Source organism: Nerophis lumbriciformis, linkage group LG23 (assembly GCF_033978685.3).
Source record: "Nerophis lumbriciformis linkage group LG23, RoL_Nlum_v2.1, whole genome shotgun sequence".
Classification (NCBI taxonomy): domain Eukaryota; kingdom Metazoa; phylum Chordata; class Actinopteri; order Syngnathiformes; family Syngnathidae; genus Nerophis; species Nerophis lumbriciformis.
This window is the reverse complement of record NC_084570.2, coordinates 3,127,501-3,196,143: the sequence shown is the minus strand read 5'-3', so window position 1 is coordinate 3,196,143 and position 68,643 is coordinate 3,127,501. Positions and strand designations below refer to the sequence as shown.

General features: G+C 41.0%; 1 protein-coding gene across 1 annotated transcript; it reads right to left on the bottom strand.

Moving 5' to 3' along the window:
- Positions 1-10,881: 10,881 nt before the first annotated feature.
- On the bottom strand, positions 10,882-49,891 carry obsl1a (obscurin like cytoskeletal adaptor 1a). Its single transcript, XM_061985330.1, has 25 exons — positions 49,828-49,891; positions 48,141-49,276; positions 47,522-47,791; positions 47,170-47,430; positions 46,704-47,009; positions 46,375-46,641; positions 46,017-46,292; positions 43,969-44,083; positions 42,564-42,724; positions 42,220-42,492; positions 41,861-42,136; positions 41,519-41,794; positions 41,160-41,435; positions 40,818-41,093; positions 40,470-40,739; positions 40,123-40,389; positions 39,778-40,047; positions 39,430-39,696; positions 39,066-39,332; positions 38,880-38,992; positions 38,636-38,789; positions 33,672-33,833; positions 29,833-29,937; positions 11,289-11,555; positions 10,882-11,218 (listed from the first exon to the last, which is right to left on the bottom strand). The coding sequence occupies exons 2-25, from the start codon at positions 49,237-49,239 to the stop codon at positions 10,941-10,943; spliced, it is 6,552 nt and encodes a 2,183-aa protein (XP_061841314.1). The 5' UTR covers positions 49,240-49,276; positions 49,828-49,891; the 3' UTR covers positions 10,882-10,940.
- Positions 49,892-68,643: the final 18,752 nt, after the last annotated feature.

Sequence of the window (68,643 nt, the reverse complement as noted above, 5' to 3'; positions counted from 1 at the left end):
TGAGTTTTGGGGTTTGATTTCTTTACCAAAGAGTTTTGTTCGAGTTTATTTATGTGTGCGTCAAATTTGGTGAGTTTCATGTCCGTTGTGTCCTGAGCAAGACACTTCACCCTTGCTCCTGATGGGTGCTGGTTAGCGCCTTGCATGGCAGCTCCCTCCATCAGTGTGTGAATGTGTGTGTGAATGGGTAAATGTGGAAGTAGTGTCAAAGCGCTTTGAGTACCTTGAAGGTAGAAAAGCGCTATACAAGTACAACCCATTTATCATTTATTTATACATTTTAACTGAGCTTTATTTGACTATTTTTGTCTTTTTTTAGGTGGCTAAAATACGCGGTGCTGCTGACCGCCGTCTAACGTTACGTGTGATATATTGACTAACGTAACCCTGCTTAAAAAAAATCACTGAACAAAAAGTATGAATAAGGTAGTGAACTGCAACAGATTCCCGTGTTTGCAATAACGTTATAACGTTAGCAGTGAGTTTACAGCCTCACTGATTTAACTACACAGCAAATAAAAGTCACGTTACTTAGCCAATAAACGTTATCTTACATTCAAAACTTACCGTTCTTTGTGCAACTTCAAATGCCGGACGAAGTTGGAAGTTGTTGCCTCTCCATCAGTAATTTTCGAACCGCATGTGTTGCATACTGCAAACCGTTTTGTGTTGACCACCTCGTAATTTTTATACCCAAACGAAATTATTTTAGGTATCATTTTTTGTTCACTGGCGTGTGGTTTGGACATGTCTTCTTCGTTGGTTGTCCTGCAATTTGATTGGATGAATGCTGTGTGATGAAAACAAAGTAGATCTAATTTGATTGGCTGTTGTACTGAGAGCACACCAGCTGACACACGCAACGCTGATAGACAAGTACACAATGAAAAATACGGAGCGCTCCCGAATAACTTTTTCATCTTTGGGTTTTGGGGAAAGTAGCAAGTCGTGTCAAGTCATGTCAATTCAAAAGGCTCAAGTCCAAGTGAAGTCACAAGTCATTGATGTTAAAGTCTAAGTCGAGTTGCAAGTCTTTTTACATTTTGTCAAGTCGAGTCTAAAGTCATCAAATTCATGACTCGAGTATGACTCGAGTCCAAGTCATGTGACTCGAGTCCACACCTCTGCTAATACACCCCCATACCATCACAGATGCTGGCTTTTCAACTTTGCGCCTAGAACGGGTTGGCAACCCGCATGCGGCTCTTTAGCGCCGCCCTAGTGGCTTTCTGGAGCTTTTTAAAAAATGTATGAAAAATGGAAAAAGATGAGGGGAAAAAAATGCATTTTTTGTTTTAATATGGTTTATGTAGGAGGACAAACATGACACAAACCTCCCTAATTGTTATAAATCCCATTGTTTATATTAAACATGCTTCACTGATTCGAGTATATGGCGAGCGCCGTTTTGTCCCACTAATTTTGGCGGTCCTTGAACTCACCTTAGTTTGTTTACATGTATATCGTTCTGCGACTTTCTAGGACGTGTTTTATGCCACTTCTTTTTCTGTCTCATTTTGTCCACCAAACTTTTAACGTTGTGCATGAATCCACAAAGGTGAGTTTTGTTGATGTTATTGACTTGTGTGGAGTGCTAATTAGACATATTTGGTCACTGCATGACTGCGAGCTAATCGATGCTAACATGCTATTTAGGCTAGCTATATGTACATATTGCATAATTATGCTTCATTTGTAGCTATATTTGAGCTCATTTTGTTTCCTTTAAGTCATATTAATTCAATTTATATCTAATGACACACTATCTGTATGTAATATGGCTTTTAATTTTTTGCGGCTCCAGACAGATTTGTTTTTGTATTTTCTTCAACATTTTGGGTTGCCGACCCCTGGCCTATAACAATCCGGATGGTTCTTTTCCTCTTTGGTCCGGAGGACACGACGTCTACAGTTTCCAAAAACAATTTGAAATGTGGACTCGTCAGACCACAGAACACTTTTCCACTTTGTATCAGTCCATCTTAGATGAGTGAAGCCGGCTGCGTTTCTGGGTGTTGTTGATAAATGGCTTACGCTGACGTCGCTTTTTAATGCAGTACCGCTTGAGGGATCGAAGGTCCGTAATATCATCGCTTACGTGCAGTGGTTTCTCCAGATTCTCTGAACCTTTCGATGATATTACGGACCGTAGATGGTGAAATCCCGAAATTCCTTGCAATAGCTGGTTGAGAAATGTCGTTCTTAAACTGTTCGGCAATTTCCTGACGCATTTGTTGACAAAGTGGTGACCCTCGCCCCATCCTTATGACTGAGCATTTCATGGAAGCTGCTTTTATACCCAATCATGGCACCCACCTGTTCCCATTAGCCTGTTCACCTGTGGGATGTTCCAAATAAGAGTTTGATGAGCATTCCTTGACTTCATCAGTCTTTTTTGCCACTTGTGCCAGCTTTTTTTATACATGTTGCAGGCATCAAATTCCAAATGAGCAAATATTTGCAAAAAAAAAAACAGTTTTCCAGTTCAAACGTTAAGTATCTTGTCTTTGCAGTCTATTCAATTGATTATAGGTTGAAAAGGATTTGCAAATCATTGAATTCTGTTTTTATTTACCATTTACACAATGTGCCAACTTCACTGGTTTTGGGGTTTGTATTACATCTCACCATGATTTTGGTCCAATCCTCTAATATGGAATGTTTTGAGGCTATTGCTTGGCAATTCGAATGCTGAAGCCCCGTCACAGAATTGTGAATGGCAAGGTTTGAGGTCTTGTACAAACCCCGTTTCCATATGAGTTGGGAAATTGTGTTAGATGTAAATATAAACGGAATACAATGATTTGCAAATCATTTTCAACCCATATTCAGTTGAATATGCTACAAAGACAACATATTTGATGTTCAAACTGATAAACATTTTTTTTTTCCAAATACCGGTAATCATTAACTTTAGAATTTTATGCCAGCAACACGTGACAAAAAAGTTGGTAAAGGTGGCAATAAATACTGATAAAGTTGAGGAATGCTCATCAAACACTTATTTGGAACATCCCACAGGTGAACAGGCAAATTGGGAACAGGTGGGTGCCATGATTGGGTATAAAAGTAGATTCCATGAAATGCTCAGTCATTCACAAACAAGGATGGGGCGAGGGTCACCACTTTGTCAACAAATGCGTGAGCAAATTGTTGAACAGTTTAAGAAAAACCTTTCTCAAGCAGCTATTGCAAGGAATTTAGGGATTTCACCATCTACGGTCCGTAATATCATCAAAGGGTTCAGAGAATCTGGAGAAATCACTGCACGTAAGCAGCTAAGCCCGTGACCTTCGATCCCTCAGGCTGTACTGCGTCAACAAGCGACATCAGTGTGTAAAGGATATCACCACATGGGCTCAGGAACACTTCAGAAACCCAAAGTCAGTAACTACAGTTGGTCGCTACATCTGTAAGTGCAAGTTAAAACTCTCATATGCAAGGCGACAACCGTTTTATCAACAACACCCAGAAACGCCGTTGGCTTCGCTGGGCCTGAGCTCATCTAAGATGGACTGATACAAAGTGGAAAAGTGTTCCTTGGTCTGACGAGTCCACATTTCAAATTGTGTTTGGAAACTGTGGGCGTCGTGTCCTCCGGAATAAAGAGGAAAAGAACCATCCGGATTGTTCTAGGCGCAAAGTTGAATAGCCAGCATCTGTGATGGTATGGGGGTGTATTAGTGCCCAAGACATGGGTAGCTTACACATCTGTGAAGGCACCATTAATGCTGAAAGGTACATACAGGTTTTGGAGCAACATATGTTGCCATCCAAGCAACGTTACCATGGACGCCCCTGCTTATTTCAGCAAGACAATGCCAAGCCACGTGTTACATCAACGTGGCTTCATAGTAAAAGAGTGCGGGTACTAGACTGGCCTGCCTGTAGTCCAGACCTGTCTCCCATTGAAAATGTGTGGCGCATTATGAAGCCTAAAATAGCACAACGGAGACCCCCGGACTGTTGAACAACTTAAGCTGTACATCAAGCAAGAATGGGAAATCATTTCACCTGAGAAGCTTCAAAAATGTGTCTCCTCAGTTCCCAAACGTTTACTGAGTGTTGTTAAAAGGAAAGGCCATGTAACACAGTGGTGAACATGCCCTTTCCCAACTACTTTGGCACGTGTTGCAGCCATGAAATTCTTAGTTAATTATTATTTGCAAAAAAAAAAAAAAGTTTATGAGTTTGAACATCAAATATGTTGTCTTTGTAGCATATTCAACTGAATATGGGTTGAAAAGGATTTGCAAATCATTGTATTCCGTTTATATTTACATCTAACACAATTTCCCAACTCATATGGAAACGGGGTTTGTACAAAACCTTCTGTTTTGAATCGTTGTCATGCTGAAATGCTCCTTCAGTCCCTCAGTAGAAACATTTAAGTCCCATCTCAAAACTCATTTGTATACTCTAGCCTTTGAATAGCCCCCCTTTTTTTTTTTTAGACCAGTTGATCTGCCGTTTCTTTTCTTTTCTCCTCTGCTCCCCCCTATCCCTTGTGGAAGGGGAGACACACAGATCCGGTGGCCATGGATGGGGTGCTGGCTGTCCGGGGTCGGGACCCGGGGTGGACCGCTCGCCTGTATATCGGTTGGGAACATCTCTGCTCTGCTGACCCGTCTCCGCTCGGGATGGTTTCCTGCTGACCCCACTGTGGACTGGACTCTTACTGTTATGCTGGATCCACTATGGACTGGACTCTCACAATATTATGTCAGACCCACTCGACATCCATTGCATTCGGTCTCCCCTAGAGGGGGGGGGTTACCCACATATGCGGTCCTCTCCAAGGTTTCTCATAGTCATTCACATCGACGTCCCACTGGGGTGAGTTTTTCATTGCCCTTATGTGGGCTCTGTACCGAGGATGTCGTTGTGGCTTGTGCAGCCCTTTGAGACACTTGTGATTTAGGGCTATATAAATAAACATTGATTGATTGATTGATTCAGTGTTCAGTATGTGGTCAGGACTTTCTCATTCAAGATTCTACATGTCAGACTGGCCAGGATCTCAATCTGTGACGGCCTAGTGTGTTACTGACGGTTTTCTTGGGTTCTTGAACCAAGCCCTTTTTGTTATTCTGGGTTGACCCCACACTTTTTTTCAGAATGATCCTTCAACCAGCAAGACGGGAACTTTAGTGCAAGAGTAGTTGACTCTTACATTGTATTTGTGCCATTTATTTATTATTGCTGTTTTGGTGGCTTCTTTTTTTAACAAGCTTCTTGCTGAAGACACAGCAGGACTTAAATTTGTGTTTTTTGTGCACATACAGGTAAAAGCCAGTAAATTAGAATATTTTGAAAAACTTGATTTATTTCAGTAATTGCATTCAAAAGGTGTAACTTGTACATTATATTTATTCATTGCACACAGACTGATGCAATCAAATGTTTATTTCATTTAATTTTGATGATTTGAAGTGGCAACAAATGAAAATCCAAAATTCCGTGTGTCACAAAATTAGAATATTACTTAAGGCTAATACAAAAAAGGGATTTTTAGAAATGTTGGCCAACTGAAAAGTATGAAAATGAAAAATATGAGCATGTACAATACTCAATACTTGGTTGGAGCTCCTTTTGCCTCAATTACTGCGTTAATGCGGCGTGGCATGGAGTCGATGAGTTTCTGGCACTGCTCAGGTGTTATGAGAGCCCAGGTTGCTCTGATAGTGGCCTTCAACTCTTCTGCGTTTTTGGGTCTGGCATTCTGCATCTTCCTTTTCACAATACCCCACAGATTTTCTATGGGGCTAAGGTCAGGGGAGTTGGCGGGCCAATTTAGAACAGAAATACCATGGTCCGTAAACCAGGCACGGGTAGATTTTGCATTGTGTGCAGGCGCCAAGTCCTGTTGGAACTTGAAATCTCCATCTCCATAGAGCAGGTCAGCAGCAGGAAGCATGAAGTGCTCTAAAACTTGCTGGTAGACGGCTGCGTTGACCCTGGATCTCAGGAAACAGAGTGGACCGACACCAGCAGATGACATGGCACCCCAAACCATCACTGATGGTGGAAACTTTACACTAGACTTCAGGCAACGTGGATCCTGTGCCTCTCCTGTCTTCCTCCAGACTCTGGGACCTCGATTTCCAAAGGAAATGCAAAATTTGCATGGTTGGGTGCTGGTGTCGGTCCACTCTGTTTCCTGAGATCCAGGGTCAACGCAGCCGTCTACCAGCAAGTTTTAGAGCACTTCATGCTTCCTGCTGCTGACCTGCTCTATGGAGATGGAGATTTCAAGTTCCAACAGGACTTGGCGCCTGCACACAGCGCAAAATCTACCCGTGCCTGGTTTACGGACCATGGTATTTCTGTTCTAAATTGGCCCGCCAACTCCCCTGACCTTAGCCCCATAGAAAATCTGTGGGGTATTGTGAAAAGGAAGATGCAGAATGCCAGACCCCAAAACGCAGAAGAGTTGAAGGCCACTATCAGAGCAACCTGGGCTCTCATAACACCTGAGCAGTGCCAGAAACTCATCGACTCCATGCCACGCCGCATTAACGCAGTAATTGAGGCAAAAGGAGCTCCAACCAAGTATTGAGTATTGTACATGCTCATATTTTTCATTTTCATACTTTTCAGTTGGCCAACATTTCTAAAAATCCCTTTTTTGTATTAGCCTTAAGTAATATTCTAATTTTGTGACACACGGAATTTTGGATTTTCATTTGTTGCCACTTCAAATCATCAAAATTAAATGAAATAAACATTTGAATGCATCAGTCTGTGTGCAATGAATAAATATAATGTACAAGTTACACCTTTTGAATGCAATTACTGAAATAAATCAAGTTTTTCAAAATATTCTAATTTACTGGCTTTTACCTGTATAACTGGTCTGTGGGGGTTTAGAAGTGTGGCGACAGAATAATCCAGTAATCGATCGATTTAGTTTAATTGATTAGTCGAGTATTTGGATATATTATTTTATCCTCAATGCGTATTAGGGATTTAGCGATAAACTATTAATAATAACCGTGGTAATACTCCCGACAATAATTATTGCCGTATTAAATTCAAATGATCAAAAAAACGTTATTGCACTCTGATCAACTAACAGAGTGACAGCTGACTATTTTAAATGCTAACATGGAAACAAGAGACATTAACGTATTTCCCCAATAAGAAACTACGAACCCCAATCTACACTGCAAAAAGTCAGTGTTCAAAAACAAGAAAAAAAAATACAAAAATGAGGGGTATTTTTTTTATTTTAAGCAAAATTATCTGCCAATAGAACAATAAATTTTGGCTTGTCAAGACTTTCCAAAACAAGTAAAATTAGCTAACCTCAATGAACCCCAAAATACCTTAAAATAAGTATATTCTCACTAATAACAAATGTACTACTACATGAGTACGTATTTTCTCTTGTTTCATTGAAAATAAAACAGCAAAGTCTATTTGGCTGTCATCTGTTTTAATTATGAGACACATTTGTGTCAAAGTCATGATTTTTTATTTCATGCTTGAAATAAGAAATTATTACTTTAAAAAAGTAGTTTTATACTTGTGAGTGTTGATGACACAGCTTTGCAACAGTCGATATTCTAGTTTCAAGCATGTTTTACTCAATATAGGTCATCAAATCTCAGCAACAAGCTGTAATATCTTACTGAGATCATTTAGGACCAAAACCCTTAAAACAAGTAAAACAGATATTAAGATATAAGTACCGTATTTTCCGCACTATAAGGCGCACCGGATTATTAGCCGCACCTTCAATGAATGGCATATTTCATAACTTTGTCCACCAATAAGCCGCCCGGACTATAAGCCGCGCCTACGCTGCGCTAAAGGGAATGTCAAAAAAACAGTCAGATAGGTCAGTCAAACTTTAATAATATATTAAAAACCAGCGTTCTAGCAACTCTGTTCACTCCCAAAATGTACGCAAATGTGCAATCACAAACATAGTAAAATTCAAAATAGTGCAGAGCAATAGCAACATAATGTTGCTCGAACGTTAATGTCACAACACACAAAATAAACATAGCGCTCACTTTCTGAAGTTATTCTTCATTCGTAAATCCTTCGTCTTCGGTGTCCGAAGTGAAAAGTTGGACAAATGTGAGATCCAAAATGGCCGGTTCCGTCTCGTCGAAGTCATCGGAGTCAGTGTCACTGTTATCCAGCAGTTCTGTGAATCCTGCCTTCCGGAAAGCTCAAACCACAGTTGTGACCGAAATATCTGCCCAGGCATTTACGATCCACTGGCAGATGTTGGCGTCGTCTGGCGCTGCCTCCTCGTCTTAGTGAAGGTGTGTTCGCCTTCTGTCATCCATTGTTCCCACGCAGTTAGCAGTCTAGCTTCGAATGCCCTGTTGACACCAATATCTAGCGGCTGGAGGTCTTTTGTCAATCCACCCGGAATGACGGCGAGTAGTGAATTAAGCGCGTAAGCGTGTCTCTTAACGTGATGTTATGAGCTAGCAAATATAACAACTACACTACCCAGCATGCAACGATAGTTACGAGCATGCGCGGTAGCCCTGAGAAGCGTTGTATGCTGGGAGTTAGAATGTGGTTATGAGCACGCTGTGAGTAAACGTTGAGAACTCAGTTAACACGCCTCGTCTGCATTATTTATAATTAGACAGACAACACACTTAATAGGAGCCATTTTGGGGTCTTTACATAAACACACAAATGGAAATGAAACGTCACATATCCCAGCATGCACCGCGCGCTTCTTCGTCATCCACTGTTCCCACGCAGTTAGCAGTCTAGCTTCGAATGCCCTGTTGACACCAATATCTAGCGGCTGGAGGTCTTTTGTCAATCCACCCGGAATGACGGCGAGTATTGAATTAAGCGCGTAAGCGTGTCTCTTAACGTGATGTTATGATCTAGCAAATATAACAACTACACTACCCAGCATGCAACGATAGTGACGAGCATGCGCGGTAGCCCTGAGAAGCGTTGTATGCTGGCAGTTAGAATGTGGTTATGAGCACGCTGTGAGTAAACGTTGAGAACTCAGTTAACACGCCTCGTCTGCATTATTTATAATTAGACAGATAACACACTTAATAGGAGCCATTTTGGGGTCTTTACATAAACACACAAATGGAAATGTAACGTCACATATCCCAGCATGCACCGCGCGCTTCTTCTTCTTCCGGGGGCGGGTGGTTGCTTACAGTACAAGAAGAAGCGCTTCCTGTTCTATGGGGGCGGGTGCTTACCTTGGCGGTTGCTTGCGTAGAAGAAGAAGCGCTTCCTGCTCTACCGGGAAAAAAGATGGCGGCTGTTTACCGAAGTTGCGAGAACGAAACTTTATGAAAATGAATCTTAATATTTATCCATATATAAAGCGCACCGGGTTAAAAGCCGCACTGTCAGCTTTTGAGTAAATTTGTGGTTTTTAGGTGCGGCTAATGGTGCGGAAAATACGGTAAGATATTCATCTTCTTCCGCTTATCCGAGGTCGGGTCACGGGGGCAGCAGCCTAAGCAGGGAAGCCCAGACTTCCCTCTCCCCAGCCACTTCGTCCAGCTCTTCCTGTGGGACCCCGAGGCGTTCCCAGGCCAGCCGGGAGACATAGTCTTCCCAACGTGTCCTGGGTCTTCCCCGCGGCCTCCTACCGGTCGGACGTGCCCTAAACACCTCCCTAGGGAGGCGTTCGGGTGGCATCCTGACCAGATGCCCGAACCACCTCATTTGGCTCCTCTCGATGTGGAGGAGCAGCGGCTTTACTTTGAGCTCCCCCCGGATGGCAGAGCTTCTCACCCTATCTCTAAGGGAGAGCCCCACCACCCGGCGGAGGAAACTCATTTCGGCCGCTTGTACCCGTGATCTTGTCCTTTCGGTCATAACCCAAAGCTCATGACCATAGGTGAGGATGGGAACGTAGATCGACTGGTAAATTGAGAGCTTTGCCTTCCGGCTCAGCTCCTTCTTCACCACAACGGATCGATACAGCGTCCGCATTACTGAAGACGCCGCACCGATCCGCCTGTCGATCTCACGATCCACTCTTCCCTCACTCGTGAACAAGACTCCGAGGTACTTGAACTCCTCCACTTGGGACAAGATCTCCTCCCTAACCCGGAGATGGCACTCCACCCTTTTCCGGGCGAGAACCATGGACTCGGACTTGCAGGTGCTGATTCTCATCCCAGTCACTTCACACTCAGCTGCGAACCGATCCAGTGAGAGCTGAAGATCCTGACCTGATGAAGCCATCAGGACCACATCATCTGCAAAAAGCAGAGACCTAATCCTGCAGCCACCAAACCAGATCCCTTCAACGCCTTGACTGCGCCTAGAAATTCTGTCCATAAAAGTTATGAACAGAATCGGTGACAAAGGGCAGCCTTGGCGGAGTCCAACCCTCACCGGAAACGTGTCCGACTTACTACCGGCAATGCGGACCAAGCTCTGGCACTTATCATACAGGGAGCGGACTGCCACAATCAGACAGTCCGATACCCCATACTCCCTGAGCACTCCCCACAGGACTTCCCGAGGGACACGGTCAAATGCCTTCTCCAAGTCCACAAAACACATGTAGACTGGTTGGGCAAACTCCCATGCACCCTCAAGGACCCTGCCGAGAGTATAGAGCTGGTCCACAGTTCCACGACCAGGACGGAAACCACACTGTTCCTCTTGAATCCGAGGTTCGACTATCCGGCGTAGCCTCCTCTCCAGTACACCTGAATAGACCTTACCGGGAAGGCTGAGGAGTGTGATCCCACGATAGTTAGTTTTGGCAATATAGTGTATGTTATTGTACTCACGATTCATGTCATTTCAAGTTCAACATAAAAACCAATGTTTCATGCAATGTTGATTCTAAATAAGATGACAGGAAATAAACATTAGCATATTTGAGTTTGTTTTATTTAGATTGCAATAGTCAAACTTGTTTAGGGAAATAAATATTACTGTAAAAAAATAAAATAAAATAGGAGCATTTAGGCTTCTGTCACGCGGAGCACTGCGCTGCTCCTTGCCTTGCCAACGTTGAACTTAACAACGCCACTCATGTCCAGACTGGTGGTCTTAAGGGTCAGCTGGTGGACAGTGCCCTGGCTCTCCAGGCGGACTGAGGGCCCAGGCTGAAGGCCCTCGCCGTTCAGCGTCCAAGACGGGGGTTTGCTTACAGCCACAGAAACCTCACACTGGAAAGACGCCGGTTGGCCTGGCGTTACTTCTACGTCCTCCAGCTCTCGCACCATCACCAGCTCCTGAGCTGCAGAGTAAGACCCGTTTTAGCCAGTTAGGGCACTCGAAAGACTGGAACTCATCTGTACCGATCTTACCTTCCACCAAGAGTCTGGCTCTAGATGTGTGCTCGCCAACTTCAATGCTATAAGTGCCCTCGTCCTTTAGCGCCACCTGCTGGATGACCAATTTATGGCAGCAACCGTCTTCCAGGATTTCTATCCGATCTGAGGGGTCGAGCCTTTCCTTGCCCCGGTACCAGGTGGCGCTACATCGAGGGGAGGAAACGGTACATTCCAGGATGACTCGGTGGTTCTCCAAGGCGGTTCTGTCCCGTAATGGTTTGACGATGGACACCGGAAGTTCTAAAGGGAGAGAGGATATTTTGAAGATTACCCGGTAATCTAGTAAAGTATGCACAGATGAGATGTATATAATATATTACTTTGAATCACTTTTTGGCAACCACTAAATGGTTGTTTGGGGCCGATTTCATACTTAAACAGTCCAGTAAATACTTTATTTTGATATACGTAATACTGGTAGTCCTGGTAAATTATGCACAAATCAGATGTGTCAATATCAAACTATTATTTTTTGGCAACCAGTAAGTGGTCGTTACAGGTAGATTTCATTTTTTTAATAACGTCAACAAGTTAACAGTACATTTAGTATTTTATGTTGAAATGTAACACTCCTTAATTATGCACAGATGAGATGTGTCAATATCAAAATATTACTCTGAATCACTTTTTGGCAACCACTAAATGGTCGTTTGGGGCCGATTTCAGCTTTTTAAAGGATACTTAAACAGGTAAACAGTACAGTAAATACTTTATTTTGATATAAGTAATACTGGTAGGCCTGGTAAATTATGCACAAATCAGATGTGTAAATATCAAATTATCACTTTGAATTACTTTTTGGCAACCAGTCAGTGGTTGTTACGGGTAGATTTCAGTTTTTTAAAGGATACTTAAACAGGTAAACAGTCCAGTAAATACTTTATTTTGATATAAGTAATACTGGTAGATCTCGTAAACTATGCACAAATAAGATATGTCAATATCAAACTATTATTTTTTGGCAACCAGTAAATGGTCGTTTGGGGCCGATTTCAGCTTTTTAAAGGATACTTAAACAGGTAAACAGTACAGTAAACATTTTATTTTTTGATATAAGTAATACTGGTAGTCCTGGTAAATTATGCAAAAATCAGATGTGTCAATATCAAACTATTACTTTGAATTACTTTTTGGAAGCCAGTAAGTGGTCGTTACGGGTAGATTTCAGTTTTTTAAAGGGTAACTTCAACAAGTTAGCAGTACAATTAGTATTTTATGTTGCAATGTAACACTCCTTAGGGTAATCTAGTAAATTATGCACAAATGAGTTATGTCAATATCGAAATATTACTTTGAATTACTTTTTGGCAACCAGTAAGTGGTAGTTTGGGGTAGATTTCAGTTTTTTAAAGAGTAAGTTCAACAAGTTAACAGTACATTCAGTACTTTATGTTGAAATGTAACACTCCTTAGGGTAATCTAGTAATTTATGGCCAGATGAGTTGTGTCAATATCAAAGTATTACTTTGAATCACTTTTTGGCAACCACTAAATGGTCGTTTGGGGCAGATTTCCGCTTTTTAAAGGATACTTAAACAGTTAAACAGAGTAAATACTTTTTTTTGGATATATGTAATACTGGTAGTCCTAGTAAATTATGCACAAATCAGATATGTCAATATCAAATTGTTTTTTTTTGGCAACCAGTAAATGGTCGTTTGGGGCCGATTTCAGCTTTTTAAAGGATACTTTAACAGTTAAACAGTACAGTAAATACTTTATTTTGATATAAGTAATACTGGTAGTCCTGATAAATTATGCACAAATCATATGTGTCAATATCAAACTATTATTTTTTGGCAACCAGTAAGTGGTCGCTACGGGTAGATATCAGTTTTTTAAAGGGTAACTTCAACAAGTTAACAGTACATTTAGTATTTAATTTGAAATGTAACACTCCTTAGGGTAATCTAGTAAATTATGCACAAATGAGATGTGTCAATATCAAAATAATACTTTGAATCACTTTTTGGCAACCACTAAACTAAATGGTCATTTGGGGCAGATTTCAGATTTTTAAAGGATAATTAAACAGGTAAATAGCACAGTAAATACTTTATTTTGATATAAGTAATACTGGTAGTCCTGGTAAATTATGCACAAATCACATGTGTCAATATCAAACTATTATTTTTTGCCAACCAGTAAGTGGTCGTTACGTTCAGTTTTTTAAAGGGTAACTTCAACAATTTACAAGTACATTCGGTATTTTATGTTGAAATGTATCACTCCTTAGGGTAATCTAGTAAATTATGCACAGATGAGATGTGTCAATATCAAAATATTACTTTGAATCACTTTTTGGCAACCACTAAACTAAATGGTCATTTGGGGCAGGTTTCAGATTTTTAAAGGATACTTAAACAGGTAAACAGTACAGTAAATACTTTATTTTGACATAAGTAATACTGGTAGTTCTCGTAAGTTATGCACAAATAAGATATGTCAATATCAAACTATTATTTTTTGGCAACCAGTAAATGGTCTTTTGGGGCCGATTTCAGCTTTTTAAAGGATACTTAAACAGGTAAACAGTACAGTAAATATTTTATTTTTTGATATAAGTAATACTGGTAGTCCTGGTAAATTATGCAAAAATCAGATGTGTCAATATCAAACTTTTACTTTGAATTACTTTTTGGAAACCAGTAAGTGGTCGTTAGGGGTAGATTTCAGTTTTTTAAAGGGTAACTTCAACAAGTTAACAGTACATTGGGTATTTTATGTTGAAATGTAACACTCCTTAGGGTAATCTCGTAAATTATGCACAGATGAGATGTGTTAATATCAAAATATTACTTTGAATCACTTTTTGTCAACCACTAAACTAAATGGTCATTTGGGTCAGATTTCAGATTTTTAAAGGATAATTAAACAGGTAAACAGTACAGTAAATACTTTATTTTGATATAAGTAATACTGGTAGTCCTGGTAAATTATGCACAAATCAGATGTGTCAATATCAAACTATTATTTTTTGGCAACCAGTAAGTGGTTGTTACGGGTAGATTTCAGCTTTTTAAAGGGTAACAAACAGGTAAACAGTACAGTAAATACTTTATTTTTGATATAAGTAATACTGGTAATCCTAGTAAATTATGCACAAATGAGATGTCAATATCAAAATACTACTTTGAATTACTTTTTGGCAACCAGTAAGTGGTCGTTTGGGGTAGATTTCAGTTTTTTAAAGAGTAAGTTCAACAAGTTAACAGTGCATTCGGTACTTTATGTTGAAATGTAACACTCCTTAGGATAATTTAGTAATTTATGGCCGGATGAGATGTGTCAATATCAAAGTATTACTTTGAATCACTTTTTGGCAACCACTAAATGGTCGTTTGGGGCAGATTTCAGCTTTTTAAAGGATACTTAAACAGGTAAACAGTACAGTAAATATTTTTTTGGATATATGTAATACTGGTAGTCCTAGTAAATTATGCACAAATCAGATATGTCAATATCAAATTGTTATTTTTTGGCAACCAGTAAATGGTCGTTTGGGGCCGATTTCAGCTTTTTAAAGGATACTTAAACAGTTAAACAGTACAGTAAATACTTTATTTTGATATAAGTAATACTGGTAGTCCTGGTAAATTATGCACAAATCAAATGTGTCAATATCAAACTATTATTTTTTGGCAACCAGTAAGTGGTCGCTACAATATCAAACTATTATTTTTTGGCAACCAGCAAGTGGTCGCTACGGGTAGATTTCAGTTTTTTAAAGGGTAACTTCAACAAGTTAACAGTACATTTAATATTTTATGTTGAAATGTAACACCCCTTTGGGTAATCTAGTAAATTATGCACAAATGAGATGTGTCAATATCAAAATAATACTTTGAATCACTTTTTGTCAACCACTAAACTAAATGGTCATTTGGGGCAGATTTCAGATTTTTAAAGGATAATTAAACAGGTAAACAGTACAGTAAATACTTTATTTTGATATAAGTAATACTGGTAGTCCTGGTAAATTATGCACAAATCAGATGTGTCAATATCAAACTATTATTTTTTGGCAACCAGTAAGTGGTTGTTACGGGTAGATTTCAGCTTTTTAAAGGGTAACACACAGGTAAACAGTACAGTAAATACTTTATTTTTGATATAAGTAATACTGGTAATCCTAGTAAATTATGCACAAATGAGATGTCAATATCAAAATACTACTTTGAATTACTTTTTGGCAACCAGTAAGTGGTCGTTTGGGGTAGATTTCAGTTTTTTAAAGAGTAAGTTCAACAAGTTAACAGTGCATTCGGTACTTTATGTTGAAATGTAACACTCCTTAGGATAATCTAGTAATTTATGGCCGGATGAGATGTGTCAATATCAAAGTATTACTTTGAATCACTTTTTGGCAACCACTAAATGGTCGTTTGGGACAGATTTCCGCTTTTTAAAGGATACTTAAACAGGTAAACAGAGTAAATACTTTTTTTTTGGATATATGTAATACTGGTAGTCCTAGTAAATTATGCACAAATCAGATATGTCAATATCAAATTGTTATTTTTTGGCAACCAGTAAATGGTCGTTTGGGGCCGATTTCAGCTTTTTAAAGGATACTTAAAACAGTACAGTAAATACTTTATTTTGATATAAGTAATACTGGTAGTCCTGGTAAATTATGCACAAATCAAATGTGTCAATATCAAACTATTATTTTTTGGCAACCAGTAAGTGGTCGCTACAATATCAAACTATTATTTTTTGGCAACCAGTAAGTGGTCGCTACGGGTAGATTTCAGTTTTTTAAAGGGTAACTTCAACAAGTTAACAGTACATTTAGTATTTTATGTTGAAATGTAACACTCCTTAGGGTAATCTAGTAAATTATGCACAAATGAGATGTGTCAATATCAAAATATTACTTTGAATCACTTTTTGGCAACCACTAAACTAAATGATCATTTGGGGCAGATTTCAGATTTTTAAAAGATAATTAAACCGGTAAACAGTACAGTAAATACTTTATTTTGACATATGTAATACTGGTAGTCCTGGTAAATTATGCACAAATCAGATGTGTCAATATCAAACTATTACTTTGAATTACTTTTTGGCAACCAGTAAGTGGTCTTTTGGGGTAGATTTCAGTTTTTTAAAGGGTAACTTCAACAAGTTAACAGTACATTCGGTATTTTATGTTGAAATGTAACACTCCTTGGGGTAATCTAGTAAATTATGCACGGATGAGATGTGTCAATATCAAAATATTACTCTGAATCACTTTTTGGCAACCACTAAATGGTTGTTTGGGGCAGATTTCAGCTTTTTAAAGGATACTTAAACAGGTAAACAGTACAGTAAATACTTTATTTTGACATATGTAATACAGGTAGTCCTGGTAAATTATGCACAAATCAGATGTGTCAATATCAAACTATTACTTTTGAATTACTTTTTGGCAACCAGTAGTGGTCGTTACAGGTAGATTTCAGTTTTTTAATGGGCAACTTCAACAAGTTAACAGTACATTCGGTATTTTATGTTGAAAAGTAACACTTCTTAGGGTATCTAGTAAATTATGCACAGATGAGATGTGTCAATATCAAAATATTATTTTGAATCACTTTTTGGCAACCACTAAATGGTCGTTTGGGGCAGATTTTAGCTTTTTAAAGGATACTTAAACAGGTAAACAGTCCAGTAAATACGTTATTTTGTCGTATGTAATACTGGTAGTCCTGGTAAATTATGCACGAATCAGATGTTTCAATATCAAACTATTATTTTTTGGCAACCAGTAAGTCGTCGTTTGGGGCCGATTTCAGCTTTTTAAAGGGTAACTTCAACAAGTTAAAAGTACATTCGGTACTTTATGTTGAAATGTAACACTCCTTGGGGTATTTTAGTAAATTATGCACAGATGAGATGTGTCAATATCAAAATATTAGAATTATTTACATTTCGGCAACCACTTGTGTTGGGTAAATTTAAGGATACTTCAAGTAAATAGTACTTTAAATACTTTATTTTAATACATGTAATCATCCTAAGGGTATTGTAGTAAATTATGCACAGATGAGATGTGTCAATATCAAAATATTTCTTTGAATCCCTTTTTGGCAACCACTGGGGTAGATTTCAGCGTTTTAACGGCTAATTCAACAAGTAAACAGTACAGTATGTACTTTATTTTGATATATGTAATAATCCTAAGGGTATTCTAGTAAAGTATGCACAAATGAGATGAGTCAATGTCAGGACGTTACTCTAAACTACTTTTTGGCAACCAGTAAGTGGTTGTCTTGAGTAAATGTTATCTTTTTAAAGAGTACTTCATACGTAAGCAGTGCAGTAAACCGATGAGATGTGTCAATATCAACATATTACTTTAAATCACTTTTTGGCAACCACTAAGTGGTTTTTGGGGCAATATTTCAGCTTTTTAACGGCTACTTCAACAAGTAAACAGTACAGTGGGTACTTTATTTGAGACGTGTCAATATCAAAACATTACTCTGAAGTACTTTTTGGCAACCACTAAGGCTATGTCTACACTAAGTTGGATAACCCCTTAAATGAATACTTATTTAGCCTAAGATTTCAGCTTTTTAAAGGGTACAGTAAATACTTGTTTTAATATATGTAATACTCCTAATGGTCTTCTAGTAAATTATGCAGAGATTTGTCAATGTCAAATATTACTTTAAATTAGTTTGGCAGGCAAGAATACATTTAATGAAAATTTTATTTTAATGAATACATTAAAACACTTAATTACATTGGATGGATGGATGGATGGATGGATGGATTATGTGTCTGAAAAAGGACAGTTAATATTGTATGCAGCTTCTAAACATCCATCCATCCATCCATCTTCTTCCGCTTATCCGAGGTCGGGTCGCGGGGGCAGCAGCCTAAGCAGGGAAGCCCAGACTTCCCTCTCCCCAGCCACTTCGTCCAGCTCTTCCTGTGGGACCCCGAGGCGTTCCCAGGCCAGCCGAGAGACATAGTCTTCCCAACGTGTCCTGGGTCTTCCCCGCGGCCTCCTACCGGTCGGACGTGCCCTAAACACCTCCCTAGGGAGGCGTTCGGGTGGCATCCTAACCAGATGCCCGAACCACCTCATCTGGCTCCTCTCGATGTGGAGGAGCAGCGGCTTTACTTTGAGCTCCCCCCGGATGGCAGAGCTTCTCACCCTATCTCTAAGGGAGAGCCCCGCCACCCGGCGGAGGAAACTCATTTCAGCCGCTTGTACCCGTGATCTTGTCCTTTCAGTCATAACCCAAAGCTCATGACCATAGGTGAGGATGGGAACGTAGATCGACCGGTAAATTGAGAGCTTTGCCTTCCGGCTCAGCTCCTTCTTCACCACAACGGATCGATACAGCGTCCGCATTACTGAAGACGCCGCACCGATCCGCCTGTCAATCTCACCATCCACTCTTCCCTCACTCGTGAACAAGACTCCGAGGTACTTGAACTCCTCCACTTGGGGCAAGATCTCCTCCCCAACCCGGAGATGGCACTCCACCCTTTTCCGGGCGAGAACCATGGACTCGGACTTGGAGGTGCTGATTCTCATCCCAGTCGCTTCACACTCGGCTGCGAACCGATCCAGTGAGAGCTGAAGATCCTGGCCAGATGAAGCCATCAGGACCAAATCATCTGCAAAAAGCAGAGACCTAATCCTGCAGCCACCAAACCGGATCCCCTCAACGCCTTGACTGCGCCTAGAAATTCTGTCCATAAAAGTTATGAACAGAATCGGTGACAAAGGGCAGCCTTGGCGGAGTCCAACCCTCACTGGAAACGTGTCCGACTTACTGCCGGCAATGCGAACCAAGCTTTGACACTGATCATACAGGGAGCGGACCGCCACAATCAGACAGTCCGAAACCCCATACTCTCTGAGCACTCCCCACAGGACTTCCCGAGGGACACGGTCGAATGCCTTCTCCAAGTCCACAAAGCACATGTAGACTGGTTGGGCAAACTCCCATGCACCCTCAAGGACCCTGCCGAGAGTATAGAGCTGGTCCACAGTTCCACGACCAGGACGAAAACCACACTGTTCCTCCTGAATCCGAGGTTTGACTATCCGGCGTAGCCTCCTCTCCAGTACACCTGAATAGACCTTACCGGGAAGGCTGAGGAGTGTGATCCCACGATAGTTAGAACACACCCTCCGGTTCCCCTTTTTAAAGAGAGGAACCACCACCCCGGTCTGCCAATCCAGCGGTACTGCCCCCGATGTTTTTCATTCATTAAAATTTTTTTTTTTTTTTAAGTTTTATTCACGAAATCGCGTAACAACAATGACAATCGACACTGCTTCCCGTAACTTCCTATCGAGCCATTCCGAATGCCATGCGCGAGGCTATTTATAGCACCGCTGCCAAGCACGAGGCACCAGTTGCCATTGTTTCCAAACGAGCGAACGATCATGGAATCAGCCGGAGAAAAATCGCATACGAGTCTTAAACCGAAAAGAAAACTGCAGTCATTCCGTGAAGAATATTCAAAAGCCTATCCGGGAATAATTATCCGTTCCAAAAAGGGTGAAAACTACGCGAATTGCACCTTGTGCAGACAAGATTTTTCGATCGGACACGGAGGAATTAGCGATGAAAAAGACCACGTTGGGACAAAAAAACACAAGTCTAATGCCGTTGCTAACGATACAAGTGGAAAACTTTCAACGTTTTTCGTCGCCCAAACAGTGTCTTTGGATGTGATAAATGCCGAAGTTTTATTTACGGAGGCAATAATTGAGCAAACAAAAAGGTAATGACACCAATGTTATCTATTGGAATTGTTTAGTACTGTTATACTGTTAAAAGTGTTTATACTATTTATGCTTTCAAGTCCAAGTTGAAGAAATCTTGTTAAATGTTGACAGCATAACTACCAAAATACAGAAGTATGTCCTTAATATTTTTGCAGTGCTATTTCTGTTGAAAAGTTCAAATGATTACATTAGAGATGTGATGTGCCACTTTTCAAGTGTCTGATGGCTTCAATTAATTTTCATGAATTTTTCATATTTTGAATTCTTTTGAAAGGCTTACAAAAAAAACTACATTTGAATTGTAATTCCATGCTATTGACAGGACTATTAATTTTAATGAAGTTAGCTTACCATGTTTACAGTATGATAATTGTGATAGAAATGTGAATTTTAGGCACAGAATATTTTTTACAATTGAACAAGGCAGTAGATTATACAAGCTTGGACAGAAAGTTAATAATGACATCAATTTTTTTTTTAATGGAATTGTTTAGTACTGTTTTACCATTTGTTTACTGTAAAAAGTATTTATACTGTTTATACTTTCAATTAACAAATTGACGTCTTGTGAAAGGTTGACAGGATAACTGGCATTAACTGTCAAAATAATTTCAAACTATTGAAGTTAGCTTACAGAATAAACATGTCAATCAACCCATATGATTTTTGCTGTAATATTTTTGTTTTGAAAAGTCACTGTGACTGATAGAAAAGTGATGGTTTTAGCAACATTTTAACCTGTCTGAATGCTAATAATCATTTTGCGTCGGGGGGCGAAGCCTGAACCCCCCACCAGGACTTTGTCCTGGACCTACCGGGGCCTGCGGCCCCTGGACCCTGGCTACTAGGTTTTTCTGATTTCAAAAGTTGGCAGGTATGCATACAGTACATCGCAGGGGTGTCAAGCGTACAACCCGAGGGCCGGATCAAGCCAGCGAACAGGTTTTATCCGGGCCCGCGGGATGAGTTTGCTAAGTCTAAAAATGTACCTGAAATTTTTTAATAAAAGAAACTGCTGTTCTAAATGTGTCCACTAGATGTCGCAATAGCAATTTTTGTATCTTTGTAAATGATGTCACAAAATAAACCATATGATGTTAGTGCATCAGTCGAGGAAAATGATCAAACTACCGTATTTTTCGGACTATAAGTCGCAGTTTTTTTCATAGTTTCAGCTCCAGTGCGACTTATATATGTTTTTTTCCATTTTTATTATGCATTTTTGGCAGGTGCGACTTATACTCCGGTGCGACTTATACTCCGAAAAATACGGTACATAAAACACTAATTGGATTTTGCTATATTTTTTTATATTGATAGATTGAAAATTAACATCATTGAGTTGACTGATGAACATTATCACATAATTTATTCAGAAAATATAAATAACCACAATTAACCGCAATATGTACCGTATTTTTCGGACTATAAGTCGCAGTTTTTTTCATAGTTTGGCCGGGGGTGCGACTTATACTCAGAAGCGACTTATGTGTAAAAATTTTAACACATTAACAAATATCAAATAATATTATTTAGCTCATTCACGTAAGAGACTAGACGTTAGAGATGCGCGGTTTGCGGACACAACCGCGGAGTCCGCGGATTGTCCGCGGGTCGGGCGGTTGAAATAAAAAAAAATTAGATTTTATCCGCGGGTCGGGTCGGGCGGTTGAAATAAAAAAAAATTAGATTTTAAATAGATTCAGGCGGGTGGCAGTTAAACGTCACGCGCAGCAGGTAAGCAGCTTACCTGCCCGCCACCCCCGTGGCCGGGGGCTCGTAACAGGGGTCACTCCGCGCGCTCCGCCCGCGCAGCTTACCTGCCCGCCACCCCCGTTGCCGGGGGCGCGTAACAGGGGTCACTCCGCGCGCAGTGCGCTCACGAAAGGGGTGGGGCTCACCCTGGTGAGCCGAGTGGGCCACTTTTGGTAAGCAGAACTGGTGCTGCGGGATGAACCGAACGCCGGGTTAAGGCGCCCGATGCCGACGCTCATCAGACCCCAGAAAAGGTGTTGGTTGATATAGACAGCAGGACGGTGGCCATGGAAGTCGGAACCCGCTAAGGAATGTGTAACAACCCACCTGCCGAATCAACTAGCCCTGAAAATGGATGGCGCTGGAGCGTCGGGCCCATACCCGGCCGTCGCCGGCAGCGAGAGCCGCGAGGGCTAGGCCGCGACGAGTAAGATGGCCGCCGCGGTGCGCGCTGAAGCCTCAGGCGCGAGCCCGGGTGGAGCCGCCGCGGGTGCGAGGGACATCGCACCTCCACGCGCTTGGAGGTGCGCTCAGCGCGGCTCCCAGATGATTGCGCACTGGTGTGCGTCTGGGCCGTGACAGCGTGGCACGCATTGAATGTCTTTGCTACATTGGATCAGTCTCCTTTCTTTAACAGGCAAAAGCTTTATAACCTCACTAATGCCTTGCATCGTCTGTATTAGATATATAACAACGGGCGGGTGCGGGCGGGTGCGGTTTTGATTAAATGTTAGTTCGGGTGGATGCGGATGGTTGATGACTTTTGTGATGCGGTTGCGGATGAAATAATTGCCTATCCGCGCATCTCTACTAGACGTATAAGATTTCATGGGATTTAGCGATTAGGAGTGACAGATTGTTTGGTAAACGTATAGCATGTTCTATATGTTATAGTTATTTGAATGACTCTCACCATAATATGTTACGTTAACATACCAGTTGGTTATTTATGCCTCATATAACGTACACTTATTCAGCCTGTTGTTCACTATTCTTTATTTATTTTAAATTGCCTTTCAAATATCTATTCTTGGTGTTGGCTTTCATCAAATACATTTCCCCAAAAATGCGACTAATACTCCAGTGCGACTTATATATGTTTTTGTTCCTTCTTTATTATGCATTTTCGGCCGGAGCGACTTATACTCCGAAAAATACGGTAAGTGTAAAAAAAAAACCCAAAACATTATGATTTCTACAATTTCAGAATGTGCTTGTTCTATTTTTAAACAAAGAAAACAAAGTTGTCTTTATTTTTAAGTTATCGTGCCGTGATTTTACCAGTCCGTCCCACTTGGGTGTAGATTTTTCTCCATGTGGCCCCCCATCTAAAATGAGTTTGACACCCCTGGTATAGACAAAAAAAAACAACCATGCCTTTTAAAATAAACAAGGTGTATACCGGTTTTGTTTTGGTGTGTTTCATGTAAAAAAAATAAAATAATAAATGCTAAAAATGACCACAATATAGAAACATATTTTACCTTAAGTGCTGTGATTATTTTGTTGCTTAAACCTTTGTTGCTTAACTTCTGGTCGGTTGATGGAGTGGCCTTGAGGACAAAAAAACGGTTTTGTCGTCTTGACATTTTTATGACCAATAGCGGCACACGGTGACGTCACAAAAGCAAAAAAGTCGCGGCGGGAAACAAAACAGTACACTCTGGAGACATACTTGTTCACCTTTTCCAGGTACATATTTTACTTTTCCCAATCGAATTTGTACTTCTGCAGCTGTTTAATTTTTGTCTTCAGAGAAGAGAGCTTACTCGGATGCATTGTCTTGACGTCATCCCTATCGCTAAGGCTTTTATTTTTTTAATTTTATTTTTTAAACTTTTTTTTTTTTTTATTGAACATCACGCATACATTTATAATTCACTCAACATTTAAGGCACTTTTAACAACAAGGAAAGGAAACAAAAGCAAATACAGATAGAGTATTCAATATTAATAAATAATAATAATAAAAAAATATTTATTTATTTTTTAAGGCCAAAAGGGCTACTTAAATCACTTTAACTGTTTTTAACAAATATATCGATTTATTAGTAATGATTTTGTGTTCTGTTTTGTTTTCTTCCGGTATCATCGTCGCATTCGCCAGTGCCTCAACCAATGAGATGAGCCGAATCGTGTGACGTAATGGTCACGTGTGAGGGTGCCGTCACTTCAAGTAACTTTGCCACTTTTACCGTGAAATGCAATATAAAGCGACCTTTCATGCAATAACTCCATTGACATGTTTTGATTTTAAAACGGTCGAACGGTACAAACTTCGTCAATTTTACAGATCGACAACGGACGCGTACTTTTTGTTACTAAACACGGGGCGATTCCGTTATTCGAGGCACGTTTGGCAACCCTACCTGTAACTTTCCTGGCCCGATACATGTCCACGCTTCTAAGTGCCGCTGTCCACGAAGCCTTTATTGCTCTTGCTCTGTCTTTGCGTCACATACACAACGTGACGTGGAATATAGTGAGCGCCCCTAACCGCCACAAAACGCCGTGACACAGAGATGTGGCTTTCGCGAACGAACGGGGTCTTTTGAACGGCTCTTTCAAGTGAAGAGTGAGAGCCGACTGGCAACCGGACTCGAAAATGAGCCAGAGTCAAAGGAAAAAATATTTATTTTTAATTGTTTTTATTTTTAATGTGGATTATTTTTATTTGGTTTGACTTTTCTGGCTCATTGTTCTGAAGTAGCTCGGGTATTTTGTTATGTTTATTCGTATTTATTATTTATGTATTTTTCCCTTATTTAGTTGTTTTTTCGGTGAGTGGCGTCTCTGTCAAAGCATGGGGGTATGGCACCATCTTATGGAATGTTTACAATTAAAAAAACACAACAAAACTGAATGTATATTTAATATTAAGATTTAAGTTATTCGGATCAACATATTCACCATAACTCAGTGGTTCTCAAACTTGTTTCATGAAGTACCACCTCAGAAAACACTTGGCTCTCCAAGTACCACCATAATGACCGACATTAGAGAAGTAACACAGCCATAATTTTTGTCACCTTGAAGCCTCCAGCCAGTTTTGTAAATTACATGTCAACCCAAACAGGATTCGAACCCAGCACCCTTCAACCTGAGTCAACAGTCTTAACCACTGGGCTATCCTGGGTCTTGTGGAGAGTATATATTTTTTTCATACACAAATGTAATCGAGGACTCCTGGCTCAGTAAAGTATGATGAGGTAGAACAAAATACCATCAACCAGAGTGGGGTTTGAACCCAGTACCTTTCATTCCGAGTCAGCAGTTTTAACCCCTGGTCCATCCTGGGACTTGTGCAGAAAAGATTGTGTTCCATACACAAATGTAATGGAGCACTCCTGGTTCAGTAAAGTATGATGAGGTGGAACAAAATGCTGTCAACTAGAGTGGGGTTCGAACCCAGTACCTCTCATTCCAAGTCAGCAGTCTTAACCACTGAGCTATCCTTGGTCTTGTGAAGAGTAGATTTCTTTCCATACACAAATGTTATCTACGACCCCTGGCTCACTAAAGTATGATGAGGTGGAACAAAATACTGCCAAGCGAAGTTGGGTTCGAACCCAGTACCTTTTGTTCTCATTCAACAGTCTTAACCACTGGGCTATCGTCAGTCTTGTGTAGATTAGATATTGGTCCATACACAAATGTAATCGAGGACTCCTGGCTCAGTAAAGTATGATGAGGTGGAACTAAATACTGTCAAATACAGTAGCATAGTAGGCAGAGGCGCCGCTAGGGATTTTGGGCCCCATGAAAAGAATCTTTACAGGGCCCCCAACACAGTGTCATTATTTTTTCTGTATTATAATTTCATCATCATTAGGGGCCTCTCTAGGCCCCCCTCCATCATGGGCCCCTAGAATCCGTCTCCTTTACCCCCCCTTTTTGGCGCCCCTGATAGTAGGCCTTAATATTTATTAATCCTGAGTCAACAGTCTTAACCACTGGGCTATCCTGGGTCTTGTGGAGAGTATATATTTTTTCATACACAAATGTAATCGAGGACTCCTGGCTCAGTAAAGTATGATGAGGTTTTTGATTGATTGATTGAACCTTTTATTAGTAGATTGCACAGTTCAGTGCATATTCCGTACAATTGACCACTAAATGGTAACACCCGAATAAGTTTTTCAACTTGTTTAAGTCGGAGTCCACGTAATCAATTCATGGTAGAACAAAAACCCATCATCCAGAGTGGGGTTTGAACCCAGTACCTTTCATTCCGAGTCAGCAGTCTTAACCCCTGGTCTATCCTGGGACTTGTGCAGACAAGATTGTGTTCCATACACAAATGTAATCGAGGACTCCTGGTTCAGTAAAGTATGATGAGGTGGAACAAAATGCTGTCAACTAGAGTGGGGTTCGAACCCAGTACTTCTCATTCCAAGTCAGCAGTCTTAACCACTGAGCTATTCTTGGTCTTGTGAAGAGTAGATTTCTTTCCATACACAAATGTTATCTACGACCCCTGGCTCACTAAAGTATGATGAGGTGGAACAAAATACTGCCTACCGGAGTTGGGTTTGAACCCAGTACCTTTCATTCTCATTCCGCAGTCTTAACCACTGGGCTATCGTCAGTCTAGTGTAGATTAGATTTTGGTCCATACACAAATGTAATCGAGGACTCCTGGCTCAGTAAAGTATGATGAAGTGGAACTAAATACTGTCAAATACAGTAGCATAGTAGGCCTTAATATTTATTAATCCTGAGTCAACAGTCTTAACCACTGGGCTATCCTGGGTCTTGTGGAGAGTATATATTTTTTCATACACAAATGTAATCGAGGACTCCTGGCTCAGTAAAGTATGATGAGGTTTTTGATTGATTGATTGAAACTTTTATAGTAGATTGCACAGTTCAGTACATATTCCGTACAATTGACCACTAAATGGTAACACTCGAATACGTTTTTCAACTTGTTTAAGTCGGAGTCCACGTAATCAATTCATGGTAGAACAAAATACCATCAACCAGAGTGGGGTTTGAACCCAGTACCTTTAATTCCGAGTCAGCAGTCTTAACCCCTGGTCTATCCTGGGTCTTGTGCAGAACAGATTGTGTTCCATACACAAATGTAATCGAGGACTCCTGGTTCAGTAAAGTATGATGAGGTGGAACAAAATGCTGTCAACAAGAGTGGGGTTCGAACCCAGTACCTCTCATTCCAAGTCAGCAGTCTTAAACACTGAGCTATCCTTGGTCTTGTGAAGAGTATATTTATTTCCATACACAAATGTTATCTACGACCCCTGACTCACTAAAGTATGATGAAGTGGAACAAAATATGGCCCACCAGAGTGGGGCTCGAACCCAGTACCTTTCATTCTAATTCAACAGTCTTAACCACTGGGCTATCGTCAGTCTGTAGATAAGATTTTGGTCCATACACGAATGTAATCGAGGATGATGAGGTAGAACTAAATACTGTCAAATACAGTAGCGTAGTAGGCCTTAATATTTATTAATACTAGGCAGAGCTTTTATTTAACAAATACACTTATTATTTGTGGCCCCTGTGGCATTGCACACAGTTTGAACAGTAACACTGTGTTTGAATATTCAAGTGATTCTTTGGCATACCGCTAGATCGGGGTTCAGCGACCCGCGTTGTTTTACTCTGGTTTCTGTCGGAGGACAAACATGACACAAACCTTCCTAATTGTTAGAAATCCCTCTGTTTATGTTATACATGCTTCACTGATGAGAGTATTTGGCAAACACCGTTTTGTCCGACTAATTCCAGCGATCCTCGAACTCACCGTAGTTTGCTAGCGACATGTGCAACTTTCTCCGATGCTGCCACTGAAAGACGTGTTTTATGCCACTCCTTCTTTGGCTCGTTTTTGTCCACCAAACGTTTTATGCTGTGCGTCAATGCACAAAGGTGAGCTTTGTTGAGTGCTTATCAGGCATATTTGGTCAATGTATGACTGCAAGCTAATAGAATAGAATAGAATAGTACTTTATTGAACCCTGGGGAAAATTCAGCACCACAGTTCGCTCACAATAGACAATAATAATAATAAATAATATAATATATATAATATATTATATATATAATATGTGAATAATATAAATATATTCTACATTTAAGTGCAAGCAATAATCCATGCTAACATGCTATTCAAGCTCATAATGCCTCGTATGTAGGTATATTTGAGCTAATTTAATTTTCTTTAATTGTGTACTCTATTTAATTTATATGTGCATGTCTCATGACACATTATCTGTATGTAATATTGGCTGCATTTCTGATAGTTGTTTGTGTGCCATGTTGTTCCAGACCACAGCAAACGTAACCCGCCTTGCATAGATTGTTATAAATCCCTTTGAAGAAGACAGCCCACCATTTCCTTAAACTTGGACACACACATCTATACCTTTGACCATTCTAAGACAGTAATTTCCAGAAGTTATCTCACCTTCTGAGAAGGCTCCGTTTTACTAATGTTTTCTAATGTTGTAAAATTGTGTAGAATAAATATTACATTTCAACATTTTTGTCAACGAAGATCTGTGTCAGCCTGCGACACATAGTCATTTTGATAGTAGGCTAATGTAGACTCTAATTTCATGTGTTGACTTCATTATATCACTTATAGAAGGCTTTTAATTTTTTGCGGACCCAGACAGACCCACAATTGGAGAATCACTGGCAAAATTATGGTTTCTGTGATAAAAAAATATATATATATATAAATATGTCTTAATAAGGTTATCCAAAAAATAGTGCTCGATACCGTAGTAGAGCGCAATATATGTATGTGTGGGGAAAAAAAATCACAAGACTATTTCATCTCTACAGGCCTGTTTCATGAGGGGGGTACCCTCAATCGTCAGGAGATTTTAATGGGAGCATTCACATACCATGGTTTATATAGGGCACAGAGTGGGTGGGTACAGGCTGGCCTAGGGGCGTGGTGATTGGCTCATGTGTTACCTAGGAGGTGTTTCCGTCTATGGCGGCATGTTGTTACAATTTCGCTGCGCTTGTTGAGGGATGACAGGTCTGGACGGTAAATAATAAACAGTTTCTCTTTCAAGCATAGGTTGCATCTTTTATTACCACTATTGTAAGGTGTGCTGGATGCAAGAATTTGCCATGTTATTGAATATTCAACATTATTGTCTTTGAGGTCCCAAATGTGTTTGCTGAGTTCTGTGGTATTTCGCAGGTTTTTGTTCCTGAAAGAAGCCTTGTGGTTGTTCCATCTGGTTTTGAATTCACCCTCGGTTAATCCTACATATGTGTCGGATGTGTTAATGTCCTTGCGTATTACCTTAGATTGGTAGACAACTGATGTTTGTAAGCACCCCCCGTTGAGAGGGCAATCAGGTTTCTTTCGACAGTTACATGCTTTGTTGGTTTTGGAGTCGTTCTGACTGGGGGTCGACGGCTCATTTGCAATTGTTTTGTTGTGGTTTGAGATGATTTGTCGTATTTGGGACCTCAAAGACAATAATGTTGAATATTCAATAACATGGCAAATTCTTGCATCCAGCACACCTTACAATAGTGGTAATAAAAGATGCAACCTATGCTTGAAAGAGAAACTGTTTATTATTTACCGTCCAGACCTGTCATCCCTCAACAAGCGCAGCGAAATTGTAACAACATGCCGCCATAGACGGAAACACCTCCTAGGTAACACATGAACCAATCGCCACGCCCCTAGGCCAGCCTGTACCCACCCACTCTGTGCCCTATATAAACCATGGTATGTGAATGCTCCCATTAAAATCTCCTGACGATTGAGGGTACCCCCCTCATGAAACAGGCCTGTAGAGATGAAATAGTCTTGTGATTTTTTTCCCCCACACATACATATATATATAAATATATATAATAATGAACCTGCAATTTGAACGGCTCTTTGAAAGGAATGGCTCCTCAAAATCCGGCTCCCTTCAAAGAGCCATAAATTCCATCTCTGGAATGGAAATTGTCAACACTTGCATACAAACACTTGAGGTATAATACACCGACTGTCCGAGCAACTGTACCTTCTACTTCCAGGTAAGCTGTAGATTCAACATCTCTGCTCACAAAGCGTATTTCTCCAGCATCTTCAGCTTTTACGTTGCACATCAACAGGAAGTGTTTGGTCCCTAAAAGACAAAACAGTTGGCTTTTGTAAAAATAATGTAGGACTTAATTCTAACTGCATCTCGGTCAACATCAGAGGGTGCACTGCAAAAACTGAAATCTAAGTAAGATTAAATATCTCAAATAAGGGTGATATTTGCTTATTTTCTGTCTAATAAGATAATTATTCTCACTAAGCAGATTTTACTTGTTTTAAGGGTTTTGGTCCTAAATGATCTCAGTAAGATATTACAGCTTGTTGCTGAGATTTGATGACCTATATTGAGTAAAACATGCTTGAAACTAGAATATCAACTGTTGCAAAGCTGTGTCATCAACACTCACGAGTATAAAACTACTTTTTTAAAGTAATAATTTCTTATTTCAAGCATGAAAAAAAAATCATGACTTTGACACAATTGTGTCTCTTAATTAAAACAGATGACAGCCAAATGGACTTTGCTGTTTTATTTTCAATGAAACAATAGAAAATACGTACTCATATAGTAGTGCAGATGGCACAGTACAGTAAACTGACAGTTAATATTTAAACATTTAACATTTCTAACAATTTTGAACAGAAATAGTTCATGCACATTCAGATAAATTCCTCAAAATTACAATAAAATTTTTTTTGGCCGTATATATGCGCACTAATTGACTGAAAGAGCACGCACTTGGCGCGATGATGTCATGTTATCCATAGAAAAATGCATTTTTAGACAATATGATTTGCCTGTGCGGCTACGAAACCTCGAGAGTAACAAGCGGTTGCTTTGTTGCCTTTCCATTAAGAACAATAAATTAGTTTTTAGTATAAGTTTGCTGGTTTCAAGAAATGTAATACCGAGCGTATATCATTATGTCAAGATAATGGCACTAGCATTTACTTCATTTAAGAATATTTTTCAACATATTGAGCAAAATGTCTCTTTTTTTTCTACCAAGAAAAGTGCACTTGTTATTGGTGAGAATATACTTATTTTAAGGTATTTTTGGGTTCATTGAGGTTAGCTAATTTTACTTGTTTTGGAAAGTCTTGACAAGCCAACTTTTCTTGTTCTATTGGCAGATAATTTTGCTTAGTTGAAATAAAATACCCCTAATTTGGGTTGTTTTTGAACACTGACATTTTGCAGTGTGGCATATAAATACTTAAGAAAATAGGTAAAATCTACACTATATTGCAGCCTCCTGCAATAACGATATACATCATGACGTAGGATTCGGTGTGTAAAAGATAACAGAACCAATTTATAACGGGTTAAAGGTACGTGGTCACATTGCATCATTTCCGGTTATATTTTTTTCTTAACACTATTACTAATCTACTTGCTAATTTACTGTTAATAGCTGGTTACTTTCTATTCAATCTACATTTCTGTTCAAATAAACTAAGCCAGTGGTGTCAAACGTACGGTCCGGGGGCCGGATCAGGCCCGCGAACAGGTTTTATCCGGCCCGCGGGATGAGTTTGCTAAGTATAAAAATTAATCTGAAATTTTTGAATGAAAGCTGGCTCCAGTGGTTAAAAAAAAGACTGAGAAAGTTGAAGAATGCTCATCAAACTCTTATTTGGAACATCCCACAGGTGAACAGGCTAATTGGGAACAGGTGGGTGCCATGATTGGGTATAAAAGCAGCTTCATTCCCAAACAAGAATGGGGCAAGGGTCGCCACTTTGTGAATGAATGCATGAGGAAATTGTCAAACAACAACATTTCTCAATCAGTCAGCTATTGCAAGGAATTTAATAATATCATCAAAGGGTTCAGAGAATCTGGAGAAATCACTACACGTAACATTGAATGCCAGTGACCTTCGATACCTCAGGCGGTACTGCATGAAAAAGCGACATCAGAGTGTAAAGGATATCACCACATGGACTTAGGAACACTCAGAAAACCACTGTCAGTAACTACAGTTAAAACTCTACTATGCAAAGCCAAAGCCAGAAATGCTTTGCTTGGCCCGAGCTCATCTAAGATGGACTGATGCAAAGTCTAAAAGTATTCTGTGGTCTGACGAGTCCACATTTCAAATTGTTTTTGGAAACTGTGTACGTGGTGTCCTCTGGACCAAAGAGGAAAAGAACCATCCGGACTGTTATAGGCGCAAAGTTCAAAAGCTAGCATCTATGATGGTATGGGGGTGTATTAGTGCCCAAGGCATGGGTAAGTTAAACATCTGCGAAGGCACCATTAATGCTGAAAGGTACATACAGGTTTTGGAGCAACATATGTTGCCATCCAAGCAAGGTCTTTTTCATGGACGCCCCTGCTTATTTCAGTAAGACAAGGCTAAGCCACATTCTGCACATGTTAAAACTGCGTGGCTTCGTAGTAAAAGAGTGCGGGTACTAGACCAGTGGTTCTCAACCTTTTTTCAGTGATGTACCCCCTGTGAACATTTTTTTAATTCAAGTACCCCCTAATCAGAGCAAAGCATTTTTGGTTGAAAAAAAGAGATAAATAAGTAAAATACAGCACTATGTCATCAGTTTCTGATTTATTAAATTGTATAACAGTGCCAAATATTGCTCATTTGTAGTGGTCTTTCTTGAACTATTTGGAAAGAAATATATAAAAATAACTAAAAACTGGGGCTTCACGGTGGCAGAGGGGTTAGTGCATCTGCCTCACAATACGAAGGTCCTGAGTAGTCTTTGGTTCAATTCCGGGCTCGGGATCTTTCTGTGTGGAGTTTGCATGTTCTCCCCGTGACTGCGTGGGTTCCCTCCGGGTACTCCGGCTTCCTCCCACTTCCAAAGACATGCACCTGGGGATAAGTTGATTGGCAACACTAAATTGGCCCTAGTGTGTGGATGTGAGTGTGAATGTTGTCTGTCTATCTGTGTTGGCCCTGTGATGAGGTGGCGACTTGTCCAGGGTGTACCCCGCCTTCCGCCCGATTGTAGCTGAGATAGGCTCCAGCGCCCCCCGCGACCTCAAAGGGAATAAGCGGTAGAAAATGGATGGATGGATAACTAAAAACTTGTTGAAAAATAAACGATTCAATTATAAATAAAGATTTCTACACATAGAAGTAATCATCAACTTAAAGTGCCCTTTTTGGGGATTATAATAAAGATCCATCTGGATTCATGAACTTAATTCTAAACATTTCTTCACAAAAAAACAAATCTTTAACATCAATATTTATGGAACATGTCCATAAAAAAATCTAGCTGTCAACACTGAACACTGTTCTTTTTGACAGACATTTTAGTGACAAACCTGAGCTTGCGCTTCACTGAGTTTATGAACTTACATTCATATTTTGTTGAAGTATTATTCAATAAATATATTTATAAAGGATTTTTGAATTGTTGCTATTTTTTAGAATATTTAAAAAAAATCTCACGTACCCCTTGGCATACCTTCAAGTACCCCCAGGGGTACGCGTACCCCCATTTGAGAACCACTGTACTAGACTATACAAAAGCTTGCTATTCCCCTCGATCATCCTGGCCAATTTTCGCTCCATGGACCACAACATGGACAGTGTACATCTTCTGAGAGCTACCCAATGGACTGTGAGTGAATATCGTATTCTTGAAAACATTGGCTTAACAGCGACATTCTGTACTCGGCCATTGACTAATTGACTGAAATTGACCTGTAATCTCCCCCGTATCTTTCTCTGAACCATCTTGAATACATTGGACAGGACGAACCGTAGCCACAAAAGGAACGATCTCTGCGCGGTGCTGCTATTTTAATAGAAATCTGAGAAATATGTGATGGTGCAAAGTGACCTTCTGTGCGGGTCTTGATGGTGCAGGTGGGCCGAATCTTGTGGCCATCCTTATACCACTCTCCGCTCACGTCCTCTCGGGAAACCTCACACATAAAGACTGCGTTCTGGTCCTCCTGGATGTAAAGATCCTCCAGATCCTGCACAATGGTCAGCTCATGCTCTGCGAGTGAAATAAACCAGTTCAGGTTTCAGGGAACAATCAGAATGTATAGTACGCTACATACATTCAGGGACATACTTATTTGATCTTCTGATATTTTTTTTTTTACATTTACCTGCTTCCAAAGACATGAACAGTCATACGGTGACTTTTATCTTAACACAGAGAGAATTATCACCACAAAACCCAGGTAAGAACATTAAGGAAAACTTATGATACAAGTATTTGTATTTGATTACCGTATTTTTCGGACTATAAAATCCTTTCATTGGTGCGCCTAATATATGGATTAATTGCGGTTGTGCTGACCGACCTCAAAGCTATTATATTTGGTACATGGTAAAATGATAAGTGTGACCAGTAGATGGCAGTCACACATAGAGTAGACTGCAAAATGACTTATCTAAACAACACCAACATTGTGTATGTTCTGTTGAATATATAGAACATATACACACGTCGCTCAAAAATCTATCAAAATGTTTCAGTACGACTTTGGTAAGTTTTGAAGCCACATAGCTTAATGGATTGTACTGTGCTTCTCAATCTCGTTACCTTGCGTAATGACAATAAAGCTGATTCTGATTCTGATTCTGATTCAACATAGGAGTATTATTATGGTGTGTGTATAAGGTAAGACATATTATCTGCCGTTTTGTTTCGCAATATTATGCAAAAGCAACTTTTCTTACCTTCTGGTACCTGCTGATTTGGGATCTGCATTTGGGATCAGCTTCTTCTTGTTCTCTATCTTTTTGTTATGGGACATTCATCCTTCGCTGTTGCCATTTCTAATATAAAGTAGTGTAAAGTTCTTACTTTTATCCGTCAGTAAACTCGCCATGAAAGCGCTAAAACATACCGGTGTAGTGAGTGAACATTATTCACCCAAGGAACTTTAGTTTAATTAGAGAGTTCTGGTCGGGCGGTTTTTCACGGGACACATTTCGGGCGTTGTTGTTGCACTAGTGAGTCACGGATGAGAAGATGCTGCTCCGTTATTGATTGAAGTAAAGTCTGAATGTCATTAAAACAGTTAGCTCCATCTTTTGGCACTTCTTCCACTCCCGTCCTTGCACGCTACACCGCTACAACAAAGGTGACGGAGAATTTGAGGCTGTCACTAGAAAAGGTGAAGTTTGAAGTTTCAGATCCCTCCACAGATTTAAAGGGATAAAGGGATAAAGGTCAAGAGACTGGCTAGGCCACTCCTTTGTTGCCTTGGCCGTATGTTTTGGGTCACTGTCATGTTGGAAGACCCATTCATGAACCATCTTAGCATTATGACTTGTGCCAGAAGGTTCTTGTCGAAGATTCTATGGCAGTGGTTCTTAACCTTGTTGGAGGTACCGAACCCCACCAATTTCATATGCGCATTCACCGAACCCGAACCGTAATCATATAATGATATTATTATATTAAAGAAATACTAATAAAGATATATTTTACAAATGGAAAGTTACAGGAATGTACACATGATCCCATGTTTACATCTCATTGTGCAACATGTGAATGTTTTAGTGGGAACTAAATGCGATATCTGAAAGGGGTACACATTATTTCCAAAGTAGGACCCCCACCCAGACATATAATACTAGTACACAACTCATGAAAAACATATGTTATAGTCATTGTAAGTGGGCCAAAACACTTATATTTGAAAATGACTGCTGTCTTTTGATTACAATAATAAAACATTGAACTTGTTATTTAGTCAGGTGTGACCACAGTGCATGTGCATGTCTGACATCGCTCACATGTGCTCCACATGAATGCTCAAGGAGTGTTTGCGTTTGCTCACACATATGGAAAATTAGAGGGAACATTGTTTGGGGGTATCCATAATACGCCGACAGGGAGAAGTTTTTGTTTACACGATGAGTCGGGCGTGTCTTGACCTCCGCGGCTGAGGCTCTGCCGAACCCCTGAGGCCGACTCACCGAACCCCTAGGGTTCGATCGAACCCAGGCTAAGAACTACTGTTCTATTGTATATTACCCTGTTCAAACTCGCAGCAGAGAAACAGACCCTAAGCGGCATGTTTCTAACCTGGCGTTTGGACATTAATATGTTTGGGGTAATCAACATTTGTCTGCCTTTTAAACACAGCGACTCAAGTTGATGCCAAACAGCTGCATTTTTACAGTTTGAATTTACCGTAAATTCCGTACTGCAAGCTGCTACTTTTTTCTGCACTTTGTACCCTGCAGCTTATAAAACAGTGCAGCTATTGAAAATAATTAAAAATTCCATCTTTTAAGCACTTTTGTACTTTCAACCAGGAGTCCGTCTTGTAGTCATCCAAAGCATTTCCACTCGTATGTAATCTTCATCAGTCACTCCAAACAACGTTTGTACGTTTTACAATACAACTACAACTACAGGTAAAAGCCAGTAAATTAGAATATTTTGAAAAACTTGATTTATTTCAGTAATTGCATTCAAAAGGTGTAACTTGTACATTATATTTATTCATTGCACACAGACTGATGCATTCAAATGTTTATTTCATTTAATTTTGATGATTTGAAGTGGCAACAAATGAAAATCCAAAATTCCGTGTGTCACAAAATTAGAATATTACTTAAGGCTAATACAAAAAAGGGATTTTTAGAAATGTTGGCCAACTGAAAAGTATGAAAATGAAAAATATGAGCATGTACAATACTCAATACTTGGTTGGAGCTCCTTTTGCCTCAATTACTGCGTTAATGCGGCGTGGCATGGAGTCGATAAGTTTCTGGCACTGCTCAGGTGTTATGAGAGCCCAGGTTGCTCTGATAGTGGCCTTCAACTCTTCTGCGTTTTTGGGTCTGGCATTCTGCATCTTCCTTTTCACAATACCCCACAGATTTTCTATGGGGCTAAGGTCAGGGGAGTTGGCGGGCCAATTTAGAACAGAAATACCATGGTCCGTAAACCAGGCACGGGTAGATTTTGCGCTGTGTGCAGGCGCCAAGTCCTGTTGGAACTTGAAATCTCCATCTCCATAGAGCAGGTCAGCAGCAGGAAGCATGAAGTGCTCTAAAACTTGCTGGTAGACGGCTGCGTTGACCCTGGATCTCAGGAAACAGAGTGGACCGACACCAGCAGATGACATGGCACCCCAAACCATCAGGGGTTGGTTTGGTTTGCATTTCCTTTGGAAATCGAGGTCCCAGAGTCTGGAGGAAGACAGGAGAGGCACAGGATCCACGTTGCCTGAAGTCTAGTGTAAAGTTTCCACCATCAGTGATGGTTTGGGGTGCCATGTCATCTGCTGGTGTCGGTCCACTCTGTTTCCTGAGATCCAGGGTCAACGCAGCCGTCTACCAGCAAGTTTTAGAGCACTTCATGCTTCCTGCTGCTGACCTGCTCTATGGAGATGGAGATTTCAAGTTCCAACAGGACTTGGCGCTTGCACACAGCGCAAAATCTACCCGTGCCTGGTTTACGGACCATGGTATTTCTGTTCTAAATTGGCCCGCCAACTCCCCTGACCTTAGCCCCATAGAAAATCTGTGGGGTATTGTGAAAAGGAAGATGCAGAATGCCAGACCCAAAAATGCAGAAGAGTTGAAGGCCACTATCAGAGCAACCTGGGCTCTCATAACACCTGAGCAGTGCCGGAAACTCATCGACTACATGCCACGCCGCATTAACGCAGTAATTGAGGCAAAAGGAGCTCCAACCAAGTATTGAGTATTGTACATGCTCATATTTTTCATTTTCATACTTTTCAGTTGGCCAACATTTCTAAAAATCCCTTTTTTGTATTAGCCTTAAGTAATATTCTAATTTTGTGACACACGGAATTTTGGATTTTCATTTGTTGCCACTTCAAATCATCAAAATTAAATGAAATAAACATTTGAATGCATCAGTCTGTGTGCAATGAATAAATATAATGTACAAGTTACACCTTTTGAATGCAATTACTGAAATAAATCAAGTTTTTCAAAATATTCTAATTTACTGGCTTTTACCTGTATTTATACTCACACTATGTGTGATGTTTGTAGGAGTGTTACTATTGTAATGAAGCTAGTGTCCTTAACATTAGCTAATATGCTAACATGTTTACAAGTGTCTGTGTTAGTATCATTTACATATAATGGCATTATTTCTGTATTGTTTCAGTACCACAAATTCCCCAGTAAAGTCACCAACACATCACTGTGGAATTATTGAGTATGTCTAGCTGATTGAGAGCTAGCTTTCACAGCTGGAGGGTCCAGGACAATGACTATTTGAAGAGCTGTTTTACCGTCTGGAAACAATTAAGGTATGTAAGTAAACATTTACAATATATTTCTATGTAAATAACTGATTTCACAACATATACATCTGCGGCTTATAGTCCGGTGCGGCTGATATATGGGGGAAGAAATACAACATTTTGTGCGTGAGGCTTATATACCAGTGTGAGCTATAGTTCGGAAAAGTATGTATTCAGGGGTTCAGTGGCAAACTTCCAGATCTGCTTGTACGTGGACTAATCGAAAACCTGATCCTTACACCATCAGGTGGGATCTTGCATCGACCTCGAGAGTAAGTATGTTCAGGGTCAGGATTCTTGGTGGTTGGTACCAAGAATTTAAATACAAATTAATATACAACCCTTATTTAATTAAATGTTTTTTTTTCAGCATTTTTGTTGGTCATTAAGCTCTTATAAAATAAACGTGCAAAGAAAACATTATGTACTGTTCATGTCTATGTAAGTGGTTAAACTTAAAAAAAAACAAAAAACATCAGGGGATCAATCAATTATTCCCCCCACTCTATATTTCTGTGTGCAGGCAGAATGTTATCAGACTCACCATAAACCTCCACAGAACAGATAGTATTGATTTCCCCTGCATCACATGTGTAGACACCAGCATCCGCCACAGAGCACTGTAGGATATGACAGAACTTCTTCCTCCCCATGGAGTAGATCCGGCAGTTCGTACCTGGCTTTAGTTCGGTCCCACTCTTGATTTTACGTCGAAGATAGACAAAGTTATTTATGTTTTTGACGAATACTACAACAATTTTGTGTTGTAAATTATCTACTGATTTTACCTTGAACCATCTGATGTCAATATTATGTCGGGAGAATTCACATTCCAGAATGGCAGGAAGTTCTTCCTCGACACGGACATCAGTCAGAGCTCTCAAAATGGTCACTGGAGTCTCTGTTAATTGAATTAGCAGGTCATTTATATTGGACGTAGTTGTCAATAATACTACAGAAAGTCCTTTTGTTACCATTGACTGTTAGCCTGGCAGTTGTCCGCACCCCTTCGGCAGAGAAGACAATGGTACCAGTGTCCTCCAGAGTGAGGTTAGAAAGGGTGAGGCCATGAACTTGCCCATTGGAGCTCACTCTTAACTGGTTGTTTGATTTCACTCTAATACCACCCTTTTGCCATATGCCCTCAACGTCACTGTGGGACAACTCCACTTCGAAAGACGCTGTATCGTGTTCAAAGGTTTCCTGATCAGTCAGGCCTTTACGGATGGAGATTTTGCGGGCTGCATTAAACGAGAACGGGTACGGTTAGAAACTTTTAAAATAAAGTATTCCCGTTCATCTGAACGCAGACAACATATCTTAATTTTCACCACTTACGCTCTACATTTAGCTTGACCAGGGTCCTGTCGTGCAGAGTCTCGCAGCGGTAGGTTCCGCGGTCCGACAGATTTAAATTGTGAATGGTCAGACTACGTTTACAGCCATCCTGGGTGAGTGTATAACGGGACCCAGACTGGATGACCACCCCCTGCCTCATCCACTGCACCTCACCTATCTCAAGACTGATCACTGTCTCCAGGGTGGCATCATCAAACTCTTCTGCCATGACAGCGTCCATTTTCTTTGTAAACATAACCTGAGCCTCTAAACACGAAGGAGATTAGAGATATCAAGGTCATGGTGTATTGATGTACAATAAGTAATACTGTTGTTGATTAGATTTACCTTGAACTCTGAGGTTTGCTTGGCTTGTTGTTCCTTCGGCTTCAGCTGTGATTTTAGAACAGTCCAACATCCGGCACATCCTGATCAGTAAGGTGTGGCACAAACCATTTTGTGTCACCTGAAAACGGTCACCGTGGCTGATCACCTCGTTATCCATGAACCAGACCAGCTGTACATCCTCAGGCGAAACCACACACTTGAAAGTAGCATCTTCTCCTTCAAGAACAGTTGTGTTGTGGAGCTCAGTAAGGAACTCCACCACTCGGGGCACTGATGTGACAAAATGATGTGAATAAATATTATACGAAATATAAGATATAACTGAGAAAATGTAGTCTTGCTTACTGTGTACTGCAAGCATCGCTGCCGTTCTGTCATCTCTGGACTCGCAGGCGTATTCCCCAGAATCTTCTCTTGTCAAACGATGGATGGTCAAACTTCGCTCAACTCCATCTGCTCGAATGGAGAACCTTCGATTTGGAACAACCTCAACACCATTCTTCAACCACTGCACATCCGCTTTTGGCTTGCACACTTCACAGCGAAAGGTCACCATTCCGTCGGCGTGAGCTACAGTGTCTTCAATGGGCCTTAAAAATTTGATTCTCATTTCTGCAAAGCATAGATTAAACACAAGTGTTTGCATGCTTCTAGAATATGAAATCATGTCTGATGTCAAAAAAGTGTCATACCTTTTACCAGCAGGCTGAAATGAATTTGGTCAGTGCCGACATCACAGGTGTATTCGCCAGCATCCGAGCGCCTCAAAGGTGCAATGGTGAGGGTACGCTTATGTCCTTCAGTGAGTACCTGGAAACGCTCACCTTCAACTGGTGTCCAGTCTTTGAGCCAGCGTACCAGAGCATGCTCCTTGGACACGCAGCTCGTCAAGGTCACACTCTCTGCCTCATAACTAGTCACAACAATGTCATCTTCCTTATTTACGAACCTCACTGGAGGTTCTTTGAGAACATCAGAAAAAGAAGTTAGATTCACTCAATGTCCGACATTGGTCAAAGTACTTGGAAAGATGGTTTTACCTTGAATCCTTACAATACTGATCATCTTATCATCCACGGCATCACAAACGTACTTTCCAGAATCCGAAGATTGAACGTTTGAGATGATGATTTTCCTTAAAGTACCATTGCATTCGATATAGGTGCGAGAGTCATTGACCAGCAGTCTGTCATTGCAGTACCACTGAACACAAGCATTTGCACGGGACACCTCACAAGCCAGGATCAAGTCATCACCTGCTGTCATTTCCTGGTAGTCTGTATCTTTTGAGCTGCCCAAAATGGCTACTGGAGGTTCTGAGAAGTAGAGCAGTTTCGAAGAGTTATTTTTTTCAATTTTTTCAGTCAGTCCATTAAATATACCTTGCACTGTAACCAGAAAGCTAATGTTGTCATCTCCAGCATCCATAAAGTATTCTCCTGAGTCTCCAAGCTCAGCATTGAGGATGACGAGTGAGCGGAAGGCGCCTTCCTCTTCCTCACAGAATCTTCCATCACCCTCAATACGACTGCCATCCTTGTACCATTTGGTTTTGGCATCGGTACTGGAGAGCTCACATTCTAACACAATGTCATCAGAGCTCAGTACTTTGAGGTTTGTGTCGATGTCAGATTTCCTTAAAATTTTCACTGGGGGCTCTGAAGTTGTAGAAAACAATAAATCGATTGCACAAATCTTGAACAACTATAATACTTACATGTGGCTTGTTTGGTGGCCTTACCTGAAATGTGGACCTGAAAGTCAAGTCTGTCATTTACAGCGTCACAGCTGTATGTGCCAGAATCCTCCACAGAAGGAGAGTGGATTGTTAAACGACGGATTAAACCATTCTCTGTCATGGTTGCAGAGCTGCTCTCTTTTATTGTTTGCCCATTTAGGAGCCACTTCACACCTGCATTTGGGCGTGACACCTGGACCTCCAACACGATTGGCTTCCCTGCAAAACTCTCCAGTTCCTTAAGTGTGTTTTCAAGACATGAAAGTGCCACTGGTTGCTCTAAATAAACAGAGAATTACTGTTATTTATTGAGCGTCTTTGTGGGAAACATCTCCTCGTTCTGACCTTTAATAGTCACCATGAAGGTAACGGAGTCGTCTTCAGTGTCACACAAATACTCTCCTCCGTCCTTTACAGAGGCCAAAGGGATAACCAGCTGACGTTTTGCACCATCTACCTCTAGAATGAGGTTTTGACCCTCCTCTACTTCCAGGCCATCTTTGTACCATGTGACATGAGCTTCTGGACTTGAGATCTCACATCTGAGCTGTAGCTTTGTGGAAGCCGATTGAGTAAGTTCAAGCACCGACTCAGTGGGGGAAATGATCTGTACAGGGGGTTCTGGCACATAAGGAATACATATTCACATGCGGCCTGCTGGTTACAAATTTGTGAGTATTGGGAAATCAAATTTCTGTTTTCACCTGTGACAGTTAGTTGGAAAAACACAGAGTCCCCATTTGTCTCGCAGATGTACTCCCCCCCATCCTCCACTGTGCTGTTGAGAATGGTCAACATCCTATAGGGACCTTCTTTTAACAAATGGATATTACTGCCCTCCTCCACCTCCTCGCCATTTTTGAACCACTGCACCTTTCCGCCAGAACGAGACAACTCGCACTGCAGTTCAATGTCCTCAGAAATGTAACGCTCCACCACAACATCGTCTTTAGGATTTACAATCATCACTGGGGGCTCTGCAGAGGGAGTACAGAATTTTGTTTTAAACATGAACATTTACTTTTGTTACTTGTCCCCTGCAACCTACCTTTAACATCGACAGTGAAGTCCATGCTGTTGTTTCCTGCTTGGCAGGTGTAGCTGCCTGCATCTGAGGTTTCGGCAGAGCGGATGATCAGCCTCCTCAGTGTTCCCTCTGCCTGCAGAGTGATGTTGTCACTGGCTTCAATTTCACGACCATCCTTAAACCTGGACAAGCCCAATCAAAAAATAGATGTGAAGTATGCAAAAAGCAGCATCTGTCTTGTTTGGGTTGCAACATTTAAAGGGGAACATTATCACCAGACCTATGTAAGCGTCAATATATACCTTGATGTTGCAGAAAAAAGACCATATATTTTTTTATCCGATTTCCGAACTCTAAATGCGTGAATTTGGCGAATTAAACGCCTTTCTATTATTCGCTCACGTTGACGTCACATCGGGAAGCAATCCGCCATTTTCTCAAACACATTACAAACACCGAGTCAAATCAGCTCTGTTATTTTCCGTTTTTTCGACTGTTTTCCGTACCTTGGAGACATCATGCCTCGTCGGTGTGTTGTCGGAGGGTGTAACAACACGAACAGGGACGGATTCAAGTTGCACCAGTGGCCCAAAGATGCGAAAGTGGCAAGAAATTGGACGTTTGTTCCGCACACTTTACCGACGAAAGCTATGCTACGACAGAGATGGCAAGAATGTGTGGATATCCTGCGACACTCAAAGCAGATGCATTTCCAACGATAAAGTTAAAGAAATCTGCCGCCAGACCCCCAGGAAAAGAGAGCGGATGAGGGTATGTCTACAGAATATATTAATTGATGAAAATTGGGCTGTCTGCACTCTCAAAGTGCATGTTGTTGCCAAATGTATTTCATATGCTGTAAACTTAGTTCATAGTTGTTAGTTTCCTTTAATGCCAAACAAACACATACCAATCGTTGGTTAGAAGGCGATCGCCGAATTCGTCCTCACTTTCTCCCGTGTCGCTGGCTGTCGTGTCGTTTTCGTCGGTTTCGCTTGCATACGGTTCAAACCGATATGGCTCAATAGCTTTAGTTTCTTCTTCAATTTCATTTTCGCTACCTGCTTCCACACTACAACCATCCGTTTCAATACATGCGTAATCTGTTGAATCACTTAAGCCGCTGAAATCCGAGTTTGAATCCGAGCTAATGTCGCTATACCTTGCTGTTCTTTCCGCCATGTTTGTTTGTATCGGCATCACTATGTGACGTCACAGGAAAATGGACGGGTGTATATAATGATGGTTAAAATCAGGCACTTTGAAGCTTTTTTTAGGGATATTGCGTAATGGGTAAAATTTTGAAAAAAACTTCGAAAAATAAAATAAGCCACTGGAAACTGATTTTTAATGGTTTTAACCTTTCTGAAATTGTGATAATGTTCCCCTTTAACAAATCGCATGATGGAGTTATTACTCTTCTCACCACACAACTTCAGCATCGTCTCTGGAGACGTGGCAGAGCAGCACCACCGGGTCTAGCTCCATACTGCTCTTAAGGAGCTCCTCCTCAGGAGCTTGACTGAACTCCACTGTAGGACCTGGAGAATGGAGATAAATTAGATGAAATGGCAGATTTTGTTCCAAGGTAAACGAAGACAAGGCCAACAATAGGACAAGTCTGGCGTATAAAATATGATCATATTATAATTGTATTTAGAGTGCTGTCAAACAATTTATTTTGTAAATCAGATTTATCACACTTTTGAATTTTGATTAATCGTAGGAAATGTAATGTGTTTACAAATTTAGATTGACTTTAAGAAATAATATTTTGACACGAACGCAATAATATTGTCAGAATGTCATATGCAATTGTATTTATAAAAAATGACTTACCGTATTTTTTGGACTATAAGTCGCAGTTTTTTTCATAGTTTGGCCGGGCTCCAGTGCGACTTATAAATGTTTTTTTCCTTCTTTATTATGCATTTTCGGCAGGTGCGACTTATACTCCGGTGCGACTTATACTCCGAAAAATACGGTACTTGAAAGCTCATAATGTATTTGCTCAAAACCTGGTAACAGTTTTATATTAAGTCCCGTCGGGGTATATATTTGAAGTCAAATTTGCCACCAAGCACACTAGTCTTTGCACTGGCATTGACCAGACCGATTAATCACTGACCGTATAGCAACTCATGCTACCTTTCAGGTAACTATCCGTTAAATTAGAGGCGAATGGACCGCCAAAATAAATGACGTAATTAATCTGTGTTTTTATGTGATTAATTTAATTTTTTTTAGATTTACCTATTTTAAATAGGCATCATTAAAAATATGTTGAAGAAACTAAGATTTGAGACCTAATTTTGATTTAGATTTATTAGTCCCCTTGGGGAAATTCATTGTCACTGCCGTACATTTAAACACTAGATATTACACATCACAAAAAAAAAAAAAAAAAAGACATCATACATGACCAACACACATTTACAGGCTTGTCAGACAGGTCGGCCGGGTCTGCTGTTAAGGGCGGCTATAGCTGCAGGGATAAAGCTTTTCCTGAGGCGCGCCCTCCGGAATTTGATAGTTCTGTACCTGCGCCCTGATGGTAGTGGGATGATGTATTGGTGTAGTGAGTGAGTGATATCCTGGACTATTGTTTTTGCCAGTCTGGTGATGGACCTGTGGTTTAAGTCTGAAATGTTGGGTGTGGGTAGTAATTACTGTCTTTGGCTCGTGTTCGCAAGGAGCTTTGCATCAATTGATAATTTAACAGAACCTATAGATCTGTACTTTTTGTATGTATTACACCATTTCTGGCACTTTTCAGTTTGTGTTCCAGTTGGTCTGACCTAAAACTATTTCAATATCACATTTCTCGTTTGAATAAAAAATATTCTATAATGTAAGGAAAACGTATCCGAACAGTGAGGATACTCAGGGAAAACAAAAAGAAAACTGAGCAAAAAAAGGCAAATATCTCAAAAACAGTGACGGTGGCATGCAACAATGACAGCAAAAATGCGAAGCACATTTGAAATGTTAGTAAGTTAATCTCCATCCATCCATCCATCCATCCATTTTCTACCGCTTACTCCCTTTGGGGTCGCGGGGGGCGCTGGAGCCTATCTCAGCTACAATCGGGCGGAAGGCGGAGTACACACTGGACAAGTCGCCATCTCATCGCAGGGCCAACACAGATAGACAGACAACATTCACACTCACATTCACACACTAGGGCCAATTTTATTGTTTCCAATCAACCTATCCCCAGGTGCATGTCTTTGGAGGTGGGAGGAAGCCGGAGTACCCGGAGGGAACCCACGCAGTCACGGGGAGAACATGCAAACTCCACACAGAAAGATCCCGAGCCTGGGATTGAACCCAAGACTACTCAGGACCTTCGTATTGTGAGGCAGACGCACTAAGCCCTATGCCACCGTGCTGCCCAAGTTAATCTCCATCAACTATTTTATATATTGTACGATATACACTATAGAAGCTATAGTATTTGTTCAGATACATTACCTGCAACCTCAACAGTGAATGAAATGACATTGCCTGATGTCTGGCATGTGTAAACTCCAGTGTCCTGCTTCTCAGCTGAGTGAATCACAATCCTCCTCATGTTCCCATCTGATTGGGTCTTCAGGCGGTCACTACCCTGCAGCTCCTCTCCATCTCTAAACCAGCTTACTTTAGCTGAGGGACAGGAGACTTCGCAGTAGAGCACAATCACGTCACCGGTCTCCACCTTCTTGCTCATGTCAGATTCCAAAAGAGGGCTGAACTTCACCACAGCGGCTGCAAAGACACGGGCACAGATTCAAAATGATGACCTCTTCAAAGACTCAATTTGACAATCCGAAAATTCTTCTTAACGTACGTTTTACTTTGAGAATGGCGGAATCTCGCACCCCGTTGGCGATGAATGTGATTTCTGTCTCATCGTCGGTAGAGACAGTTTCATGGATAACTAATGTATGCTGTGTTTTGGACTGTTTTATTGAGTACCGTCCACCGTTTTGCAGCTGGGCACTGTTCAGAAACCAGGAACCAGCCATTGGGATTGAGAGCCCGATGGAAAAGACAGCATCCTGTCCCTCTGTGACCTCTAGGCCCTGAAGCTGACTGTAAATCTTTGGCCCTGGAACTAAACAAAGGAAGAAACGTCTTTGTAATTTTGTGCCATCCAGAGACTACATTTTAACCTACCAAGATGTACAACTTTTGGAAACTCCACATGGCCACTGCGGCCATACTTGTTGATGCAACAGACTCTGAAACGGTAGTCTCCCTCCTGCGATACACCATTGCCGCAGACCTCAGTTGAGGTGGCAGTCCCAGAGGTGAAGCACTTCTGCCACTCCTGTGAGCCCACTTCTTGTCTCTCCACCACAAAAATGGAGCGAGTCGTTGTCTGGCTGTTTGGCGCAGGAACCCAGGAGAGCAGGGCTCCGTTTGGACCATCCACATCCATTTTGACTCCAACAGGACAGATCGGTGGGCAGTGTCTTGTGGCTTCAAGAAAAGCACAGATAATCTAAACAAGAATATATGTGTTCTTTTCGGTTAAAATACAAGCATGTTTTTAAAATGTGTGAGCTGTATATCCATTAGCTGTGATCTTAACACCTTGAAAACATGTAACTAAACCTGAAAAGATGTAATGCTAGTATACCTCTGACTTTGAGGCGCGACGAAGTCTTGGATCTCCCCGTGATAAAAGTCACCACCCCAGAGTCTTGGTGGGCCACATTGACAAAGACCAGAATGTGCGTTTTTCCAAAAGACTTGAGGATTGTCTGATGTGTTTCATACATTTTTTGACCGTCTTTGAACCAGTGGACCTCCATGTCATCGTCCTCCACTTCCACACAAAATGCGGCATTCTCGCCCTCCAACACCTCCACCTTTCGTGGAAGTTTACGCACTATTTTACCTGCAGGAGGAAGAGTTATAATGACTTATCGTAAACACTCTTTATGATGCAAATGAAGATGAAAGATGACTAGATTGAGAGTGCATAGTACCTTTGACCAACAGCTCTGCTATGCTCTTAGCCCCATCTGGCATCTCGCAGAGATACACTCCATCATCGTCCATTCCCACATCTTGGATGGTGAGTTTCCGCCTGGTACCTTGCTGCTCGATCCCATATTTGCTACCAGGCATGAGCCTGTGGTCCTCCAGATACCAGGTGATCGGAACAGAGTCATCGGGAACCTCACATTCCAGTACAGCAACGTCCCTCTCCCTTGCTTCCACATCTTTTAACGGACGCCTGAATCGTACATGAGAGCCTGAAGAGAAAAAATAATCCTAATTGTAAAGGTCACGTGTGGAAGGTAACCTTTCAAAAATGAATATGAATATAAGGGAAAAGCGCAATTGGCCATCTTCAGTTTATATGTTTGGCAATTATTCTAATACCAAAAGAAAAGAGCTTTCCCCCAAATGCAAAACAATGTGTGACTATACTAGTTGTCTAGCTGTATGTGTGAGTCCTGTGGTGGTGTACTGCCTCTCACTCTAAGTCAGCTGGGATAGGCTCCTGCACAGGAGAAGTGATAAAGAAGATGGAAATATGGAAAATCCAGAGAATACAATAAATGACAGAAGTACTGCAAGCTTATGTTGGTTGTATCTCACCTTTGACAGACAGATGAACAGCACTGAGCGTATCTCCAAGGGCGTTGGATGCTGCACACACGTACAGCCCTGTGTCCTGAACTTTACAGTACAGAACCTTTAGTGTGTAATAGCCTTCTCGGTCCTCGAATATGAGATGGCGTCTGCCGGGCTCTAGGATAACCTCATCTTTCTTCCAGATTATTTCTGGCTTTGGTTTTCCTGTGACAGAGCAGCGGAACTTGGCATGTTTTCCCTCTGCCACTACAAACTTCTTGACTTTAGATGCACTGACTGATGGCTCTTCCTTGAGCCTCGACAAACTAAGCTTGCCTCTGACTTTTGGCTGACTGGTTAATTTTCTGTCCTCTCGCTCTGGCATAGGCTCAACGAGGAGGACTGCCCCAGCCAGGGCCTCGCCATCGCAGTTGATTGCCTTGCAGGTGTAGACTCCTTTGTCAGGCATACGCGTTCGATTGATCTTAAGCTGGAACCATCCACCGTCTTGACTGCTAACAGTGAAGTGGGAGCTCTCGAAAATGTCGTTCAGTTTCTTGCCATCTTTTTCCCACACCACCTCTGGCACTGGCTTTCCCCAGACCTTACAAGAGAAGGCAGCGTCTTCTCCTCTGTACACTCGCAATGACAAGGGCTTGATAAGAAACCTTGGCTTGTCATCAGACGTGAAGTCATCCTCCTGGTCAAGCGAGTGCCCTCCCTTCTTATATCTGTGGTCGCCATTTTGGAGTGCGCTGTGCCCATTTACATGCCCATTTTCTGTCATGTGCTCCACTACACCATTCATATCTACTTGCTGATCATTTACCTCCACCTTGAGGGAAGCTTTGGCATACGTTTCCCCAACACTGTTTCTAGCTTTGCAGATGTACTGACCAGCATCTTCCAAAGTCACCTCGCTGATGCCCAACAGGTAGAACTTTCCTTCCTCTGAGATCTTATACCGTCCATCGGTCGCAATCTGGACATTGTTATGCTCCCAAATCACGTCAGGGCGAGGGTCCCCGCCAATGTGGCACCTGAGAGTGGCGTCTTTTCCGCACTGCGCCACCACAGGGCGCGAGTAGCCCAAAACACGAGGGGCACCTCCAAAAATGTCCATGATGTCGCTCTTTTGTTGTGGAATGAGGAAGTTGGACCTAATGGCAAATACAAACAGGAAGGAGTTTGATATTCTTATTCAAACCCACTCTCCTTTACAGTTATGGTCTGGCCAACAGGCAGCCACAGACAAATGAATGTAACACTATACGTTGAAAACAGGTTAATAGTGGCTGAAGCTCATCAGTTACAGGTGCAGCAATCATAAGTGTTGCAGAGATTTCTCAAAACAAGAGAGTGTAACACACTTACTAAGTTTTAGCTTCTCTTGGAGTTGTGACCGATCACTGGAACCAGCAATTAGGAATGGAAGGATTGGCGCAAGCTTTTCAGATATGTTCTGTTTTGGTTAATTCATTAATTAAATTTTGGTTTTAAATTTTGTTTGAAACCAGTCTTCAAATACCAAATGGGCTCTACAACTTAGTAAAGAAAAAGGCCTACGGTATATCTAAAAAAAGGCATGGGCAAACAGGTCATGTGTCAGGCAAAACACTTTAGTGGCTAAGACCAAACTCTCTTGAATACCTTTAACCACAATAAATTACATTGTTGCTGTACATAACATTAACAATTAGGATTCTATTACCTTTTTTGATGTTGCCTTGAAAGCACACCTGCTCTGCCTTCTCAGCCTGGCAGCATACTGTATCTGCCCACCAAGATCACGTCTCTTTTGCTTGGTTCTTCTCTCTGCTGCTTTTGAACGGTGATGTTATTCAATAGTCAGCCACTATGTCCTGCTTGTGTCCCCGTGCTTTGGCGAGTAAAAGAACCACAGTCTGTGCGTCATACGCCGGCATTGTCCGGCATCCCGGGAGTGAGAGAGAGGTGCATTACGGAGGAAGGGCGCTGATGGCGTTAGGGCTTTTGCAGCTGCTCCCACTAGGCTGCCCCAACACCCCCCAAACCTAAAAATACCATCCTCTTCCATGACAGATAAGTCAGGCCTTCCACTACCACTAAAGATAGAGAGGAGGGTGAGATAGTGAGACATACCCTGACTTCACCCACATAGGAGGAGGAAGGACAACACAGTTGTTGGAGCTCTTAGGATCATGTTGCTGCATGAACACAATCTAATTAGAGTAATATCTAGTTGGGTGACCCAAATAATTATGCGGTACTCGTATTTAATTGATGAATCAATGGGCAATTAGAATAGAAAATGTAGTTCTGTCTTAAAAATTGTTTGGTCTTATTTTTTGGTCTTACTTTTTTGATATATTAGGAGCACCGAATTATAGGGCGCATTAAAGGAGTCATATTATTATATATATTATTCTTGTGGTCTACATAACGTTAGGGTGGTTCTTTGGTCAAAATGTTGCATAGATGATGTTTTGCAGATCATCTTCAAGCCGCTTTCTGACAGTCGCTTCCGGATGTGCCGTTTTGTGGGCGGTCTTATTTACGTGGCTCACCTTTGTCATCTTTGTCGTAGCAGTGTAGCGTGCAAGGACGGGTGTGGAAGAAGTGTCAAAAGACGGCGCTAACTGTTTTAATGACATTCAGACTTTACTTCAATCAATAACGGCGCAGCATCTCCTCACCCGGAAGCAACCACACCGGAAATGTGTCTCGTGAAAAACCGTCCGACCGGAACTCTTAATAACTAAAGTTCCTTGGGTGAATAATGTAAACTCACTACGCCGGTATGTTTTAGCGCTTTCATGGAGAGTTTACTGACAGATATAAGTAAAAACTTTACACTACTTTATATTAGGACTGCAATTAACGATTAATTTGATAATCGTTTAATCTGTCGATTATTACTTCGATTAATCGGATAAAAGCGACAAACTACATTTCTATCCTTTCCAGTATTTTATTGGGAAAAAAACAGCATACTGGCACCATACGTATTTTGATTATTGTTTCTCAGCTGTTTGTACATGTTGCAGTTTATAAATAAAGGTTTATAAAATAAATAAACTAAAACTATTTAAAAAAATTACAAATCAAAAAATTACAAATATTTGCCTCTGTGCATGCGCATAGCATAGATCCAACGAATCGATGACTAAATTAATCAACTATTTTTATAATCGATTTAATCGATTAGTTGTTGCAGCCCTACTTTATATTAGAAATAACAACAGCGGAGGATGAATATCCCATAACAAGAAGATAGAGAAAAAGCAGAAGCTTATCAAGTACGCAATTTTTCAGGACCTATGCAGATCCCAAATACAGATCAGCAGGTACCAGAAGGTAAGAAAAGTTTATTTTGCATAATATTGCGAAACAAAACACCAGATAAAATGTCTTACTTTATACACACACCATAATAATGCTCCTATGTTTAATGCGCCGACAATCCATCAAGCGGTGCGGCTTCATAGCTTACCAAAGTCGTACTAAAACATTTTGATGGATTTTTGAGCGCCGTGTGTGATGTTCTATATTTTCAATGGAACATTTAAAATGTTGGTGTTGTTTACTTGAGACATATTGCCTTCACAGTGGCAATATACACTAATCTCTTATGTTTGACTGCCATCTACTAGTCACACTTATGTACCAAATAAAATAGCTTTGAGGTGGGTAAGCTCAACCAATCGTATTCCTTACATTAGTCGCACCGGGTTATAAGACGCTCTGTCGAGTTTTGAGGGGAAAAAAAGGATTTTAAGTGCGCCTTATAGTCCGGTAATAATACGGTAGCACTACTGGCTTTAAATCTTATATAATGATGCTACTGGTACACCAATGACATGTTTGATGTCAAAATGGGTTACATCAGTGATTCTCAAACAGTGGTACGTATATACGCGGACTCCGTCTATTGGTACGCCACAGAATCACTTGATTAAAGTACAGTGTTTTATTTTTGTATATTTAAACACAGTGTTACTGTTTAAACGATGTAATAGGACAGGATAGACTGTATTCATCCCACAGTGGGGAAATAATGTGGTTGTAGTGCAGATAGCAATCAAAACGATTCTGATAGTAGGTTTACAGCATATGAAATACATTTGGCAACAACATGCACTTTGAGAGTGCAGACAGCCCAATTTTCATCAATGAATATATTCTGTAGACATACCCTCATGTCAGCAGGCCAGGGAAGCTAGGGTCGATATTCTTCTCTTGATCATCTTCGGGACGTTGTGAGCCAAGACATCCAGGGGGGTTTAGCTCGTTCGTCTGCGGGAACAAACTGCCGCCATTGCTTGCCGTGCTACCGAGGTCCTTTGTCCCTGAATTGCTCACACACTCCGGCAGATTCAATGGGGGTCCGGCGGCAGATTTCTTTGACTTTATCGTTGGAAATGCATCTGCTTTGAGTGTCGCAGGATATCCACACATTCTTGCCATCTCTGTCGTAGCATAGCTTTCGTCGGTAAAGTGTGCGGAACAAACGTCCAATTTCTTGCCACTTTCGCATCTTTGGGCCACTGGTGCAACTTGAATCCGTCCCTGTTCGTGTTGTTACACCCTCCGACAACACACCGACGAGGCATGATGTCTCCAAGGTACGGAAAACAGTCGAAAAAACGGAAAATAACAGAGCTGATTTGACTCGGTGTTTGAGAAAATGGCGGATTGCTTCCCGATGCGACGCCACGTTGTGACGTCATCGCTCCGAGAGCAAATAATAGAAAGGCGTTTAATTCGCCAAAATTCACCCATTTAGAGTTCGGAAATCGGTTAAAAAAATATATGGTCTTTTTTCTGCAACATCAAGGTATATATTGACGCTTACATAGGTCTGGTGATAATGTTCCCCTTTAAGTTAAGGCAGACTAAATCATTTGACTTGTTTCTGTTACTCTATAAAAGTATTTTTGGATGAGTTTGGTCCTTCAGAATATTCACATGTATTAAAAGTTATTTAGTGTATATCTGCAGTCAGATTGTGCCAAACACAAAAGTGTTCAAATGATTTGTTTATTAGATATACAACAAGGTCTTTTAAAGGTGTTCTTCCTGGCAGCTGTTGGCATGTCAATCAGTTCCAGGAATCAAACACAGGATTTAACTGGCTGGCACTCAAGTTTATTCCCCACTAGTGACTCCACACAGGAGCGATTCACCACACTGGTGTTCACAAAAGGAAAACCATTCATGTGCTGCACAATCTTTCCACTAGAGAGTGCCATGGAGCTGCCTTTAGAGTTGTGTTCGCAACCTCTTTTGGGCCAACTGAAAATGTTGCTTGAATGGCAACAGGTGGATACATGAATGATGTATCTTCTCCCATCTAGTAGAAGTAGAAGAGTGTTTAATTAGAACTGGATATATAGCTGAACAAAGATACATGATTTGTTGTAAATACATTATATTTTTTGGTAAAATTACCTTAAGTTGGATATCAGAATCAGAATCAGAAATACTTTAATAATCACAAGCTCTTGTCTCAAAGTAGGTGTACTGCATACTTGCCAACCTTGAGACCTCCGATTTCGGGAGGTGGGGGGCTGGGGGCGTGGTTGGGGGCGTGGTTAAGAAGGGAGGAGTATATTTACAGCTAGAATTCACCAAGTCAAGTATTTCATATACTGTATATATATATAAGAAATACTTGACGAAATACTAAGTCAAGTATTTCATATATATACATATATATATATATATAAGAAATACTTGACTTTCAGTGAATTCTAGCTATAAATATATATTTCTTTTATTATATATATATATATATATATATATATATATATATATATATATATATATATATATATATATATATGTATATATATATATATATATATATATATATATATATAAGAAATACTTGACGAAATACTAAGTCAAGTATTTCATATATATACATATATATATATATATAAGAAATACTTGACTTTCAGTGAATTCTAGCTATAAATATATATTTCTTTTATTATATATATATATATATATATATATATATATATATATATATATATATATATATATATATATATATATATATATATATATATATATAAGAAATACTTGACGAAATACTAAGTCAAGTATTTCATATATATATATATGTATACATATATATATATATATATATATATATATATATATATATATATATATATATATATATATATATATATATATATATATATATATATATGTATATATATATAAAATTAATACTTGAATTTCAGTATTCATTTATTTACCCGGCCGGCTTCACACAAGGAGGAGCAGCGGGACAGGTCCTCCTGGATGTACAGGCCTGTGGGGAGATCTGAGGACACAGGAGTGGATATGGTTCACGCTTTAAACATAAAAAAACCTGCTTGCTTTAAGGACTCTTCCTGGCCGACAAAGAGAGAAGAGACGGAGCTGATACTAGTGGCGCCAAAATTCACCCATTTAGAGTTCGGAAATCGGTTAAAAAATATATGGTCTTTTTTCTGCAACATCAAGGTATATATTGACGCTTACATAGGTCTGGTGATAATGTTCCCCTTTAAGTTAAGGCAGACTAAATCATTATATATATATATATATATATATATATATATATATGTATATATATATATATATAAAATTAATACTTGAATTTCAGTATTCATTTATTTACACATATACACACACATAACACTCATCTACTCATTGTTGAGTTAAGGGTTGAATTGTCCATCCTTGTTCTATTCTCTGTCACTATTTTTCTAACCATGCTGAACACCCTCTCTGATGATGCATTGCTGTGTGGCACGCACAAAAGTGCTTTCATCAAATGCACTAGATGGCAGTATTGTCCTGTTTAAGAGTGTCACAACATTGCTGTTTACGGCAGACGAACTGCTTTACGGTAGAAAAAGACGTGACTGCTGTTGTTGTGTGTTGTTACCGCGCTGGGAGGACGTTAATGAAACTGCCTAACAATAAACCCACATAAGAAACCAAGAACTCGCCCTCCATCCTTCTACAGTTATAACGTGATTGGGCAGGTACGCTGTTTATATTGTGGGTTAGCGGACTCAGGTCCGCCTGAATTTCGGGAGATTTTCGGGAGAAAATTTGTCCCGGGAGGTTTTCGGGAGAGGCGCTGAATTTCCGGAAAATCCGGGAGGGTTGGCAAGTATGGTGTACTGTCATGACCTGTCACATCACGCCGAGACTTATTTTGAGTTTTTTGCTGTTTTCCTGTGTGTAGTGTTTTAGTTCTTGTCTTGCGCTCCTATTTTGGTGGCTTTTCCTCTTTTTTTGGTTATTTTCCTGGAGCAGTTTCATGTCTTCCTTTGAGCGATATTTCCCGCATCTACTTTGTTTTAGCAATCAAGACTATTTCAATTGTTTTTATCCTTCTTTGTGGGGACATTGTTGATTGCCATGTCATGTTCGGATGTACTTTGTGGACGCCGTCTTTGCTCCACAGTAAGTCTTTGCTGTCGTCCAGCATTCTGTTTTTGTTTACTTTGTAGCCAGTTCAGTTTTACTTTCGTTCTGCATAGCCTTCCCTAAGCTTCAATGCCTTTTCTTAGGGGCACTCACCTTTTGTTTAGTTTTGGTTAAAGCATTAGACACCTTTTTACCTGCACACTGCCTCCCGCTGTTTCCGACATCTACAAAGCAATTAGCTACCGGCTGCCACCTACTGATATGGAAGAGTATTACACGGTTACTCTGCCGAGCTCTAGACTGCACTGACACTCAACAACAACACATCATTTGCAGATTATAATTACTGGTTTGCAAAAAATATTTTTAACCCAAATAGGTGAAATTAGATAATCTCCCACTGCACACCGTGCATTATACTGTTATATCTCACATTCTATATTGTGTTTTGGAAAACGGTTGTCATGTTACGGTAACACTTTAGTATGGGGAACATAGTCACCATTAATTAGTTGCTTATTAACATGCAAATTAGGAACATATTGTCTCTTAATTAGTCATTAAGTACTTATTAGGGGACGGCGTGGCGAAGTTGGTAGAGTGGCCGTGCCAGCAATCAGAGGGTTGCTGGTTACTGGGGTTCAATCCCCACCTTCTACCATCCTAGTCACGTCCGTTGTGTCCTTGGGCAAGACACTTCACCCTTGCTCCTGATGGCTGCTGGTTAGCGCCTTGCATGGCAGCTCCCGCCATCAGTGTGTGAATGTGTGTGTGAATGGGTGAATGTGGAAATACTGTCAAAGCGCTTTGAGTACCTTGAAGGTAGAAAAGCGCTATACAAGTATAACCCATTTATCATTTATTTATCTATTCTGCATGGCCCTAACCCTAACCCTAACCGTAACCCTAACCCTCTAACCCTAACCGAATAACTCTAAATTGAGTCTTTGTTACTTAGAATATGTTTCCCATACTAAAGTGTTACGTTACTTAATTCATAAAAAAAACAAAAACACATTTTTATGCATTTGTGAATGTATTCAGTTGTAAACATTCATTCGCTTTCTTCATTCCTTCATGGATCTAAATTTTACCGCTGCCCGTACTTTTTTCTATACCGTATTTTCCGCACTATTAGCCGCACCTAAAAACCACAAATTTTCTCAAAAACTGACAGTGCGGCTTATAACCCGGTGCGCTTTATATATGGATTAATATTAAGATTCATTTTCATAAAGTTTAGGTCTCGCAACTACGGTAAACAGCCGCCATCTTTTTTCCCCGTAGAAGAGGAAGCGCTTCTTCTTCTACTGTAAGCAACCACCCGCCCCCGTAGAAGAAGAAGCGCGCGGATATTACGTTTCATTTCATTTGTGTTTACATCTGTAAAGACCACAAAATGGCTCCTATTAAGAGACACGCATACAACGCAGAATTCAAACTCAAGGCAATAAGTCACGCAGTAGAACACGGAAATAGAGCAGCAGCGAGAGAATTGAACATAAATGGTGCATAGGTAGAGGAAGCAACAAGATGACCTGCGCCACTAAGACAGGGAGACAGCGCTGGACGACATACGCCAACATCTGCCAGTGGATTGTAAATGCCTGGGCGGATATATCGGTCTCAACTGTGGTCCGAGCTTTCCGGAAGGCAGGATTCACGGAACTGCTGGACAACAACAGCGACACTGACTCTGATGACTTCGACGAGACGGAGCCGGCCATTTTGGATGCCGTATTCGCCCAGCTTGTTAATTCAGACACTGAAGAAGAATTCGAGGGATTTATGGATGAGGAATAATTTCAGAAAGTGAGCTTTAAATGTTTATTTTGTGTGTTGTGTGACATTAACGTTCGAGCAACGTTGAGTTATTGATGTTGCTATTGCTCTGCACTAATTTGAGTGTTACTATTTTTGTGATTGCACGTTTGCACATTACATTTTGGGGGTGAACAGAGTTGTTAGAACGCTGGTTTGTAATATATTATTAAAGTTTGACTGACCTATCTGACTGTTTTTTTGACATTCCCTTTAGCGCAGCGTAGGCGCGGCTTATAACCCGGGGCGGCTTATAGTGCGGAAAATACGGTATTTTTATTGTAATATTTTCAGAATGTGTTTGTTCTATTTTTGGCCAAAGTATAAAAATTAACCTGACATTTTTGAATGAAAGAAACTGCTGTTCTAAATGTGTCCACTGGATGTCGCAGTAGCAATTATTTGTATCGTTGCAGATGATGCTACATATGTACAAAATTAACCACAGTCAATAATAATTTAATGAAACTAATTTAATTAATTTAATTTAATTATTAAATAATTAATTTAACTAATATTAAATTAACCACTAGTCGAGGAAAATGATCAAACCACATAAATAACATCCTGTAATTTGATTTTGATATTATTTTTTTATCTTGGTAGATTGAAAATTAACACCAATGAGTTGACTAATGAACATGTACCGTATTTTTCGGAGTATAAGTCGCTCTGGAGTATAAGTCGCACCGGCCGAAAATGCATAATAAAGAAGGGAAAAAACATATATAAGTCGCATTTTTGGGGGAAATTTATTTGATAAAAGCCAACACCAAGAATAGACATTTGAAAGGCAATTTAAAATAAATAAAGAATAGTGAACAACAGGCTGAATAAGTGTACGTTATATGAGGCATAAATAACCAACTGGTATGTTAACGTAACATATTATGGTAAGAGTCATTCAAATAACTATAACATATAGAACATGCTATACGTTTACCAAACAATCTGTCACTCCTAATCGCTAAATCCCATGAAATCTTATACGTCTAGTCTCTAGTGAATGAGCTTAATAATATTATTTGATATTTTACGCTAATGTGTTAATAATTTCACACATAAGTCGCTCCTGAGTATAAGTCGCACCCCCCGGCCAAACTATGAAAAAAACTGCAACTTATAGTCCAAAAAGTACGGTATTCAGAAAACATAAATAATGACAAATAAAGTATATGTACTATTAACCACAACAGGTCATTCATTGTAAAAAAAACAAAAAAACAAAACAACATTATAATTTGTACAATTTCAGATATTTTTAAACAAAGAAAACAATCTGAAGTTGTCTTTATTTTTTAGTTTTAATGCCATGATTTTAATAGTACGGCCCGCGTGTGCACAGATGATGCATTAAAGTCATTTTAAAATCAAAGCAAACAGTTCCTTTTGGCCACATATGCCATAAACGTTGGGAATGACTAAAATGTTGCGCTTAGTTGCTTCATCTTTAATTTTTGGGATCTTTTTTTTTTAGTACAAAGCAGACCTGATTGATGCAGCACTCTATGTTGGCTGCAACACTTTTTGATTGACTACAATTAATCCACTGGCCTTCTCATTCCAGATTTATTTCCCTTTGGCTGTCCACTTCAAACCAACTCGGACTTTGGACTTTCATACTTTATAACAAGCATTTTGAGTGCAACATGCTGACTAAACTCACCCGGAAAAATGCGCCTGCAGCGAATAGATTCTCAAGTCTGGTAAGTGTGCGACAACAGTAAGTGATTAGGACTTATGCATGCATTGTACATTACACTGAATCGGTGCCAATTGCATGATAAAATGAACTGTGAAGTACATTTTTACCCCCAACAGGAGGTTATGTATTCACTGGAGTTTTGTCTTGTTTGTTTTGATTGATTGATTGAAACTTTTATTAGTAGATTGCACAGTTCAGTACATATTCCGTAAAATTGACCACTAAATGGTAACACCCCAATAAGTTTTTCAACTTGTTTAAGTCGGGGTCCAATTAAATTGATTCATGCTACAGATATATACTATCATCATAATACAGTCGTCACACAAGATAATCATCAGAGTATATACATTGAATTATTTACATTATTTACGATCCGAGGTGTGGGATGTGGAGGGGGGGGGGGGGGGGGGGGGGGGGTTGGTTGATATCAACACTTCAGTCATCAACAATTGCATCATCAGAGAAATGGACATTGTAGTGTAGGACTGACTTGGTAGGATATGTACAGCGAGTAGTGGACATAGAGAGAGAGAGATCAGAAAACATAAGAATAAGTACCGTATTTTTCGGAGTATAAGTCGCTCCGGAGTATAAGTCGCACCGGCCGAAAATGCATAATAAAGAAGGGAAAAAACATATATAAGTCGCTCTGGAGTATAAGCCGCATTTTTTTGGGAAATGTATTTGATAAAAGCCAACACCAAGAATAGACATTTGAAAGGCAATTTAAAATAAATAAAGAATAGTGAACAACAGGCTGAATAAGTGTACGTTATATGAGGCATAAATAACCAACTGGTATGTTAACGTAACATATTATGGTAAGAGTCATTCAAATAACTATAACATATAGAACATGCTATACCTTTACCAAACAATCTGTCACTCCTAATCGCTAAATCCCATGAAATCTTATACGTCTAGTCTCTTTTTTTTTTTTTTTTTGTGTCCTGTCCAGCTTCTCAGGCAAATCATATAGTTGATGTAGATGCCCATGTCGGCTGTTCAGATTTACTTTACAAAAGAGAAGTGTAGGATACTTCTCTTGTTGCCTTATTTGTATTTGACTTTATTAAATGTATTTATATTATCATTTAGTGCAGCCGGGCCGGAGCAGGAGGGGATAGAAAGAGAAAAAAAAAGAAGACAGAGGGGGAAATTGTGGGGACAAGAGGGGGATTAGACAGAGAGACAAAAACAACAACAGCAAACAACAACAACAACAACAATAGAGCAACATCAGCAAATATGACATGTACAAATATGATGGTAAAAGTAATAGCAAATAAGCAGTTAGCGAAAAATAAAAAATAATACAGAAATGACAATGAGCATTATTACACTACAAATGGATCAATACAAATACCAATAGAAATAGCGCTATTGATAATGAACAATACCAATAATTTACCTTTATTATCAACAATACAGTTGTTTAAATGCAACAATACATATACGTAATGATAACTTGAGATACGAAAGAATGCAGAAAAATGGAGGGGGAGAAAGAGAAGCAACCTACATTAACCTTGTAGATTGTTATAGTCACAATAGGTTAAGCTTTGTCAGTGTGCCATGTGTTACACCCAGTTTACCCTAGGGCAACAACGTTAATATATGTTTGATGAAACGTGATTATGTGCATGAGTGTAAGTATGCATATGTACTTGTATATGTACAGAATGTGTATATGTGTTTGTACAATGAATGTATATGTACAGAATGTGTATATGTGTTTGTACAGTGAATGTATATGTACAGTATGTGTATATGTGTTTGTACAGTGAATGTATATGTACAGTATGTGTATGTGTATGTTTGTATATTGAATGTGCGTGTGGATGTACGAACATTAGGTAGGTAAATATGTACTGTATTTGTGTATGTATGTGGGAGCGTAGGTACCTATGTACGTATGTGAGCATATGTGAATTTGCATGTACAATACATTCGACTCCCAGAGTGCGTGGGAGCCAGAGCACGGCCCCATCACCCCCGAGAGCCCAACCCACAAACAGGAGGCGTGGTGCCCAGGGAATCAGGGACCACCGCCCCCACGCAGCCAAGCCGGCCAGCGACAGGAACCCCAGAGCCCGACCCACCGTACCGCCCACAAGGGCCAGCAGCAGGCCGCAGACAGACGCACCCGGCAGAGGACAGGGCACGAGAAAAGCAGGGGACAGCCAGACCCCAAGCCAGCGAGAGACCACACCCCACATGGGCAGAAAGGCGAGACGCCCCGCCCGAGGGACCCAGAGACTCCCCGCAACCGGACGGGAAGACCGCCCCCGCCCCACCGGCAACCGGGCCCCCACGAGCCCACCCCCCACCCCCGGAGAGCGCGGCGAGGCCAGCCCCCGGCCACCCCACCCAAACCGGCCGCCGCAGGACCACCCAGGCACAGGGCCACGGGAACCACCCACCCCACCCGCAGGGACCCCAACGATGGAGATGGAACAACCAGCAACCGCCCCGCCGAGCCCCCCCCCTGAGGGAGGGGAAAAATTAAAAAATAATATTAATAAAATATATTAAAAAAAATAAATAGATAAATAAATAAATAAATTAATTAATTAAAAAAAATAATTAAAAAAAGATCACAGACATGCTGACAAACAAGGTCACTACCCCAGCAACTGGCCGACTCGCAGCACCTCGGAATACCTTGCAGCACCAAGCTACCACAATAGACGCAGGGACTAGGCCCAACAGGCCCCAACCAAGACGGGCACCCGGAACGACGTCTAGTCTCTTACGTGAATGAGCTAAATAATATTATTTGATATTTTACGGTAATATGTTAATAATTTCACACATAAGTCGCGCCTGAGTATAAGTCGCACCCCCGGCCAAACTATGAAAAAAACTGCGACTTATAGTCCGAAAAATACGGTATCTACATTTGATTATTTACATTTGATTATTTACAATCCGGGGAGGTGGGATGTGGAAGGGAGGGTGTTAGTTTAGGGTTGAAGTTGCCTGGAGGTGTTCTTTTAGTGCGGTTTTGAAGGAGGATAGAGATGCCCTTTCTTTTACACCTGTTGGGAGTGCATTCCATATTGATGTGGCATAGAAGGAGAATGAGTTAAGACCTTTGTTAGATCGGAATCTGGGTTGTTATTTAGCAACATAGCTCAAACAAGATTGATTGAACTTTCGGGAAATGTCAAGGGACAACATGACAAGTGTTTATATTTTGGACTCGGGATTTATTTCAAGGATTCGTTTTGAGGAAAATTGGCCAGGAATGTTTTTTTCTAGTTTTATGAAGCAACGTTTCTTGCACATTGGTTTTGATTGCATACTTAATTGATACACTTTGAAATATCCAATTCAATCTAGCTTACGAAACACTGGAAAAATGCAATTTATTGCCTATCCCCGCTTCCTAAGATTACATTTTACCATGAAATATAAATCTTTCAGACATGTTTTTGTATACATATGATGATGAATTACATTTGTAACGCACTTTACATTTGTTAAAACTTCTAAAAAATTAAAATAGAAAGTTAGAATACATCATAGAAAATTAAAAGAGAAATATAAACATGAAAAACACTAGATAAAACACTAGGTAAAACATAGAAACATAGATAAAATAGAAATAAAAACATGAAAGCACTGAATAAAACAGATAGGCAAGCATTTTACGGTAATACTTTAGTATGGGGAACATATTCACCATTAATTAGTTGCTTATTAACATGCAAATTATTTTTAGAATGTTTTACTCAATATAGGACATAAAATCTCAGCTACAAGCTGCAATATCTTACTGAGATCATTTAGGACCAAAAACAAGTAAAACACTCTTAAAACATAACATCTGCTTAGTGAGAAGAATTATCTTATCAGACAGAAAATAAGTAAATATCACCCTTATTTGAGATATTTAATCTTACTTAGATTTCAGTTTCTGTAGTGTGTGTAGAGAAGTAGATGCCGTATACTGTAATATTGTACATAATAATAATTGTTATATAGACTGCAAAAAGTCAAGTGTTCAAAAACAAGAAAAAAAATACAAAAATTAGGGGTATTTTATTTGAACTAAGCAAAATTATCTGCCAATAGAACAAGAAAATTTGGCTTGTCAAGACTTTCCAAAACAAGTAAAATTAGCTAACCTCAATGAACCCAAAAATACCTTAAAATAAGTATATTCTCACTAATAACAACTGTACTATTATATGAGTACGTATTTTCTATTGTTTCATTGAAAATAAAACAGCAAAGTCCATTTGGCTGTCATCTGTTTTAATATGAGACACAATTGTGTCAAAGTCATGATTTTTTTTTTTCATGCTTGAAATAAGAAATGATTACTTTAAAAAAGTAGTTTTATACTTGTGAGTGTTGATGACACAGCTTTGCAACAGTTGATATTCTAGTTTCAAGCATGTTTTACTCAATATAGGTCATCAAATCTCAGCAACAAGCTGTAGTATCTTACGGAGATCATTTAGGACCAAAACCCTTAAAACAAGTAAAACACTCGAACGTAAAATCTTATGTATGGCCGCGCAAGTCCCGGGATGCCCAACATGTCCATAACACACCCAGCCGAGTCCCACGGGGAGGGGGGATAAAAGTTGGAAAAGTTGGCAAAAGTCCCAAAAATGTTCAAAATACCTACCCAGGTTCGAGTCCCACAGTCTTAAGACTTGTGGCACTTGAACCCGGGTGTGATTTTTTGAACATTTTACCGACTTTTCTCAGTTTTCTCCCCGCCTTCCCGTGGGACTTTGCTGGGCGCGTTTTGGAAATTTTGGGCATCCCGGCCGGCGGCAGGACTTGTGGGACTCGAACCTGGGTAGGTATTTTGAACATTTTTGGGACTTTTGGAAGAAGAGGGGAAAAGGCGGCCAAAATGGTCAAAAGTCCCAGTTTTGTCCAAAATTCCTCCCCGGGTTCCAGTCCCACGAGTCCCGCCGCCGGCCGCACAAGTCCCGGGATGCAAAAAATGTCCAAAACGCGCCCAGCAAAGTCCCACGGGAAGGCGGGGAGAAAAGTGAGAAAAGTCGGCAAAAGTCCCCAAAAATGTTCAAAATACCTACCCAGGTTCAAGTCCCACAAGTCCCGCCGCCGGCCGCGCAAGTCTCGGGATGCCCAAAAGGTCCATAACACACCCAGCCGAGTCCCACGGGGAAGGGGGACGATAAAAGTTGGAAAAGTCGGCAAAAGTCCCAAAAATGTTCAAAATACCTACCCAGGTTCGAGTCCCACATGGAGTCCCACTTGTGGCACTGTGGTCGTCAAAAGTCCCCAATAATGTTCAAAATACCTACGCAGGTTCGAGGCCGGGAAAATGTTCAAAACACGCCCAGCAAAGTCCCACGGGAAGGCGGGGACTGTGCCACAAGTCTTAAGACTTGTGGCACTTGAAGTCTTAAGACTTGTGGCACTTGAACCCGGGTATGATTTTTGAACATTTCACCGACTTTTCTCACTTTTCTCCCACTTATTTTGAACATTTTTGGGACTTTTGCCGACTTTTCCAACTTTTATCGTCCCCCCTCCCCGTGGGACTCGGCTGGGTGTGTTATGGACATTTAGGGCATTGCGGGACTTGTGCGGCCGGCGGCGAGACTTGTGGGACTTGAACCTGGGTCGGTATTTTGAACATTTTTGGGGACTTTTGCCGACTTTTCTCACTTTTCTCCCCGCCTTCCCGTGGGACTTTGCTGGGCGCGTTTTGGACACTTAGGGCATCCCGGCCGGCGGCGGGACTTGTGGGACTCGAACCTGGGTAGGTATTTTGAACATTTTTGGGACTTTTGGAAGAAGAGGGGAAAAGGCGGCCAAAATGGTCAAAAGTCCCAGTTTTGTCCAAAATTCCTCCCCGGGTTCCAGTCCCACGAGTCCCGCCGCCGGCCGCACAAGTCCCGGGATGCAAAAAATGTCCAAAACGCACCCAGCAAAGTCCCACGGGAAGTGGGGGAGAAAAGTGAGAAAAGTCGGCAAAAGTCCCCAAAAATGTTCAAAATACCTACCCAGGTTCCAGTCCCACAAGTCCCGCCGCAGGCCGCGCAAGTCCCGGGATGCCCAAAATGTCCATAACACACCCAGTCAAGTCCCACGGGGAGGGGGGACGATAAAAGTTGGAAAAGTCGGCAAAAGTCCCAAAAATGTTCAAAATACCTACCCAGGTTCGAGTCCCACATGGAGTCCCACAAGTCTTAAGACTTGTGGCACTGTGGTCGTCAAAAGTCCCCAATAATGTTCAAAATACCTACGCAGGTTCGAGGCCGGGAAAATGTTCAAAACACGCCCAGCAAAGTCCCACGGGAAGGCGGGGACTTTGCCACAAGTCTTAAGACTTGTGGCACTTGACGTCTTAAGACTTGTGGCACTTGAACCCGGGTATGATTTTTGAACATTTCACCCACTTTTCTCACTTTTCTCCCACTTATTTTGAAAATTTTTGGGACTTTTGCCGACTTTTCCAACTTTTATCGTCCCCCCTCCCCGTGGGACTCGGCTGGGTGTGTTATGGACATTTAGGGCATTGCGGGACTTGTGCGGCCGGCGGCGAGACTTGTGGGACTTGAACCTGGGTCGGTATTTTGAACATTTTTGGGGACTTTTGCCGACTTTTCTCACTTTTCTCCCCGCCTTCCCGTGGGACTTTGCTGGGCGCGTTTTGGACACTTAGGGCATCCCGGCCGGCGGCGGGACTTGTGGGACTCGAACCTGTGTAGGTATTTTGAAAATTTTTGGGACTTTTGGAAGAATAGGGGAAAAGGCGGCCAAAATGGTCAAAAGTCCCACTTTTGTCCAAAATACCTCCCCGGGTTCCAGTCCCACGAGTCCCGCCGCCGGCCGCACAAGTCCCGGGATGCAAAAAATGTCCAAAACGCACCCAGCAAAGTCCCACGGGAAGTGGGGGAGAAAAGTGAGAAAAGTCGGCAAAAGTCCCCAAAAATGTTCAAAATACCTACCCAGGTTCCAGTCCCACAAGTCCCGCCGCAGGCCGCGCAAATCCCGGGATGCCCAAAATGTCCATAACACACCCAGTCGAGTCCCACGGGGAGGGGGGACGATAAAAGTTGGAAAAGTCGGCAAAAGTCCCAAAAATGTTCAAAATACCTACCCAGGTTCGAGTCCCACATGGAGTCCCACAAGTCTTAAGACTTGTGGCACTGTGGTCGTCAAAAGTCCCCAATAATGTTCAAAATACCTACGCAGGTTCGAGGCCGGGAAAATGTTCAAAACACGCCCAGCAAAGTCCCACGGGAAGGCGGGGACTTTGCCACAAGTCTTAAGACTTGTGGCACTTGAAGTCTTAAGACTTGTGGCACTTGAACCCGGGTATGATTTTTGAACATTTCACCGACTTTTCTCACTTTTCTCCCACTTGTTTTGAAAATTTTTGGGACTTTTGCCGACTTTTCCAACTTTTATCGTCCCCCCTCCCCGTGGGACTCAGCTGGGTGTGTTATGGACATTTAGGGCATTGCGGGACTTGTGCGGCCGGCGGCGAGACTTGTGGGACTTGAACCTGGGTCGGTATTTTGAACATTTTTGGGGACTTTTGCCGACTTTTCTCACTTTTCTCCCCGCCTTCCCGTGGGACTTTGCTGGGCGCGTTTTGGACACTTAGGGCATCCCGGCCGGCGGCGGGACTTGTGGGACTCGAACCTGTGTAGGTATTTTGAACATTTTTGGGACTTTTGGAAGAAGAGGGGAAAAGGCGGCCAAAATGGTCAAAAGTCCCAATTTTGTCCAAAATACCTCCCCGGGTTCCAGTCCCACGAGTCCCGCCGCCGGCCACACAAGTCCCGGGATGCAAAAAATGTCCAAAACGCACCCAGCAAAGTCCTACGGGAAGTGGGGGAGAAAAGTGAGAAAAGTCGGCAAAAGTCCCCCAAAATTTTCAAAATACCTACCCAGGTTCAAGTCCCACAAGTCCCGCCGCCGGCCGCGCAAGTCCCGGGATGCCCAAAATGTCCATAACACACCCAGCCGAGTCCCACGGGGAGGGGGGACGATAAAAGTTGGAAAAGTCGTCAAAAGTCCCCAAAAATGTTCAAAATACCTACCCAGTCTTAAGACTTCAAGTGCCACAAGTCTTAAGACTTGTGGCACTTGAACCCGGGTATGATTTTTGAACATTTCACCGACTTTTCTCACTTTTCTCCCCGCCTTCCCGTGGGACTTTGCTGGGCGTGTTTTGAACATTTTCCCGGCCTCGAACCTGGGTTGGTATTTTGAACATTATTGGGGACTTTTGACGACCACAGTGCCACAAGTCTTAAGACTTGTAGCACTCCATGTGGGACTCGAACCTGGGTAGGTATTTTGAAAATTTTTGGGACTTTTGCCGACATTTCCAACATTTATCGTCCCTCCTCCCCGTGGGACTCGGCTGGGTGTGTTATGGACATTTTGGGCATTCCGGGACTTGCGCGGCCGGCGGCGAGACTTGTGGGACTTGAACCTGGGTCGGTGTTTTGAACATTTTTGGGGACTTTTTCTGACTTTTCTCACTTTTCTCCCCGCCTTCCCGTGGGACTTTGCTGGGCGCGTTTTGGACACTTTGGGCATCCCGGCCGGCGGCGGGACTTGTGGGACTCGAACCTGTGTAGGTATTTTGAACATTTTTGGGACTTTTGGAAGAAGATGGGAAAAGGCGGCCAAAATGGTCAAAAGTCCCACTTTTGTCCAAAATACCTCCCCAGGTTCCAGTCCCACGAGTCCCGCCGCCGGCCGCAAAAAATGTCCAAAACGTATCCAGCAAATTCCCACGGGAAGTGGGGTAGAAAAGTGAAAAAAGTCGTCAAAAGTCCCCAATAATGTTCAAAATACCTACCCAGGTTTGAGGCCGGGAAAATGTCCAAAACGCGCCCAGCAAAGTCCCACGGAAAGGCGGGGAGAAAAGTGAGAAAAGTCGGTAAAATGTTCAAAAATCACACACGGGTTCGAGTGCCACAGGTCTTAAGACTTGTGGCACTCCATGTGGGACTCGAAACTGGGTAGGGAATTTTGAACATTTTTGGGACTTTTGCTGACTTTTCCAACTTTTATCCCCCCTCCCCGTGGGACTCGGCTGGGTGTGTTATGGACATTTTAGGAATCCCGGGACTTGCGCGGCCGGCGGTGGAACTTGTGGGACTTGAACCTTGGTAGGTATTTTGAGCATTTTTGGGGACTTTTGACGACTTTTCTCACTTTTCTCACTTTTCTCCCCCACTTCCCGTGGGACTTTGCTGGGTGCGTTTTGGACATTTTTTGCATCTTGTGCAACCGGCGGCGGGACTCGTGGGACTGCAACCCGGGGAGGTATTTTGGACAAAATTGGGACTTTTGACCATTTTGGCCGCCTTTTTCCCTCTTCTTACCCGCCTTCCTGTGCACCATTACTGGGTGTGTTTTGGACATTTGGACAAAAATAGTTTCAAGCATGTTTTACTCAATATAGGTCATCAAATATCAGCAACAAGCTGTAATATCTTAATGAGATCATTTAGGACCAAAACCCTTAAAACAAGTAAAACCCTCTAACATAAAATCTGCTTAGTGAGAAGAATTATCTTATCAGACAGAACATAAGCAAATATCACCCTAATTTGA

What these genes read in the sequence shown, in the direction of transcription:
- obsl1a (XM_061985330.1), bottom strand. Translation starts at nt 49,239, where the DNA reads ATGGACATTTTTGGAGGTGCCCCTCGTGTTTTGGGCTACTCGCGCCCT. An exon ending in CAGTATTGTAAGGATTCAAG is followed by an intron (nt 40,740 to 40,817) that starts GTAAAACCATCT and finishes ATGTTCTCAAAG; the next exon opens with AACCTCCAGTGAGGTTCGTA. An exon ending in AGCTTACCTGGAAGTAGAAG is followed by an intron (nt 11,556 to 29,832) that starts GTACAGTTGCTC and finishes CTCTCCCTTTAG; the next exon opens with AACTTCCGGTGTCCATCGTC.